Below are 72089 nucleotides of genomic sequence, written 5' to 3'. Positions count from 1 at the left end.
ATAACTCAGAAAACCATGCCCAACCGTATCATAATCAGACTTAAGAAAACCAAAGATAAATTGTAAAAATATTTACAGCAGCCAAAGAAAATATCATACATTTATATATATGGGAACAATGACTCAAATATCTGTGGATTTCTCATCAAACATGATGAATGCCAGAGACAGTGGGACAACATCTAAAAAGTGCTGAAAACAAAGAACTCTTAACCCCAAATTCTATATCCAGTGAAAATATGCTTTATGATTAAAGGTGAAATAAAGACATTATCGAAAAAGGAAAACTAAGAGAATGTGTCAACAGCAGACATGTTCTACAAGAAATGCTAAAGAAAATTTTTCAAGATAGAGGAAAATTATATCAGAGGGAAACTGAAATCCTAAGAAATTGAGAAAGAGCATCAGAGATGGTAAATATACAGGTAAATATAAAAGAGTCTTTTCTCCTAAGGCCTTTAAAATATGTATTATTATTGAAATCAAAGGTGTAATATTGTCTTGTGGTGTTTTCATTGTAAGTAGATATTATATTTATAAAAAATATTACATAAAAGGTACAGGGATCTACTTGGTTATATACTTTTATATTTTACTTGATGTCACAAAATATTAACTCTAAATAGTTTATGAAAGGTTAGTTGTAGAGACATTATTAATTATTAATTATTAATTATTCTAGAGAAATTATTAAAACTATAATTCAAAGAAAAATTTCAAAAAAGCCAAATATATAAATTGAAATAGAATAGAAAAAATATTTAGCTAATCTAAAAAAAGCAGAAACAAGAACAAATACGGAGGGGACAAGCAGAAACAAAATAATGTCATATCTAAATCAAATCATGCCACCAAGTACGTTGAATGTAAATAATCTAAACACACTAATTAAAAGACATAAATTGAAAATTGAATAATAAAAGGAAGACCTAATTATATACTGTCTATATGAAATGTACTTTAAATATAAAGACATATATAGGTTAAAAGTAAAATTATGGAAAAAGATATACCATGAAAATATTAGTCAAAAAATGCTATAGTGGCTATATTAGTATCTGACAAAGTAAACTTCAGAGCAAGATATATTACCGGGGCAAAGAGAGAATTATATAATTATAAAAGGGTAAGTTCACCAAGAAGACCTATCAATCCCAAATATATAGGCAGCTAACAGCAGATCTTCAAAATACATCTGACAAAAATAGAACTGAAAGAGAAAATAAGCAAATCCACAATTGTATACAGTAACTTCAACAGGTATCTCAGTAATTGTTAGAAAAACTTACAGAGGAGATGAATGTGGATATAGAAGACCTGAACAACGCTAGCACCAACCTGAGTTCTTATCAAGTGCGCATGGAACATATTCTGGGCCATAAAACAAACCAGTACTGTAAAAGAATAGAAATCATACAATGTATGTTTGCTGACCATAATGAAATTAAACTAGAAATTAGTAACAGAGATATAACATGTCTCAAAAACCCTCAAATATTTGAAAAACATTACTAAATAACCAATGAATAAAAGAGGAAGAGCCAGGGGAAATTATAACATATTTTGAATTAAATTTAAATTGCAACATTTATGAGACAGGTCTAATGAAGTTCTTTGAGGGAAATATGTAGCACTAAATATATCCCTTAGAAATGAAAAAGCTTTCAAAATAAACATCTACCTAATCTACTTGAAGAAAGTGGTAAAGATGAGCAAATTAAATTCAAGGAAAATAGAAGGAAGGAAATAGTAAAGATAAGAGCAGAAATCAATGAAAGTGGAAGCAGAAAAACAATTGAAAAAATCAATGAATTCAAGAGCTTGCATTCTTAAAAATTTCAATAAAATTGATAAATCTCTAGCAACATTAACAAAGATAAGATTGAAGATACAAATTACCAGGAATGAAAGAGGGGCACTACAAAACCTATAGATATAAAAGGATAATAAAGGAATACTGAGGACAATTGTATGTGCATACATCTGAAAACTTAGTTAAACTGGACCAGTTCTTGAAAGTTACAAACTACCAAAGCTTCCTCAGGAGGAAATAAGTAACTGGATAGTCCTATATCTATTAAATAATCTGATTTCATAGTTAAATAAATTTCCAAAACAAAACTCCAGGTCCAGATGGCTCCACTTGAGAATCCTATCAAATATTTAAGGAAGGAATACTCCTAAATCTATACAATCTCTTCCAGAAAAAAGAGGACAACATCACCCTGATATCAAAATCAGATAAAAACATCAAAGAAAACTAGAAGCCCAATATCCATCATGAACATAGATACAAAACCCTGAACAAGATATTAGCAAATAAAAATCAATAATATCTGAAAATGATAACACATCAGGACCACATGGGGTTTCCCTCAGGAATGTAGGGATGGTTCATCACTGGAAGTCGATTTAATCCACCATACTAACAGTTGAAAGAAAAAAAAATATGATCATATCAAAAGATGCAGGGAAAAGAATTTGACAAAAATCAACATCAATTCATGATTTTAAAAATCATCAACAAACAAGGACTTGAAGGGGGAGTTACTCAATCTGATAAAGAGAATTTACAAAATCAAACACGTAAAACCAAAAGAAAATGAAACAAAATCCCTCAGGTAACAACATACTTAATGGTGAAAGACTGAATACTTTTTACCTACAGTGGGAATCAAGAAAGGATTTCCACTTTCACCCCTCTTATTCAACTGTATACTTTAGATCTTCTTGAGTGAAATGAGGCAAGGAAAAGAAAGAAAATGCATACTAATTGGATAAGAAGAAATAAATCTGTCTTTATTCACAGATGTTAAATTTTCTGAGTAGAAAATCCTAAGGAATCTACAAAAATAATTCCTAGAACTAGTAAATGAGATTAGCAATTTATGATACAAGGTCAATATACAAAAATCAATTATATTTCCAAATGCTGACAATGAATCATTGAAAACAAAATTTAAAAATCTAATCCATTTACAATATACAAACAACGTGAAACATTTAAGCATAAATTTAACAAAATGTATGTGTCTGCTGAAAATTAGTAAACTGATAAAAAGACTCAATATGGTTAAATTTCAGTTTTCTTCAAATTGATCTATAGATTCCACTTAATCATAATCAAAATCATAGCAGGATATTTGTTAATATAGAAAAGTTGATTCAAAATGTATGTGGAAATGCAAAGAAGCTAATATAGCCAAGACAACTCTGAAAAAGAAGAAAAAGTTGGAGGACTCACACCAGCTAATTTCAAGCCTTTCTATAAAGCTACAGTAACCAAGACATGGTGGTACTGGTTAAAGGACAGACACACAGAGTATTGGTACAGAATCTAGAGTACAGAAATAGACCCAAAAAATATGAAAAATTGATTTTTGTAGTTATGTCTCCTTTATTTATTTCATACATTTAAAAATATTTTTATTGTAGTAAAAATGCATGACACAAAACTTAAAATGTCCAAGTATACAGTTTAGTGGTGTTAAGTATATTCATATTGTCATGCAACTAATCTCCAGAACTTTTCATCTTCTAAAACTGAAATTCTGTACCCATTAAACAACAGCTCCCCATTTCCCCCTGATCCAGCCCCTGGAAACCACCTTTCCATTTTCTTTTTCTGTGAATTTGACTGCTCTAGATAAGTGGAATTATACAATATTTGTCTCTTTGTGACTGGTTCATTTCACTTAGCGTAATGTCCTTAAGTTTCATCCATGTTGTAGCATGTGTCAGAATTTCCTTCATTTTGGAAAATTGAATTTTGACAAGGTTCCAAATGTAATTAAATGGGAAAAAACCATTCTTTTCAAAAATTGAACGAGTGCAAAAAAAATGAGTATATGCAGTGCCCATATATTGGTTACTAATACCATTGTCCAATAAAAGGAATGAGGGCTCTTGGAGGAATGGCTGATTGTAGGGCCAAGGAAGGAAGTGGACAATATGGGCCTGGAACATTTTGCACCACCAGAAAGCAAGGAAACATGCAAGCAAGCAAACAAACAAACCAACCAAACAATCCTCAATGATGGTGATATATCAAAGGGACACATGACCCAACTGAAAGAAGAAGTCCCAGTGGCCAAAGCTGAAACAATTTGAGTAACAAAATAAATAAAATAGCTTATAACACAACATATAAAATAAATATCCATGAGTCCGTACTAATATGAAGGATCAATAACAAAGAACAATGATTGAATGACTTTTGAAATTTTTCAGTACTGATACTCAAAACAATACGAATGGATTTAAAATAAGTGTGGTGACTGAAGTAAGCTAGACATCAAAGAGTATATACCGTATGGTTCCATTTACATAAAATCCTAAAAATGCAAACCAATCTATAGTGATAGAAAGTAGGTCAGTAGTTGCCTGGGAATGGAGGTGCAGGAAAGGATGGAAAGGTGCACTAGTGATCTCTTTAGGATGATTGAAATGTTTGTTATCTTGATTGTGGTGTGTTTTAATAATTGTATATGTATGTCAAAATTAACCAAATTTCACAGGTTAATTATGTGTAATTTGTTTTATTTCAATTAGGCCTCAATAACGTTTTAAAAGTTGTCTGTTTGACCCTCAGTGTAGAGTTCTTTTTGTTACACCACAGTTGCCTCTCTAGATTGGGGATGGAACTTCTCGGGATGGTGGGAAGAGAGAAAGAATCAGTATTTATCAGGTGCTCTATTAGCGTTAGGTCTCCCAGATCTTGAATCATAGAATTATGTCAGATTTCAAATAATAGGTTGAACTACATGAAATTGTTCTTTTAATAGGCCGAATGGATTGGATATCATAATTTCATATGGCTTAATCTACAGTAATTTGAATTTTTCCAGTGGAAGTGTCTAAGACTTTGATTCTCTTATAAAATTTTTATGCAAAAGATCTCCTCTCAACTATATCTATCTCAAGCTCAGATCTAATCCTCATACTAAATAGTTTCTACATGTAAAGATTTCCAGCTCAGAGTTTTGTCCTCTCTGATGCCTTGAAAATCAGGATGTGGGGTCTCATTGTAATGTGTATAAGTGATAGGGTTGGTTATTTTTGAAAATGTAGTCATGAGTAGATGCTTCCATGAGATTGCAAAGAAATGGCTTTTAATGGCCTTTTATTACAGAATCATAAGGTAATTGATGAGAAGAATGGATTTAGCTGACTGAATTTGGCAGCTTAACAATAATCAGCCTGCCAGACATAATTACTCTGTGCCAGACACATTACCCAAATCATTTCAATTGATTCCTCACAACAACCTTATTTAATGAGGAGATTGATAGATCATGAGTTAACTTCTCTCATCATCACTACCCCTTTCCTCCCTAAAGACATTCCACAGGAGATCAACCTTGAAGAAAAATTGTGCTCTTTTTTTCCTTCATCCCCAGCATTCAATTTTTAGAGATATTTGTATTCTTTAATATCACACTTTAGCTTTTTACTACCACTTAATCTTTAAGATTAGAAATGAACAGCCAAGATGTGAAGACCCTTCATCCAACAAGTAAGTGAGATACTTCCAGAAACTATAAATGTACTTGTAAGGTGCAGCTTTTCATGGGCTGAAATAAAGATTAATCTACTCCAAAAGGCAAGTTTTTAAGAATGAAAAGAAAAATTCAGGCTCGCTGCTTGATCTTATCGGTGCAAGAATGGACTCAAAGTAGATGCAAGGACTCTGGGACTTGAGGCTTCTCAGGAGTCCTCTCCCCCGGGCGACATGGAGTTAGACACATACACAGCATCTGCCCAGTGTTCTGCTTTCTGGTGAACCAATCCCTGCAACTTAGACTCTTTTAATTTACTTCAGGTTCTGCGACTAGTTCTGCTTTTACACAGAAAAATGGAAGATAATGGTATGTATTGAGCACTTTTTCTGTGCCAGACACATTTTCTGAATCATTTCATTCAGTTCCTCACACTGATTATTGCCAACTCACAGCAGCAAAGACAAACTCAATAAATACTTGTTGAGTGATTAAACAAACAGGCAACATAGTTCTTGATATTCTCATTTTATAAGTGAAGAAATTGATGTTCAGATAGCTTAAATATATTGCCCAAATTTAGACAGGTGGTAAATCTCTTCTTTCCTTCATCTTTCCCTTCCTTTTTCTTTTTTTGGTCTTAAAAACTGTTCAAAAGTTTATACATAATAGGCATTAGAAACCTAAACATTACAAAAGTGTAAAGAGTTAAAGTGAAAGTCTCTTTCTCCTCCTCCTCTCTGTTCCACTCTCCAGAGATAACCTCTGTAAGTAATTTGGTGTATCCATGTTCTTTTCTTTGTACCAACCAAATCTTAACAATGGCTGCCATGGTTCTGGGTTGGACCTTATAACTCCTAGATTCATACAGCTGGACTTTGTCTTTAGCTCTGGCTGGAAGCTCCCATCCTGGACCTCCAGTTTTGTAACTGGGTGCTTTTATTTTTGTATCCTCATGTTTTTGTCGCTGCCATGTTCAGCAAGTGTATATTGGTGTTGTTTGTAATAAGGGTATTACCAAAAATCAAATCTTTGAGTTTACCAAAATCAAACCTTTTATATTTAAGTTGCCAGCGTACATTTCAGGCATACAACACATAGTTGAAATGTGCTATACAGCAACAGTTTTATGACTGTGGTAGCAGTTGAAAGGGTAAGCGTGGCAGCAGTATGCACTAAAACTGATGAATGGATTGTAGAGAAAAACAGTACACAATGAAAGAACCAGTAACTGCTTGTTTTTGCTCTTTGAGTTGATGTGGTGCTAGTGATAGAGCCTCAGTCTTTCTGGGGGCAATCTGTGTTGTTGCAGAAAAAGATAAAACTATCTTAGTAGATCTTCAGTTTATCACCACATTTCTTCTTTCACTGTGTCTTACAGTAGTTTGTCTTTTAAAAGGGATCTGTAGCAATTCTATTTCCTGTAAATTGCTCCCCAACATGTTCTTTATTTGGCCCATTTAACTGTTTCTTCAGTAAGTCAGTTCTAAGGACGAGCTATCACTACTCTCTGACCACAGTAATATTTCCTTCTATATCTGTACTCCTTTACTTACACCTACAGACCTCACTCCTTTTACTCGCAGCCCACAAATAATCTCGTCTCTTTAGCTCTAATGATAAATTTTTCATTTATTTTATTTTTTTTTACTTGCTTGTTTACTTATGCTCAGACCCATGATTTTAACATATCTCATTATTGACTCACATAATCCCTCATTTCTTATTTTGTTGAGTCTGCAAATCCTATTCTCAACCCAGGAAAGAAATGTCTTGTTATTCAGGTCATCTGATTATTCTCTTAGACCTTGATTTCTGAGAAAAGTCACAAAACAATTGATGACCAGGTTCACAATAAATAGGCTACTGAACTTCAGCTGGATTTTGCACTTTGTTTATTCCTGCATTGCTTATTGAACTTTTTTGATCATTCTCTGTGGTAGATGCCCAAACTTTATATAGGTTCTAATGTCTCAGTTCTAAATATGGTTACTTAACTCCTTGGGTAAGATTGAGGTCATTCAACATGACTCCTTGACTTTCTCTGGTTTCCTTCTAAGTAGATTTTTATTGCCAAGCCCTCCTCTCTACCAATATCTAATCTAACATCCTGTCTTTGTCCCATAAGAGACACTTTTTCAAGGCAAGGTACCTCTTATTCCTATCCTTTCCACACTTCTCTGGAACCTTGCCGCATCAATGATCCCCTCTCTGCAATGTCAATCTCTCTTCTCTTCTTGCAAATGAGATCAGCTTCTACTAGAATCTTCCACAATCTTCTTTGAAATTAGGTATCTCTTAAAACTGCTATTTCATTTCTCTTCCACACTCTTTCCTACCAGTACTTTTAAAAGGGTAGGCTATACTCGTACTTTTTATTTCTTACTGCTTCTTTACACTCCTAAAAATCTGGCTTCTAATCTCACAACTGTACTGAAATTCTTTCCCCAAAGTTCCCATGTTCTGATAATAGTTTCACATAATGACTCTTCCAATTTTTGTTCTCTTTAGTCCTCCTCTAAGGCATGTGACTCTCTAAGGCATATGTACTTAAGGCATAAGTACATATGTTGACTAACATATTCTAATTTCTTTTATATGGAGGAGCTTCTCTCCTATGGACCTCGTTCTACCTTTAGGTCCTCCTATATTAATGTCTGCTGTATAGTGTAAACTTTTGCATGATGAATTGAAAGCATTTATCTATGCAAAGACCTGTAGTTGAATGTTTATAGGAATTTACTAACAATAGTCAAAACCTAGATTCAACCCATGTCCTTTAATAGGTGAATAGATAAACAAATTGTGGTACAATCATAAAATGGAAAACTACTCAGAAAAAAAAATGAGCAAACTACCAATACACACAAGATGGCTGATTCTCAAGTATTACGCTAAGTGAAAGAAACCAGATACTGAAGAGTGCAAACTGTGCAGTTTAATTTATATGACATTCAAGAAAAGGCAAAACTACATGACAGAAAGCAGATTAGTAGTTGCCAGGGTGTGAGGTAGGGGGAGGATATTGAGTACCAAGGGCTAAAAGGGAGCACTCTGGAGTGATGGAAATGTTCTATATGATTGTGGTGGTGGTGGTTACATGACTGGATACATTTGTCATTGACATTTTAGAATTTTATTGTATATAAATTATACCTCAATAAAGCTCACAAAAAGTTTAAAATGTAAAAATCCAATATAATGCAGTGATTTTCATATCCTCCTATATTTATACTGCAAAGAAATATTTTTAATGGTATTTCTTTTAATTCAAAATATTCCATTATTTGCCCCAATAGATTGTAAACTTATTTTTGGACCTATCACTGAATCCAGCAATGTTAGTTACACAGAAGGTACTCTGCAAGTACTTTATTTTTTGATGCAATTATTTTGAGAAGAATCTTAGACTTAAGAAGCAATATAGTGTAATTTTGAAACATTTGTTGTTAGAAAACACCTGAGTTCAAATTATTGCTTTGCTACTTAGCTGTGTGACTTTGGGCAAATTTCTTATTCTCTATATGCCTCTGTTTCTTCTTCTGTAAAAGGGGAAAAGACTAATACCTATTTCATAAGTTTATAGTAAGAATTCAAAGTATAATGTTTATAACTAGTCACCATAGAGAAAACAATAAATTCAAAAAGTATTAGAAAAAATAAAATTTATTTTATCCTTTAAAAAACATACTCAGTGTTTAATTTTTGCATGTGTTGTGAATTTATTCCTTAAAAAACATAATCACTATCTGTAATCAGGACTCCATAGTTCTCTAGATAACTTTTACTGCTACAATTGCTAATATATTTTCTATCATTTCCTACTGTATCCAGTTACCTATTTTTCTTTCTTTACCTTCTTCACTCCTTTGCTTTTATCCTGTGTGATATTTACGGTTACTTTTCAGATATGGGATTTTAAGGTAGGTCCTCAAGAAGCCATTTATTTTATTTCCACTACTTTGTTCACAATTGAAGCGAATTGGTTGATGACTTGTTTAATGGATAGATCACTTTTCCAGGTACTTATCCTTTAAGGATGATAAGTAACTCATAAAAAGAGCTAAGTAAACCATAACACTGACAAGTATTATTAATAAATTTTAAAGTGATAATACCAAGATTTAAATAGAAGCATAGAATTTTCAAACTGTAATACATACAAGTATCTATTTACTACAAACTTGGTATTACCTGTTGAAGAGATTAAGGCCAAAAGAGACTAAATGTCTTGCCTAAGGACATGGAGCTAAATAGTGACAGATTCCCCAATTAAATCCATTCTTCATCTTTGGCTTTCCATCAACACCAGTCTGCATCTATATAAACATAATTAGTCACTTTAGTAAATTCTAACCACTAACAAATTTTATTAAAGTTAGCTTTTATTTCCTCTAGGAATTAGTAGAATACACTTTTCAACATTTTTCATGAAATCTCTTGGATTGAGAATCAGATATAATATAATTTTCCTAATAGTGCCATGACTCCTCTATTCTCAGCGTTCTCATTTATCAAGATCAAAATACCCTTGCCTCATTCCTGTATCAGGCTGCTTTATTCTTCATCTGTCAAGACATCTGGGAATATTTGAGTTTGTACCTGATTTAAAATGCATCTCTGTTATTTGGCCTTCTTGCAGCTTCCTACTGAACCAGTCTTCAGAGCTTCTAGTTCCTTTGATTAATTTAGATCAGAGGTCAGCAAACTATAGGTCAAATCTTGCTCACCACTTATTTTGGTAAACAGAGTTTCATTGGAACAGAGCCATGCCTGTCTGTTTATGTATTGTTCATGGTTTCTTTTGCATTACAATGACAGAGACCAAAAGACTTCATGAAGCCTAAAATATTTACTCTCTGGCCCTTTAAAGAAAAAGTTTATAGATCCTCTGGTCTAGATTATGATCAATTTTTGGAGACACTTATAAGCTTTGGAGAAGAGTGTGTAGTCTCTTTTTTTGGATATTTTTATTAGATAAATAGCTAATAATTCCAATGCATAAATTATATTTAAAAATTTTCTCTAGTATTGTTTTTTCTACTTTTTGCTATAAAAAATTGGGTAATATGATACTTCAATATCTCACTGCAATTATGATTCTCTCAATTTCTCTTTGAATTTATAGCAGATTTTTGCTTATATGTAGATGCAGTGGTAGAGACATTACATTATTTGGTAATGGTTCATTACTGGTATGTCCTCATTGTAAATTATACATTCCAATAAAAACAAATTACCTTCTGTATCAAATAATGCTCTTTTTTCTTAAATTGTACCTTGATATTAATATTTAGTCTTTTGATCTATTTTATTTTTATCTGTGTAATTGCTCCTTCTTTTATTTGGTGGTGTTATATCCTTGGGAAGGAGATACATGAGATGGTAGCCAGGTACATGTAATATGTGTAATTTCTCTATATTTATTTTTTCCTCCACCAAAAGACATTGCCTGGGACTTTCAGTGATGGAAAAAACACAGTAAGCACACTACAGCCTGTTTCCCTCATGAATTATAGCTAAAAACTGTGGCCAGAACACCCAATGCAACTCGTTGAAGACTTTAAAGAGTAAACAATAGCAGGTAGATTGGATAGAGGAGTAAAAACTTGAAGAACGACCAGTAAAGTGATGAATTTACTATTTCTTTTGTTTTGTTTGGCTTTGAGTCAAGGGTGGTGAATGTCCCAGAACTATGCAGTGGGCATGAATAGCAAAAACTCTTTGAGTAATTCCTTCTTTCCAGCCAGAGAACTGAGAGATTGGTCTGGAGAATGTAAGGGAAATCCTTATCTTTTGTTTCTTTCTTTTTACTCTCCAGGCCTTGCCCGAAACCATCACTAGTTACAGATCTGCAGTGCTGTAATGACGAGGCACTCACCTAAAACCCTGAGGCAAAACATTTCCTTATTTCTTTCTAGAGGAACCAAGGAAAGTGGCCTTGGTGGACCGAAGTATGTGTGAGGAATCCTGATTATTTTTCTCTCTCTCTTTTCTTGCTTCACTCTAATTTTGGTCCCAGTTGCATGGAACTTCAAAACATCACACAAATCTAAAACTGTGAGAGAAACCCCTGTGTTCTAGGCAGAGGAAAATAGTCCTCTTGGAGCCAGAGGCTGGGGAAATCCCAGATAGTAAAGGACTGAAGAAGGGGTTTCCCTAATTCTGAGTCTAAACTGACACAAGTTCTGGGCTTATACCCAAGCTGTGCATGCAGGGAATAGTCACAAAGGAGCACAGAAAAAGTTTTGAAAACTGAAATATGATATAAACTACTGCCCAAGAGCAAAGTCCTCAGTGGTGCAAATGCAGGGTAGACCCTAACAGCATAGCAATGATTTGGAAAACTGAACTGCTATTAGAGCCATTGCAATTTGAACCTAAATAAGTTGATTGCCAACTAATCCAGCCAATCAACCAAACAAACAAACCGACTCATCATTTGCCAGAAGACCTTAAAAGGATCTGAAGTAAAAGTATAATAAAAATATAATATTCATAATGTCCAAGATACATTTTTTAAGTTAATAGACAATAAACAGATGCTAAACCTGAGATAATCCAGATATTGGAATTATCAGACAAAGACTTTAAAACAGTTATTTTCTAATGCTCCACGTGGTAAGGGTGGATACTCTTGAAATGAATGGAAGGATAGAAGTTCTCATCCAAGAAATACAAGCTATAAAAAAGAACTAATTAAAAATTTGGAACAGAAAAATACAATGATTGAAATTTAAAAAAATTCACTGGAGAGGCTGGAATTGATGATAAAGAGAAGTTTCTCTACTCACTTTCTATAATTTCTGAAATTAAAAAAATCTTATAATAGCTTTTTAAAAATAATTGTGATTTGTTCTATATTTTAAAATAAAAACTCTGCAACATTTAAAAAAGTGAGAATATAGAGGAAAAACTACATTCAACTTCCTTTTTCTCTCCTTTTCCTCAATTGTCCCTATTGGTATGTATCATGTACCTGCCAGATCACCATCAGTGAACCAAGTTGCTGAGTCTTTGATTCAGTAGAGGCCCCAAGCTCTGTTTTATAACTTAAGAGTATATACTTGTGTTGTTTACACATACAGTCCTCATTTTTGTGATTGGTTTCACTGTTAGCATCAATAACCATGATCACCTTCAGGTAGTGCTTTGGAATGCAGAGATGCGGAGAAAAGGCAATGAACTTTGGATGCAGACTTCCCTAGAAGAAAATTCCAATTTTTGAACCTACTGGCAATAAATTTCTCTATTAAGTGGTAAAAACAGCAGTACCTTCCTTACATGTAATCTCATGTATTACATGAGGTAATCCAGAGTTTGGACCCAGGTATGTCTATTTCTAGAGGTCAAACTCCTTATTATCACATACACTGCCTCTCATGAAGTGCCAAATGCATTTTCCAATGGTAGAAATGTTGTAAAAATTATTAAATTCCTTGAGTAACCCACAAAGATAATCTGACCAATCTCATTCAAAGCTCTAGCAAAGAAAGGCAATGGTCAAAATTCCTTAAGATCGGAAACTAGGATGATAAAAACTATAAAAACAAGTGATATATTATAAAATATTAACACAATTTTCAGGTTTTGCTTATTAGTAGCCAAGAGTTTTGATCCATATAGAAATTATATTCCACTCATTTAGACTCCATGTTCATGGGAACATAATAAAATACATAAAACTAGCAGACTCCGTGGAAAGCCAAATTTCAGAATCGTGCTATGTATTGTTACATAAATGAAAAGAGTAGGTTTATAACTATCACAGATTGCTTTCACCATTTTCTTCCTGAGGACTCCTGCATTATTTATAACGTAGGCAGGCAATACAAAGACTGTCTGATCGTCAAGCTACAATATCTGGAGGTAGGGAGTCATGATGCTTTTCTTGAGGACACAATCTTGAAGATAACAGCAAGGCACAGGTAGCTGCAGATTTACACTGGGATTGGTCATTTTTTCCAGCCAACTCTCTTGGTATTCCTAATGAAGATTTTCATAAGCTGGAATGCTAGTCTTCTACAGGATGATGTTTAATAACTAGTCCATTAAAAAAATTTCTGTAATAAAATAAGGTTGAGAAATATTGCATTAAACAATGTAAACAATTTAAATCAGATTATTGTGGGACATTTCGGGACATTTTGATATATGAATAAATATTCATGGGAGATCTCCAAGATAGTGATAGAATAGGCTATGGTTTCAAACTAATTTATGTGGCACAATTTTATGTGCCTATTAACATCTCTCAGAACTACTAATAAGTAAGACACTTTGGGAAATGTCCTAACATTTACAGACCCTTGAATGCAGTAAATACCCACTTTTCAAGCTTTGATATAGAATGTGTAGGGATCAGGACCAGTAGCAGGCTAGGAAGGTTAATAGGACAAAGGGATAAATCATATGAGTAAAAGCAAGTAGAAGTTTGTTTTCGGAAGATCCTGTACCTTCTCATCAGCAAAACTTTTACAAACCCTCTATTAGTGTTAGTTACTAGGAAAGTGTCTCAAGTTGGCAACCTTGGTCTGGTGCTTTTTCATTGTGTCCTAATCCCAGATGTTCTTTCTTAGGCCAATTTCTCTAGTATCTGCCATCACATCCTTTCAGATTAATTTATTCAACCAGGTTTTATTGAGCATCTATTGCATATGTTTAACTGGAGTAGGTGTTAAAAATAAGAATAAATATGTAATAGACATGGCTCTTATTTTCGAGGAGCAAATTATCTCATGTATGAGACAAAACATGTTCTTCCCGCAGACTTCTTTCTCACTGTGTGTCTACAGCCATTAGAGGCATGCCAGGCTTGTTGTTCTTCTCCTCCCCATTCAAATACATTCTATGCCAATTTTTTCTTAGCCCTTTTGCTTAAGCTCTTCTCTTGCTTTGGAATGACCCTTACTCTTTTCCCACCTATCAACAATTGGCCCTTGGAAGGTCTGACTGAGGTTCCCATCTCTTCTCTGATGCCTTCCCTATTGCCCTTCTCTGATCTCTTGTTATACTTTGTTTTATACCAAGGTTTATTGTTTATGAGTATTTATTTCACCTCTTCAAATAGATTCCAAATTGATTAACTAAGAAATGTTTTATATGGCTATCGCTCATAGAACCTAGCACAATCCTGGACACAGAGTGCGTTGATAATAAATATTTACTGATTGATGTACAAAATATGCTTCTGTATTTTCACAGTATCTTGCAGATGGGCTGGGAAGGAGAAAAACATTTTAAGCAAAACAATAGATGGTTAAAGACTATTAAGCTATAGTGATATGACTTTAATACACTAATGTTTTAATTTGTTGACTAATTTTATTTCTGGAGAAAATAACACATTTGAAATGGTATTTTTGACATAGTTCGAATCTCTACCATTAGAACCTCAGGAAGGATGTTCTTACCACCTTCCTCCACATTCAAAAATATTCCCATAGTATACCTTAAGCAATTAGTATACATCCTCAGTCAGGTACCTGCCAAACTCTTATTTCATGTTACCACAATGACCCATTTTTTTCCCCCAAACTATCACAGAAATTAAAACTAAACCTTTGTGGTGGGAATGCAGTTTGGTACAGCCATTGTGGAAAACAGTATGGAGATTTCTCAAAAGACTAAAAATAGACTTACTGTATGATCCAGCAATCCCACTCTTGGGCATATATAGAGAAGGATCCTTAATTCAAAAAGATGCCTGAACCCCAGTGTTCATAGCAGCACTATTTACAATAGCCAAGACATGGAAACAACCTAAATGTCCATCAAAAGATGACTGGATAAAGAAGATGTGGTATATTTATACAATGGAATACTACTCAGCCATGAAATATAATAAAATAATGCTATTTACAGCAACATGGATGGCCCTGGAGAATGTCATTCTAAATGAAGTAAGCCAGAAAGAGAAAGAAAAATATCATATGATGTTACTTACATGTGGAATTAAAAAAAAAAGACAAATGAACTTATATATAAAACAGAAACAGACTCACAGACATAGAAAACAAACTTACGGTTACCAGTGAGGAAGAGGGTGAGAAGGGATAAATTGAGAGTTCAAGATTTGCAGATACTGGCTGGTATATGTAAAATAGATAAGCAAGTTTATACTGTATAGCACAGGGAACTATATTCGATATCTTGTAGTAGCTTATGGTGAAAAAGAATATGAAAACGAATATATGTATGTTCATGCATGACTGAAGCATTGTGCTGTATACCAGAAATTGACACAACATTTTACAGTGTTTACACTGACTCTCCTTCAATAAAAAATTTTTTAAAATAATTTAAAAAACCTAAACATTTGGAGTGATCAAGATTAAAAGTTTTTATTTACCCTGTCACCTTTTTGTTTATTATGCTAGTTTTCCACTTGAAATCAGCTCACCTTAAGATATATAAAAAAGCGTACAAATACAAAATAAAATAAAATGAAAAATAATGTATATTCAAAATGGAGTTCCTGCAAGTCAGTTTAAAGCAATAAGTAAAATGAGCTGCATTGTCTACCAGGACACATTATTTTCACTGCCAGCTGCTCTTGTAAACAACACAGTTTAGTTCAATTAATGTGACCCATTCCAACAAGTCATTAAATCAATATTACGGTCTAATTGAACTGATTAGTCCGAAAAATTTTTTACGGCTGAAAGTCACCACATTATGTAAATTCTATTAGAGTAAAACCTTGATTGACTTGAATCTAACTAGCCTGAACCTTCAATTAACAGGATTTTTCCCTTGCACTTGAATTTTAAAAGAATAAGACAGATGATAAGACAAATTCATAGCAAGTATAGCATAATGTAGTTGTTAATCGTAGGCTGTTCTAATGAGTAGGTTATCCCTTACATTTTGAGGAACAGTTAGAAGTATTCTAGCCCCCCAAATAGAATTTTGTTCATGATGCCTGAACTTTTACCTTTGGTATGCATCTTTGATTTCAGGAATAGTAAAATACAACTGTTTTTGATAAGAGAATTACATAATTTAATAAATGAATTACATCTTATTAATAGAGTTTACTAGGTATTTCCTAGCATGAAAGTTCATTGAGAGGCCCATAACAGGTCAGTTTAGTTGGGATAAGGGTAGATTGAAGACCAAGGACAGGATAGTGCCCAAGGAGGGCAGACCTGTCTTATGGCTGCCATGTGATGGACCCTGGAAACCTAGCGGGGAAGTAGGAGGAGTTTCTTTAGGGATAAGGTGATGAAGGGAAGGCTAGAAGGATACCAAAGCAAATTTAATTTTACCTCACAGTTTTTGTAAGGCTTACTCTCACTCCCTGCATTTTAAAAGGGTTCTACTTACAGTGCTTTCTGTTATTTCTTAAACATTCTATTTTGCTAACTGTGAATTACTGCATTTCACTAAAATAATTCATAGTGATGGGAATCTGGGAAGTAAATTTTGAATTGACATTTTCTTTTCCTGGTGAGCTCTTGTACACGGTACCTATAAGGAAATGCTGCTGACAGAAAACATGAGCTCTTGGAGAGAACAGCCACAGAGCCAAGCTGCACCTTAGCCTTTGATTCTGAAGCTTTCTTTAGACATCAGCCTCCCTTAAAAGAGAATAAAATACCACAAAACATAGTGAAGGCAGAGAGGCCATCCGTTCCAGCCAGCTCCAGTTAATTTAGAAACAATTTCTTCATCTACAGAACTATTATGTTGGCTTTTAATTTTTATTGCAACAATCTGAGCCTTGGCGGTACCATCCAGAGGCTCCCTTGAGCATGAAAGCGGTGCATATAATTAGGTAAGACTGTCAGACTGGAGAATTTAACTATAATTTTAATGCTCTTGTACCTTAAATTCAGGGTAAAACTTTTCATAGAATCCAAGTATTATTTATTTTTTTAATGAGATATGAGTTTCAAATGGAAATGATAAAAGAAGGTATATTTATAGGATAAATTATAACTATAATCAGAAAAAAACATTCAGGGGGAAGATGAGTTTTATAGGATCTGCTTTGAATAACTCTGTTGCTCTGTGCCCATGACTTGTGGGGGTTTCTATAAATGAACTTTATCAGACATCCAGTTCTCACTTATCAAACAGTTACTGAGCATCCATTATGTGCCAGCAACTATGCTAAATTGGTGATTTGTCTATGGCCTTTCTGCACACTTCTATGTATTTATTTATTTATTTATTGAAATATTGTTGATGTACAATATTATGTTAGTTTCAGATGTCCTATATAGTGATTTAACATGTACATACATGATCATCCACATAAATCTAGTAATTATCTATCCCCATGCAAAATTATTATAATATTATTGACCATACTCCTTATTCTGTATAGTACATCCCTGTGACTTATTCATTATATAACTGGAGGTTTGTACCTCTTAATCCCTTTCACCTATTTTCCCCAAAACTACACCCACCCCCCCAGCAACCACCTGTTTGTTCTCTGCATCTATAAGTATTTTAATTTTGGTTGGTTGATTGATTTGTTTTTTAAATTCCACATATAAGTGAGATAATAAACTGTTTTGTCTTTCTCTGACTTATTTTACTTAGCACGGACCCTCTAGATCCATCCATTTTGCTGTAAATTGAAATGTTTCATTTTATGGCTGAGTACTATTCCACTGTATATATACACCACATCTTCTTTATCCATTCAGATACTTATGGACACTTAGGTTGCTTCCATATCTTGGCAATTGTAAATAATGCTGCTAGGAACACTGGGGTCCATATATCTTTTTGAATTAGTGTTTCTTTGGGTAAATACCCAGAAGTGAAATTGCTGGATCACATGGTAGTTCTATTTTTATTTTTATTTTTTGAGAAACCTCCTTATGTTTTCCATAGTGGCTGCACCAATTTCACAATTCTACCAACAGTGCACAAAGGCTTCCTTTCCTCCACATCATTACCAACACTTATTACTTACTATCTTTTTGATCGTAGCCATTCTGACAAGTGTGAGGTGGTGTCTCATTGTGGCTTTGATTTGCATTTCCCTGATGATTAGTGATGATGAGCATCTTTTCATGTGTCTCTTGGCCATTTGAATGTCTTCTTTGGAAAAAATGTGTATTCAGGTCCTCTGTCCGTTTTTTTATTGAAGTATAGTAACTTTACAATATTGTGTCATTTTCCGGTGTACAGCATAATGTTCCAGTCATACATATACATTTATATATATATTTATTTTCATATTCTTTTTCATTATAGATTACTACAAGATATTGAACACACTTCTCCTTTGTTACAGGTACCCAGTGGTTAAAGGGCCTTAAGTTCTAAATTACTTCAGAGTTTATTCTGAGGGCAGTGGGTTTTAGCATGAGATTATATATTAGAACAGATTTTTTTTCATGCAGGAAAATAAATATTTTTAGATGATAGAAATGGCAGGATGCGGTGACTGATTGGATAGGGAGGGAGGATAGCACGAAAGAGAGCAATCAGGAATGATGAACATGTTTCTGATTTGGAGAATTCTGTTCATGTTGGTTAAACTGGCTCTCATGCTGCCCTCTAAAGCGTCTTGTGTGCTAAGCACTGTTGGGGTGTAGGGAGAATTCTGTGTTTTAGTGGAAAACTATGCATTGTCCGTAGCACACCTTCAGGCTTATTTAATCCTGCTTGGATGGCAGCAGTTTTTGCAGCTCTGTAGACTGGAGATAACTGAAAGCAATGCAAAAGAATTCTTGTCTACAGACAATAATGTTTGTCTATAGACAAACAAATCTAATTCTCTCAGATGAAGGGATAATTCTTCCCCCCCTCCCCCGCGGAAAAACCAGTTTTGCCTCTATTTGCACATTTATTTCAATATTCCTGATCTATAAATGTGTCTGTTCTTTGGATTCTCCTTTCAACTGGTTGTAAAACTTTACTAGTTTCCTTATTAGTGAATTACATAATTTTAACATATATTTATTTTTCTTTTTGTGTGAGAGTCATTATTTTGTCATTTTGAGGAGATTATGTTTTAACAGTGGTTAATTTGACAAACATGACCTTTGTAAGTTACATCCTAGTGGGCAGACAGGTAATAAACCAACAAATAAGTACATATGTTTTACAAAGTATGTATTGATAAATGCTGTGGCGGGAAATACAGAAGGGAAACGGTATAGAGTTTGGGGGTGGGTGGTATGAGGAAAGGCTGCGATTAACTGATAGGCTCAGAGGAAGGCGTTAATGAGAAGCTCTACAACTAACTTTGGAATATGTCAAGGGCACGCAATATAAACCACGTTTAAAATCCTATACATTTTACTAGTCACATCGTATGTCTGTTCATGGGGGGAGGAAGAGCTTGTTACCTCACTCATCTTTTTGTTTTCCCTTTCCTTTACTCTTCCAGGAAAACCTACTCCAATCTTATACCCTTCCTTTCTTATCAATATCTTATCTTCATCTAATGGGAACTGTGGTTTACATTCAGTGAACCTCTTAGTAAACACAGCAAAGTCAGTTCAGAGACAGCTTTCTGAAACAAAGCTTGGAGTTAGGAAAATTTAAACTGAAATTTTCCCAAAAGGTTGGGATCTCTCCCAGAACAAACCAATCAGTGGGAAAGTAAATGTTGATATTTTTCTTCAAATGAATGGCATTACACTTGGTGCTGTAAGGTGTACAAAAAGAGGAAAGTACTATGGAAATAAATATTCAGCCTAAATTTGACAGAAATTCAAGTTATTTGATGAGAATAGATAATTTGAATGATTTTACTGTCATTTCCGTATTTAGGTGGCTGCATGCAGCTGTTCTTTCTATGCCCGCAGTTTGGAGAGAGAAAGAAAAACACTATAGATAATTCTTTTTAAGTGCCCTTTCTCCAGTAATTTCCAACCCCTTTGGCCGTGATTGAGAACCACTGCTCTAAGTACTGCTTTTATGTCTTTTTGAAAATTCAATTCCTAAGTCCTGATTTTAGAACTTAAACCTAAAGGAAATTGTTTTGTGCAATTGCTGAACTTACCATCTGGATATTAGACACAGGATTAATTAAAAAGCCATCAATTGTATTTTCAATGTGTTCACTGGGAAATGAAGAAAGGCAGTTTTCAGTAAGTTTTTACCAAACAGCATTTCATCCATGTGTCCTCCAGAGCCTGTACTCTCACCACTGGAACAATCTAGCACAGATTGGGATCGATGAGTGTATATGCTGGGGCTGTGGCCTTATTTTCACAATGTATTTGTGACCCTGTCATTGCTTTATTTACCTTCCACCATTTAATTACTGTTGTCACATACTCTGAGGATACTGCTTTCTCTCTGCCCTCCTACCTCTGCTAGTGTCAGATAACTAGAGTCAGCAGGTATTCCAGATAATTAAATCCAGGAAGGCCATCATATTTTGGATATGTTGTTTGCCTTTTCATATGTATTAATTTTGTCTCCCCAGCTAAACTGTAAGTCCCTTCAAGTCAGGGAGTACTAGGCTTATCAGCAATGCTCCATTAATGTGTACAAACAAATGCCACATCTCTTACACCCATTAGTTCTTTATCTGCTACAGTCAAAAGTTTCTTGTTGCTGTTGTTGGAGAGGTTGTAGAAACACCATGATGGAATTCATAGGCTCACAAGTGGGAGAAGGAGAAGAGATAGCTTAGGGGGAAAGATAGCTCTAGGGTTTTGAAAAACCTATCAAAATGCAAGTGTGTAATCTGGTAGGGGTAATGCATTAAATCACGACTAGACATCAACATCTTTGCTAGGGAAATTGACCAAGTGAGTTTAATTAGTGCTCCTAAATGAGAAAAAGTTAAAAGAAAGAACAAGTTTTAATTTGAATAGGGAGGGTGCTATGGAACATGAAATATGTTAAGGAGCTGGCAGAGAGGAGGCAGCCCCACCACAGAAGGCTTGGACATGCATTTATTCAACAAGTATTTATTAGCTGTGGTGCTACTTAGGGAGGAGTAAGATGATAGGAAGAGAGGTGAGTGCAGAGGAAGTGAAAGACAATACAGACAACCTCTTTCACGATTTTGTCAAAGGCTAGCCTTTTAGACATCCAAAGGTTATTTTTTCTGCAAACATCTTTGTTAGTTTGTTTTAGACCAAACTGGAAATTCCCTTATTTGCTTATTCCTTATCTGTTCTTGATTCCTTTGCTTGTTCATTGACAACAGGGCTGAGGATAGCCTCAGAGATCCCTAGCTTCCTGGACACTTTGCTTCTCTGCAGTCATAGAAGACATTTGCTTTACCCTGTAAGCTGCCTTGGCTGGGCTCTGGGGATTTACATAAAGAGATATTTGAAGCAAAAACAGAGGCCCTCTCATGTTTTGGTATTGTGTACAGACTGGGTTGACGTGGGGGTTAACTTCTTTTCCTGCCAAAGTCGTCAGGAAGAAAACTGTCCCCTGAGACACACTAACATTAACCTGGGAACTAAAGATTACAGATGCAGAGGGACCTTTGAGCTATAAGGCCTTCACAGTCACACTGCACTAAATCAGGAAAGGAAAAGAAGAAAAGAGCAAGGCCACTTGAGGGGTAAAGCTCAAATTGTACATTCTTTCCCAAGAAATGCATCTTTGTTCCTTCAGGACTAGCACAAAGCCTCATATGTACCTTGTCTGATTGTAACAAGTCAGTGTTCTGTAGGCAGTACAGTATCAGAAAGGCCGCACACAGGCTTTGGTGCTAAGAGGCTTTTGTGTTAGAAACCTGTCTGTACCACTTTATAGCGGTGTGATCTTAATCAAAGGCACATCACTATTATCACCTCAGTTCCCCAATCTCTGAACTAGATACCGATATCTATATCCCAGGGTTTTTAGAATTAGAAATAACACTAGCACAGTGCTGTCATAAACTAGGTGCCTGAACAGTAGTAGGCAATATTAATACAATATTCATGATGTGCAGATAATTCAGGTTCTTTCCTCTGCCTGGGAGATGGGCCAGAGAAGTTGGGACTGAGGAAGAGGGTACACTGGTTCCTCCGCAGTGGTTAGGCAATTATCAGAGAGGTAAGAGATATTCTATCATGCCAGAGAAACAACAAAAGTTTCATATAAATGAGAAATGTGCACAGGATAAACAAAGGTATATTGCATAATAAACAACCCTAAATACTGGCATTTATGGAAAATTCAGCAGTGGGGCAAGCACTATAATTAGTGGCATTCTTCTCCATGTAGACTATAAATGTGCTACAAGACTTATAAATTATTCTTAAATTGATTAATTCTATCTCTTGTTTACATTGATGAAAAGAAATGGTTTACTAGACACTTAAATGTCAACATTGGACTAACCTGGGTTGAATGATCTCAAGCTCTGAATTAATGGATTTGTGATACAGCCAGGTACATTTTTGCTTTTTTTTCCTTTATTGAAAATTTTCCATTTGATGGCCTATTGTTCTTTAAATTGAGACAATTTCTATTTAGGCTTCCATTATCAGTAGGTGGTAGAAGGGCATTTTTAAAAAATAAATTTTTATTGTGGTAAAATATACACGAAATGAAACTTACCATTGTAACCATTTTTAAGTATACAGTTCTATGGTACATTCACATTGTTGCCTTACCGTCACCACCATTTATTTCTAGACTTTTTCATCTTCCCAAACTGAAACTTTATTTAACTATAACTCCTCATTCTCCCTCCCTCAGCCCCTGACAACTACCAGTGTACTCTCTGCCTCTATGAATTTTGACAACTCTAGGTGCCTTATATAAATGGAATCATACAGCACTTGTCCTTTTATGTCTAGTTTATTTCACTTAGCATAGTGTCTTCAAGATTCATCCATGTTGTAGCATGTATCAGAATTTCATTCCTTTTATGGCTCAATAATATTCCACATATATGATACACACACACACACCTTATTTTATTTATTTATTCAACTGTTGAGGGAAACTTGGGTTCTTTCACCTTTTGGCTATTATGAATAATGCTGCTATAAAAATGTGTGTACAAGTATCTGAGTCCCTGCTCTCAATTTTTGTGGAGTATAAATCTAGGAGTGGAATTGCTGGATCATATGGTAATTCTGTTTAACTTTCTGAGAAACTGCCAAACTATTTTCTACAGTGGTTGCACCATTTTACATTCCCAGCAGCTATGCATGAGTTCTAATTTCTCCACATCCTTTACAAGGCTTATTTCTCATTAAAAAAAAATTATAGCTAGCCTTATGAATGTGAAGTGGTATCTCATTGTGGTTTCAATTTGCATTTCTCTAATGACTAAGGATGTTGAGCATCTTTTCATGTGCTTATTGGCCATTTGTATTCTTTTTGGAGAAATATCTGTTCAAATCCTTCACCTATTTTCTAATTGGGTTGTTTGCCTACTTTTAATCACTATTTTTGCTAAGCTTCAGTTAGCTCCAGTAATGGAGCAGAGTAAATTCTTCACAAGAAGAAAAACAAAACTGATTTTAAAAATCAGGGATGAACATGAAGAGAAGCCATCTAAGAACTGTGGAGAGTAAATTATGTCTCTTAAGTAAAGAGGAATACAGGGAGAACAAATGAGAGATCCAGAAAGCTGCAGGGAGATGAAGAGACCACAAGAATCTTTGTTCCTTTAATTAGTTGGGAGAGCCAGGTAAGGTGGCTATATCATGCTTGACTAAGTCAATGCGAGGGTGCAAAACAATCCTAAGTTGAAGATTAAAAGAAATCAAGAAGGACAGTTAAGTGCAGGTGATAATAGATATGAGGATTAGCATTCTAATCAAACACCAGTATATGGTTGGCTGTTGGAGCAAAGTAAGTTGTGAGATGATGGATGACTTTTGAGAGATGATGAATAAACCTGGAGTTCAGTTTTTTGACATTTGCTGTAAAGTGTTATTTTAAGATTTAGCTATTAAAGTTTATAATATGCTTTCTTTTTGAAGTGTAGTTGATTTACAATGTTGTGTTAGTTTCTGGGGTACAGTATAGTGATTCAGTTATCTATATATAACTGAATATATATACTGTATATATATATATTATATATAATTGAGTATATATACTGTATATAACTGAATCTATATATTCTTTTTCATATGCTCTTGATGTGAACAGACTACACCAGAATGTCTCTTTATCTCACTCAAACAAGTCTCAGTTTACAGCTTATAGCTCAAACCTTGGGGGCCGTGTCATACAACTGCCACCTGGTGTCAGTATGTTCGCATAGCAGGGTTATGTATTTGATGCATTAAAAACAAAACAAAACAAACTACTTGGGGGTAGAATTTGCAAGACTAAAGTGATGAAGTGATAGTAAGTTTCCCAGAAGCCTAAATAGATAAATTAATGAAGTGTTACTGTTTTTAAAAAAGAGGTCAGAAAGCAACCTCTGAGAATATTTCCTTATGGGATTCGTAGTAATACAGAGACTGTTCCTATTTATTATTGGCAATAGGGGATTTTTTTTTCATGGATGTGGACAGTCTATGAATTGTGAATGGATTCATTGTTTTGGTGATCTGGTTTACACTTGAATATGTTGTAAATGTACACAGCTGAGAAAGTGATCAAATACAAAAAGAAGGGCATTTGAGAGGAGACGTTTTGTAAGCTCTAAATCCTTCATTTTAAAGGCTATAGTCCTTTCAACAAAATCAAGCGTTCTTTTTCTATTGTTGTGTACTTCAGTCTTTTTCTGTCATGTAAGAGTGCTTAATGCCTCCAGAATTTATTTTACTCAAAGAAATCAGTAAAAATCAAGCCCCATGACACTTTCAGGATTAATAGACCTTCTGTTGAAAAGAGGTATACTGGTAATACAAATGTAAGTGGTCTGTTCCAATCACCTAAAGACAGGAAGGTTGGCAGGGACTGAACACCCAATCTCTGGCTGTCTTCTCTTGGGAGTCAAGATGTGGAAAGCTTGTCTTTTTAGAACTTCATTTTAATTAGCTGATCAGGGGAAGCAGTGAAGTAGCCTGAGGGAAACCTCTGAGCTACCCAGTTGAACATTATAAGACTGGCTCTATGGTCTAAGAAAAGCTAAAATATTGCTCAGTTTTTCAGTGAAAAATAACATTGGGGATAATTACAGTTAGGAAGGAATGAGAGTCTTAAATGTATTTCTTACTGCTCTGGTCTGAGAAAGTTTGCTTAAGAAATTTTAATTTTATAAAGAATGCTACTTCCTTGGGAAGAAAAGTCTGTTTTGTTGAGCAACAGTGAAATTTGTGACTTTCAGATTTTCTTGTAGTTCTCTTTGCGAGCAATTAGCTACCTTCACAGCTGGGAGTTACAGGCAAGCTGAGAGTGGCAAGAGAAAAATTTGTTCAGGCATCAACGGGAAAACTGCATCGGACATTTTCCTGAAACTTACCTCTGTCTCAAGCAATCAGGTTGTATTAAACCTCAGTTGATACCTTACACATTTATCCAGTTCTGCATTAAGCCTCTAACATTTTTAGTGTTAGCACTGAATAAAGTGAGTAAATAGGCAACCGTCTTAAAAACCTGAGACAGGTCTACTTTATTTCCTCCACCTTTCTTTCCATCTCTTTCTTTCTGTGTCTTTAGCCATTTGGGGTGAGTAGTTTGAAGATGGTGCTCCCCAATAATCAGTAGTCTATCCAGCAGTCAGATGGACACCTTGGCATCTGTAACTTTAGTATCTCTTCACAGTAATGTCTGGATGTCCACTATTTTCCATTTCTATAGCCACCAGACAAGTGTAGGATTTTGTACAAAAATTGCAACAACTAAGTGGTTTCTGTACTATTTCTCCCCGATGGGGCCCATCCTACATAGAGTAGTTAAATCAATTTTCTCAAACATCATTTTTTCTTACTCAAGTTCTTAGAACGTTTATGGTTCATGTAAAATAGCAAATCCAAACTCATTGGTATAATCTTCAAAACTACTCCATATTGTTCTCATTTGCAATTTCCATAGTGATTCTCTTATTAGTTCCTGGTATAGGCCCTGCTGCAGACAAGCTAAACATGTTAAGTTGGGTTATCTTCTTGAATCTTCACACTGACTTTATGCTGCATAATTTTATCCTTACTCCCACTTCATAAATGAGGAAACTGAGGTTTATGGGCAATAAGAACTTTGTCCATGGGTAATGCAAGTTAGTGGCAAACCTGGAATTAGAATCAATGCTGATTCCAGAGTTAGTGCTGAATACTCAGTAGGCAGACTGTAGTGCCTTCAGCCCGTGTTTGAAGCAGGAACATACATTTTTTTTTCAAATTTGGTTTGATATTAAAGGAGAATGTTATGGAAAATAATTACAATAACTTTCTTAATCTTTATTATTTGACTATGTTTTCATTTTCCTCATTTGATGCTCTTGAACTCAGTCTCAATAGAAATACTTTGTGAGAAAAATGATAGATGCTTTATTTTATCTTTTCTAAACCTGGTGTTATGAAGAATTTAGAATGTACAAAGTAGATAGAATAGTATAATGAATCCCTATGTACTCAATACTCAGTCCCAATAATAATCAGTCCATTGTGTTTCTCCATACCTCCAGCCACTGCCCCCCTTCCATATTTAAGTAAGTCCCATTCATCATATCATTTCATCTGTAAATATTTTGGTATGTATCTCTAAAAGAACAGGACCATTTTTAAACATAATGACAATAGAATTATTTCACCTATACTATTACCAACAATCCCTTTAACAATGTCAAACATCCTGTCATTATAAAGATTTCTAATTGTCTCATGAATGGTAAATATTTTAGATACTATATATGAATTAGGATCCAAATAAGGTCTACACCTTGTGATCTGCTGTTCTTTCAAGTCTCTTTTAATCCACAAGTTACCCCACCATCTCTCTTCTTTTTCTTTGCAGTGTGTTGAAAAATTCGTGTTGTTTGTCTTGTAGAATTTCCCACAGTATGGACTTGGATGATTGCATTCCTGTGGTGTAGTTTAACAAGTTCCTTTGTCCTCTGTATTTCCTGTAAAATGGCAATTGGATCTAGAGACTTGATTGGATCTACAGATTTTTTTCCAGACTTACTTTATTCGTGGTGGTGTTGTCTTCCATTAGGAAGCATACAATGTCTGATTATCTCTCTAAATATATTTATATTTACTTAGGATATCATGTGTGATTATTTATCCATCATTTAATAAATGGTTCTATTTATTGGAATTCAGCTTCATCTTTCTTTAAAAAATCTAAGACTTCTCAGTTTCAGGTTCTTTAAAGTGGAGCTCTTGAAGTGACATTAGTGTAGAAGTCTAAATGTTTTTGCTTCTAATATCTTCTAATCTCTTAATAAAGCACTCAATTCAGTTTACATAGAAGTGAGAGTTTTTCTTTCCATATTTTATCTATTGACAAATTTAGGTTACCTAATTGCAATATAAGTAGACTGGAATACACAAATTTGGGAAGAAACACAACTGGCTTTTTATAAGCAAGCAGTTAAATTGGAGAATGAAGAAATGTATGGTTACCTGTAAGTTTCAGTGTGTCTTGGACATAAGTTGATATGTTTTACAATGAGGAATACAGAGTTAACATGGAAAGCTAGTTAAATAATGGTCAATTAAAAGAGCTTTTAGCACATTGCTGTCCAATAAAACTTTCTGTGATGATGGAGATGTTCCATATCTGCACTGCCCAATATAGTAGCCACTAGACACATGTGGCTATTGAGCACTTGAAATGTGGCTTCCATGAGACTGTGGAATTGAATTCTTAATTAATACTCTTTTTGGACAGCTCAGTTCTAGGACACAGAATCTACACTGAGGAATAACTGGCTCCAGAGTCTGATTCTAGAGCCTGCACCTTTAACCACAACATTATACTGCTCCCTAACCTGGTGTTTTTCAGCTTTTTTTTTTTAATGCATCAAAATACACTCATACTTATTTTCTTTTTTTTAAGCAAATGACAAAGACCCAGTTTACCAGCTTCACTTTTAAAAACCTAAGCTTAACATTACATATTTAAACAATTGTATGAAACCACAAGACCCCCAAATAGCCAAAACAATCTTGAGAAAAGAGAACAAAGATGGAGGTATTAAACGCCCAGACTTCAGACTATACTACAAAGCTACAGTTATCAAAACAGTATGGTATTGACACAAAAACAAACACATAGGTCAATGAAACAAGATAGAGAGCTCAGAAATAAACCCATGCACATATGGTCAGTTAATCTGTGACAAAGCAGCCAAAAAATACAATGAGAAAATAGTTTCTCTAATAAATAGTGTTGGGAAAACTGGACAGCTACATGAAAAAGAATGAAATTAGGACATTTTCTCACACCATATAAAAAAATGAACTCAAAATGGATTGAAGACCTAAATGTAAGACCTGAAATCATAAAACTCCTAAAAGAGCACATAGGCAGTACACTCTTTTACATAGGTCTTAGCAATTTTTTTTTGATCTGTCTCCTCAGGTGAGGGAAATAAGAGCAAAAATAAACATGTGGAACCTAATCAAATTTAAAAATTTTTGCACATTAAAGGAAACCATCAACAAAACAAAAATGCAACTCACTGAATGGGAGAAGATATTTGCAAATGATTTGTCTGATAAGGGGTTAATATCAAAAATATATAAAGAATTCATATGATTCAGTATTTTTAAAAAAATTTAAAAATGGGCAGAAGACTTGAATAGTCATTTTTCCAAAGAAGACATACTGATGGCCAGCAGACACGAAAGGATGCTCAACATCATTCATCATCAGGGAAATACAAATCAAAACCACAATGAGATATCACCTCACACCTGTCAGAAGGACTATCATCAAAAAGACAAAAAATAACAAGTCTTTGCAAGAATGTGGAGAAAACAAAGCCCTAGGACAGTGTTGGTGAGAATGTAAATTGGCATAGCTACTGTGGAAAACAGTATGGAGGTTCCTCAAAGAACTGAAAGTAGGACTACCATATGATCCAGCAATTCCACTCCTGGGTATATAGCCAAAGAAAATGAAAACACTAATTCAAAAAGATATGCACCCTAATGTTCATAGCTGTATTATTTACAATAGTCAAGATACAGAAGCAACCTAAATGTCCATCAACAGATGAATGGATAAAGAAGATGTGAAAAATATATATATTTATACACATACACATACACACACACACAATGGGATATTACTGAGCCATAAAAAAGTAAAAATAAAAATTTTGCCACCAACAACAGGGGTGGACCTGGATGATACTATGCTTACTTTGGTAAGTCAGAGAAAGATAAATACTGTCCGTTTTCACTTATATGTGGAATATAAAAAATAAAAAAGTGAATGAATATAACAAATCAGAAACAGTCTCACAGATAGAATAAATTAATGGCTACCAGTGGGGAGATGGGTGGGGAGAGGGACAAAATAGGTGAAGCAGATTAAGAGGTACAAACTACTAGGTATAAAATAAACAAGATACAATGATGTAATGTACAGTAAGAGTATATAGGCATTATTTTATAATACATTTATATGGAATATAATATATAAAAATACCAATCACTATATTTTACACACAAAACTAATATAACATTGTAAGTAAACTACACTTCAATAAAATAAACAATTATCAAAACTTACTAAGTTGCCAGCATTCATGCACAACTAGAAAACATCCTGTTTATATTAATTAAATGAGAAATGCATTACCATTAGTGCATTAATGTATTTCAGTACTAAATACTAAAAATATATATATATTTTATGGAAGATTTATCCTAGCAGTCTTCACAGCAGGCTTTCACTACGTGGCTCACATTTCAAACACAATAGAAAAGCAGGTCTGTGCTAGTGTTTGTGTAGGAAAGAGTCACAGCCACCCTGGATTACTTTTAATAGTAAAGCAAAGTGCATGCAGAGATGAACAACAATTTTAAAGACCAAAAAATGGTCCTATTATGTGTTCCTGACAATAAACTCAAAGTCTATAACCAACAGTGGCTAGGATGAGCTGTTTATAAATACTTCAGGTACAGTTATACTGAAAGTTGAGTTCATTTGACATCTTCAAAAAAAGTCCTGTTAACCCCCAAATGGAACTTGTTACAGTTAACATTTCTGTTAAATGCATGCGTTGAATTACTTGTTATCCAAGCATAGCAGCTGCTCCTTATTATTTATCCTTAACGACTTTAAATGGTCATCTTCAACTTCTGCTCTATCTTGACCATTCTCGACGCTACTCTTGGTAGTGATTTTTCTGCCATTAACAATTTCAGAAGTTGATAAAGATTTGAAGTTGCCCATCCAACTACTACCAAATGACATGGAAGAGTGAGACTCTGTGATTTAGTGAGCCGAAGGAGGTAAATCCTGTATCAAAGAAGCACATCTCCCTGCAAAAGATGGAAATCCACTGAAGGTAGAGAAAAAGACTCTGTGCCTCACCTTCTGCTTCCATTGGGGCTCCTCAATTCCAAAAAAAGTCCTCAAGAGGGTCTTTGAAGAAGTCGAATGAAAACGGATCCCTTCCACCAAAAAATCCCCCGAAGACGTCATCTGGGTTATGGAATGTAAAGCCAAACTGAAATGGATTGTTAAAATGACTTCCACTTTAACCTTCACCATTTAACCTTTCTTTGGTATATTTGTCATAGATGTTCTGTTTTTTAGCATCTGATAACACCTTGTACACCTCAGCTACTTGTTTGTACTTTCTCTCTGCTTATTCTTTATTCTCAGGGTTTGAATGTTCTCTCTGCTTAGTTTTTATTTTCAGGATTTTTATCTGGTTGCCACTTCAGCGCCAGTTTCTGATATGCTTTTTTAATAGCCTTAAAGGGCTGAGGCATGTCTTTGCACACCTAGAACATCATAGTAGTCCACCATGTTTTGATAGGCTGTTGAAACGATCCCTCATTTCTGGTTTTAGGGTCATCTATGTGGGACCTAGGATGCAGGAGCCGATGCCTGGAAGGCAGAGAAATAGGGCGTGGCCCGGGTCATCCCTTGGCTCATGCACTGCCATGCCACTGTTTCTCAGGACTTATTCTCATATGCCTTGGTCTTTGTGCATGATATCCCATCTAGCTGAAAATTGTACACTCCCAGTCTCCCAAACATCTTAGCCTGATGTGGTAACCAGACTATATGCAAGCCTCCAATAAACCACACCTTCCGAGTATTTACACGATTGTGTGTCCCCACCCACACTGGCCCATATGTGTAACCAATAGATTATGTTGGACGTGATACCACCTGACTTCTGAGGCTAAGCTATAAGAAGCCTTGCAGCCTCCATCTTGATCACTTAGGGCACCCATTCCTGAAGCTCAGGGTCACCTTGTAAGAATCCACCTACTCTGCTGGATGAATCTTGTGGAGAGGGAGAGAGGGTTCTAGCTGAGACCCATCTTTAAGGCCATCTCCTCCAAGGCACCAGGCATGTGAATGAAACTATTGTATTCTATACCAGTCAGCCCAGCTGCTAAGTGGGTACCCAGATTATGAATAAATACCTATTGTTTTAAGTTTTAGAGATAGTTGGTGACACTGCGATAGATAACTGGAACACCTGGCTAAATTTTACTCTTCCTTCAAGGGTTAGTTTAAGCATTACCTGTAAGAAATGTCCAATTTCCCTTTTTAATTTCCCCTTCCCAATTCGAGTTAGGCGTAGGTCTTCTTGCTCCCATGCCATATGCGCACTTACTGTGCTTCAGTCTACATTTCTGGGTTGTGCTAACTGCCGCATTAGACTGTGGGCTCCTTGAGGGTGTGTCTTATTTCTCTTTGTGAAAAGAGCTTATCCTAGTACTAGGCACATGGTGGCTATTCAAAGTAAGTTGACTAAATCACAGACTCTCAGGTTTGTTGGGACTTTAGAAGCAATTCAAAACAACCCAAATTGATCTACCACGTGTTTGTCCATCCAACCTGTGTGGGACACCCCTCCAATGATGAGGATTGACTACTTCCTGAAGCAGGCTATCCCATCTCTAAACGCACGGGCTTGTCAGCTTCACTCTTGCTCTGATCACTTTTTCATTCCAGCTCCTCTCAGAGTTCGTGCACTTATTAGTATGTTCCTTTGTGCTCACTTGTGCACTGTCAACGTTTTTTCAGCCTTTTTAATGCTTGCGTGATGTGTATCTAACTGTATTACAAGCTTGAAAATAAAGTGGCTATCTTAGATCTATTTAATTTTCCCTTGCTGGAATGTGCGGCATCCAGAGGTAACTCAATTTCTTCTCTTAATGTACTGGTTAAGGACATGGGCTCTCGAGTCAGAAGTCTTAAGTTCAGATCCTTACACTACCATATATTAGTGATTATGTGAAAAACAGATAAGTCACTTGATCTAAATAAATCTGTTTTCCCATCTGAAAAGAAAGATATAAGTTCTTTGTACATTTGTTGTAAAAATTAAATGATAGTGCACATAAATAGTGCTTTTAGCCAGAACCTAAAAATGTCAGAATCTCAACAAGTATTAGTGACTCTTATAACTCTCATAGAAACACAGTGCCAGCTGACCAGATTAGGCATTCTTTTTCTCATATTGAGCATTGGATAACTGCCTGGTTTTCTTTCATCTTACTTGTTTGTCTCACCTTTGCCTGGCTGCTTTCCCTATAAAAACTTCACTAGAGTGTCATTCAATTTTTTAAAGCTTATCTGTTCTTAGGTAGAAGATTCAAATTTGCAAATAACCCCATCTATACACAAGATGATAGATGTTTTGGTCAAAATCTTAGCTAAGCTTTGATTCCAGATGTTTTTGTGACTGTGTTTCCCTTGCAAAAGAAAGAATGTAGCATTGTGTAGACAAGTCCCTGATCTGATTTTATTGGTAACAATATCCAAATCCAAGCCATAAAGAATTGAGATATTATTCTCTTGATTTCAACCTAGCTATGTGACTTTTCCAGATCTCAGCTTCCTCGTACATGAAACATATAAAATAATTACTTCTTATTTACCTTTCAGGGTTTCTGTGAATATCAAAGAGAGGAGGTCCTTGAGGGCAGGGGGCAGGTGTCAGGGTAGGGGACTGGTTCCTCTTTACTCCTGATGTTTCCTTCTACGTGGAAAGACATTCTTTAATATAATACACCTGGCCTCTATCTATTTCTTTATTCATTCTTAACTGGGGACAAGAGAGGACTACATTATTTGATCAGTAACTTCGGACGCAGAGATTAAGCATGTGTAGTGCAGCCCTTTCCTGTCTCCTACTTCCTTGGGAGCATCTGCCTGCAGGGAGCATGTTCCCTGTGCTGTTCTTCGGGGATTGGCTCCATTTTTTAGGTCTAATCCTGGTACATGTTTAAGTTTATAATTAATTCTGGTTATGAAACCCACCTGGCCTTAGAAATAACATATTCTTGAATATCAGTTTTATGAGATATAAAGTTTATATTGGTACCTATCTACCTTACTGCTATGTCCTACATCTCAATTGGCTGAGAACTTGAGCAGGAAAGAGATTATATAGGGCTGCTTCAGACTCCAAAAGCAAGGGACTGGGTTTTAGTCATTTTTATAGTTCTAGCACCTAGCACAATGTCTGGCACATAGTAGGTACTTAAATTAATGCATTATGGTTGAAACTCTTTTGAATAATCTAGTGCTATATAAATAAGTGGTAGTATTTATTACTTAATCTATTAAGAAAAACAGCTAGTAGATTTATAAATTTCAAATTTCCAAAAGAAGCTATTACCACAACATAGTTGATGCCCAAGGAAATTTATATATCATTGTCTGTTAGTTTCAGCTATAACAAAACAGTTTCAGTTATAACAAAATACTATATACTGGGCAGCTTTTAAACAACAAACATTTCTTTCTCATATTCCTTTTCATTAAAGGTTATAATAAGATATTGAATATAGTTCCCTGTGCTATACGCATTGTGACTGACTATACTTCAATTAAAAAGAAAACAAACAAACAAAACACTTACTTCTCACAGTTCTGGAGACTGGATGACCCAGATCAGAATGCCAGCATGATCGGGTGGGGGCCCTCTTCTGGGCTTCAGACTTCTCACATAGTAAAAGGAGTGAGCTAGCTTTCTGGGGCCTCTTAGGAGGGAACTAATTCCATCCATGAAGGCTCGGCTTTCATGACTTAATCACCCCCAAACCCTTGCTCCTAATACCATCACCTTGGGCATTAGGTTTTCAACATATGAATTTGGTGGGGGGTGGGGCACAAACCTTGAGAACACAGCAAACATGAACTAAACTCCAAAAAGATTTGTAAAGTGTAATGGATAAGTCAGTCTTCCTGCACATACTACAGATCGGAAAACTTAGGACAAAATAATGCAGTTACTTACACTCTCATAGCAAGTTTATAGTCATGTTTGGAGTAAAATAATGGCTTTAGACTTTTGTTAGCTAGTCTAGGTTCTTGTTTTGAAACTCAGTGGAATACACCGAGACATCTGTAAGCTTTCAAATCGCTATGTGGGTGCCAGACTTATTTGCCAGTCCATTTGGAGGATCAGAAATTGTTGGATAACATGTTCTGGAATCTTTGGATTACAAAGTCATTGAGACAGTTCTGATGGAAGAAGAGACCATCACAGTAAAAAAAAAAGGTGTGAAGTTTTTGATTGTTATCAGAGGAGTAATTACCAGCAAATTGGTACATTTATAGAGACAGCAACAGATGTGTGACAGCTGGGCTAACTGAATGTCTGGTAGGCCTTTTTCTTGATAATTCCATGTACATGGTATGGAAAAGAAAGCAGGTGTGACCAGTCAATTGTCAAATGAAGAGAATAAATATCACTTGGAGAGTGTACTAATCTACTACACTTAATGGTTTGTTTTAGCTAGCAAGATAATCTAGCAATCAATTTTTGATGGTGAGGTGATAAAATTTTATACCTAGAGAGCACATACTCTTATAAAAGTATATGGCAAAATGTTTGCTATAGCATTTCCTATTTTTAACTTTTACATGAAGGCTTTGCAAAATATACATTGATGTGAATTTCTGCAGCCACACCCCCATCCCAGCACTACTATGTATAAAAATAAATGGCACTGAAGTCAGCGAGTTTGACACTTCCACAGACTTGGGCTGCTAGAATATTCACTAAATCTTGACACTTTTAAAAAAAGAACACAAGACTGACAGGAGACCAGAAATCTAGTCACTGGCTGTGTCTCTCAATAGTTTAGGGACTTGGAACAAATTAATTTTTGATCTCTCTGGGCTTCAATCAGTTCCATGTCTCTAAAATTAGATGTTTGGATTAAATGATCTCTAAGTCCTGTCTGTGGTTCTAGCTCTTTATAGGAAAAAAAAAAGCAATGTCTTAGCAATTCTTTTCTTTAATTGTGAGAGATATTTAAGACAACAAATTACAAACAACATTATCCTGTGGTAGCAAATATATCAAAAGCATTCAGTAAGTATTAGTTGATGGCCTGGATGATTATCTTACATAAACTGTTGAGAATGAAAAGAAGAAGAAAGTGCCTAATACCAGTCCTCAAGGTCCTCTTTGTTTTTCCAAATATGTATCATCTGTTTTTATGTATTACATTGGTTTGTATAATTTCTACTAGCTGCTGAGTGGGAGGAGGCTACAAGGATTTGTCCAAGTTTTGATAATCATCATACTTTTCCATACATTTCCAGTATAGTAGATTAGTAGTTTTTAAAATTTAGTGTTTACCAAAATCATCTGGAGAGCTTGCAAGAAATGCAAATTCTGATCAGGAAGACAGGTACCATACTTAGAGAAAATTACCATAGGTGTTAAAGAAGTTCTTGAGTTCAACTTCTAACTCTGTCACTTATTAGCTCCACACTTAACCCTCAGCCCTCTTGGATGCCATTGCCAACTACCTGATCTAACTCCTTCATGTTGTTCATTCCCCATGATAGGCTCAAGACCAACTGAGTAAGGTGGTTGCCTATTTTGTTCTCCTCTTGGGTAAGGAAAGGAAACTCAGTGAATGTTATTATCCATTTTCCCTAATGCACACTTGAAGTTATGCAATGTGCAGCCATTCTGTCTCCTTTTCTCCTCCACGTCTCCTCTCCTATCCATGCATGCCCCCCATACCTCTGCCTCAAATATAACTATATTGACCAAGGGATTCACTGTTAAGTAATTTTATATGTATCCTCCTTAAAACTCTTGTAGCTTCCCATTCATATTTATAAACTTAGGTGTATAACCTCTGTGTAAAACTCAGAGCCAAACCTTCACCTCTGTTTCAGCTGCCTCACTGCCCTATCCTAGAGCATCCAACAGTTCCCTGTACTCTTTCTGCTGAATGTGGTAATTATGAAATCAGAGGAGACTGCTTGAAAATAATTTATATTTGAACTGTGCTTTGAAGAAGGGGACAGGATTTTTGTAGAGATGGAGAGAAACTGCATTCCAGAAAGAAAGACTAGTGTAAGAAAGTAAAACATTAGTTCTCAAATTTTAATGTGTGCAAGAAATGCCCAGGGATTTTGTTAAAAATTCAGGCTCTTTGGCCACACCAGGAGACATTCTATTTAGATTGGTCTTTTATGGAACCCAGGGAGCTGCATTTTAAATAGCTACTTAAAGTGATTTTTATATAGTGATTCACGAGCAAGACCTTGAAAAATAGTAACCTGATGAAAATATGGTTTATTCTTATACATATTGAAATGTGCTTTGGGTTCTATACCCTCAAAACACCATTTGACTCAAATTGATCAAATATTTATCAAACATCTATTATGAGCTGTTACTCTAAAACAGTAGTTCTCAAAGTGTGATCTCTGGAACAGTAGCATCAGCATCACCTCAGAATCTGTCCAAAATGCAAATTATGGGGCTCTACCTCTGACCTACTGAATCAGAAACTCTGGAGCTGGGGTTCAGCGATCTGGTTTAAGTAAATCTTCCAGGTGATTCTAGGGCCTGAGGAATTTGAGAACCACTGCTCTAGATTCGTATGAGCTTTGTGTAATATAGCTGACCTTTACATTTGCTATTAGATCATCTCAGTCCAAACCAGTATTTTAAAAACAGAAATGGAGAGAAATTTAGCTCATAATTTAATTTTGCAAAATGAAAATAGAGAGCTAATATATTGTAAGATGTAAGAGCTGGTAATTTCTTTATCCACACTGATTAAAAATAGTAAAGAATTTTGAAATTATTTCCTAGAAGATATTTCCTCATTTACTTGTTTAAACCAATGGATATGATGGCACTATTTTATTTTCATATGAATATGTAAATTACACGTTTGTTACTATGCTTTCAACATAGTTGTAATTAATATATAGAAATGCAATTTTATTTTAGCCTAGAGCAGTATTTTTCACCTTTTGTTGCATATTAGAACCACCTGGGGAGCTTTTAAAAAGGCGATTTCTAGATAGGCCACCTCTCTTTATTCTGATTGATTAGATCTATATTGGTACACAAGCATTGGATATCTTTTAAGAGCTCCCCAGGGGATTATGTGCAACCAAGGTTTGAGAATCACTGGTCTAGAGTCTTCTACATGGCCCTTATTTTGTTTTAGCCACTAACCTCTGTTTAATAGCAAATGTATCCTTAAAAAATGCAATAATGAAAGTTCAGACAAAAATAGAATTTTGTAAAAGCAATAATGATTATCAGGTCAAGAAATTAGAATTCAGACCTCTTCCACCAGATGATCAGTGGATTCTTTAATGTTCCTTGGTGATAGAAATCTGGACAGTAAAGTCCTTGAAACAAGAGGATGTGCCTTGTCATTTTTATGTCCTCACTGTCAGGCATACAGAATAGATGCTCAAAAGTAGTAAATAAATGAAAGAAAGGAATGGAGGGAGGGAAATGTGAGTGTGCCAATTAACCAGCAAGTATCTGTGTTCTATCTACTGTTTTCACTTATTATTCTAGGATTGTGGGCAAAGAAGCAAATAACAAGTGTGGTTCCTATACTCTGAAAAATTATAATTTCAAGATAGGTAGATATGTATATGTTTTAAAATGCAAGATAAGGTATATTTTGCATCAAAATGCAAAACTTAAATGATAATTGGATTTCATAAGATGATAAGTTTACAATGAGTTGGAGTAACTGGGAAAGATTTCATAGAGGAAGTGGAACTTGAGCAGCTGGAGTGAAACAGGAAGAATAATCCAATAAGGAAGCACACTATGAGTACAGAGGAATTTTGGGAGGTAAATACTTGAAAAAATAGGTTTGGGCTAGGTTTTGGAGAGTTTTAGATGCAAATTAAAGTGTTTGAATGTTTTAATTTTATCTTATGGATGAAAGAGAGACATTGGTGTGTTTTGTGGTTTGGTGGTTTTTAGCAGGTGAGAGACATGACAAAAATAGCATTTTAGACATATTATTCTGGCAACAGAGTAGCTGTGGACATTGGCATTGATGATGGCTGAGTAAAGTATGAGGGTGTTGAAGATACAGGCCACTGAGTCATGCATGGAATTTTACCAAGATAGTGGAAACATACATGAATGGAGAATTTCTGAATAATTATAAGAGCCAATTATAATTTATGTGTATTAAATATATAATGCCAGGTGTATGCCAGGCAATGTACTAGGCATCAAAGATACATCTAGGGATGTTATAAAAGATTGGAAGAGTTACTTTTGTTAAAATGGCCATACTACCCAAAGCAATCTACAGATTTAATGTGATAACTATCAGATTACCTAGGACATTTTTCACAGAACTAGAACAAATAATCCTAAAATTTATGTGGAATCACAAAAGACCCAGAATTGCCAAAGCAATACTGAAGGAAAAGAATGAAGCTGAAGGAATAAACTTCCCAGACTCCAGACAATACTACAGAGCTACAGTAATCAAAATAGCATAGAATTGGCATAAAAACAGACATAATGGATCAATGGAACAGAATAGAGTGCCCAGAAATAAACCCAGCGACCTATGGTCAGTTAATCTTTGACAAAGGAGGCCAGAGAATATACAATGGAGAAAAGACAGTCTCTTCAGCAAGTGTTGTTGGGAAAACTGGATAGCAGCATGTAAATCAATGAAGTTAGAACACTCTCTCACTCCATACACAAAAATAAACTCAAAATGGCTTAAGACTTAAGTATAAGACAGGACATGATAAATCTCCTAGAAGAAAACATAGGCAAAACATTCTCTGGAATAAATCTTAGCAATGTTCTCCTAGGGCAGTCTACCCAAGCAATAGAAATAAAAGCAAAAAAAAAAATGGGACCTCATTAAACTTATAAGCTTTTGTACAGAAAAGGAAACCATTAGCAAAACAAAGGCAACCTATGGAATGGGAGAAAATATTTGCACATGATGTGACTGACAAAAGCTTAATCTCCGGAATATATAAATAGCTTATACAATTTAATAAGAAAAAAACAAACAACCCAGTCCAAAAATGGTCAGCGGACCTAAACAAGCAATTCTCCAATGAAGACATACAAATGCCAATAAGCACATGAAAAAATGCTCAATATCACTAATTATAAGAGAAATGCAATTCAAAACTACAGTGAGGTATCAGCTCACACCAGTCAGAATGGCCATCATTCAAAAGTCCATGAACAATAAATGCTGGAGAGGGTATGGAGAAAAGGGAACCCTCCTGCACTGTTGGTGGGAATGTAGTTTGGTGAAGCCATAATGGAAAACAGTATGGAGATTCCTTGAAAGACTAAAAATAGACTTACCATATGATCCAGCAATCCCACTTCTGGGCACACATCTGGAGGAAACTCTAATGTGAAAAGATACATGCACCACAATGTTCATAGCAGCACTGTATGCAATAGCCAAGACATGGAAGCAATGTAAATGTCCATGGGCAGATGACTGGATAAAGAAATTTTGGTACATTTATATAATGGAATACTACTCAGCCATAAAAAGTAATAAAATAATGCCATTTGCAGCAACATGGATGGACCTAGAGATTGTCATTCTAAGTGAAGTAAGCCAGAAAGAGAAATAAAAATACCATATGATATCACTCATATGTGGAATCTAAAAAAAGAAGAAAAAAGAGGACACTACTGAACTCATTTACAAAATAGAAACAGACTTGCAGACATAGTAAACGATCTTATGGTTGGTTACCAGGGAAAGGGGGTGGGAAGGGATAAATTCGGGAGTTTGAGATTTACAAGTGTTAGCCACTATGTATAAAAATACATTTTAAAAAAGTTTCTTCTGTACAGCACAGGGAACTATGTTCAATATCTTGTAATAACCTTGAAGGAGAAAGAGTATGAAAATGAATATATGTATGTATATATATGCATGACTGGGACATTGTGCTGTACACCAGAAATGACACATTGTAACTGTACTTCAGTAAAAAAATAAAGAGAAATAATATTAAGAGCATGCAGAGTTGGCCCAAGTTTACGGGTTGCTAGAGAAGCTTGTTTTAGGTCAAGCTGTTTTTTCCAGACCTCTTAATGATGGCGCTTTTGCATAATCAATGGGATCACCTTTGCAGTAAATTCTTTCTGCTTGTTAAAATGCCTGAAAACACCAGACTGACTATTTTTCAGGCTGTTTCTTAATCACCTTTAATCAGGTATAATTTTTCAAATCATTCATTAAAAGTGCTATCTTTTACACAAAGGACATTCTTAATCATTAAACACTGGCAGAATGAAGTGTGTTATTGAAGCACTAGGAAAGGTCAATTTTTCAGAGTACCAACATTTAAGACCATTTTACTGTCTAGGACTTCTATTTAAAAACAAAGAAAAATGGCAAAGAAAAAGAATCCCTTTATTTTTCTTTTATAAATAAAAGTTTATTTCAAAAGAGATACAGGAAAGTTTAAAGATACAGAAAAATTTTGAAAATACAGAAAAAAAAATTAAAGTTAACTAAAAGCACTCATATTTTTCTAACAGATACCCAACAAAATGTCTAGTAATTATTTCAACTCAACACTTTTTCTGTATGCGTAGTACAATGCTTTGTGTATAATTTTGTATCCTAATTTTTTATTTAGTATTATATTGTAAGCATTTCCACATGTCCCTATATATTTTTCTAAAATACAGCTATAATTGCTATATAATGTTATATGGATGTGTACCATGCTTTAACCCATAAACAAAATTCGCTTTTCTGCATTTCTTATCATATCCCTAGGACATAAACTACATTTACAGTTATTATGCCCAAGTATATGACTATTTATAAGGCTCTTTGTACATTTTATTATCCAGGAAGATTATACCTATCTATACAGCCACCAGTATATATATGAGAGTGTCTGTCTCACTGTATTCTTACCAGAATTGAGTACTACCACATGGAAAAGATAGCAATCATTTTTGTTTCTAGTAAACTGGCAGACCAGGTGTCCATACTGACTCTTCCACAAAAAACAAAACAAAGTGAATACAAACACTTTATAAATCTTTTTGAATACACCTACAAGCTGGAAAGAAAATAAGAAATTATTATTCAGGATCCAAAGTGAAGACCCAAGGCAAGGACCCAAAAGGGCTCAGCAGCTCTCCAAAGCCAACTTTTACTTTCAGAGCATTTTCTGAGCCTAACAAACTTTGTTTTTCACAGTCTTGTGGAGCTCACGGAATAGGAGCCAAAGCCTATGATCCACCTAAGATGAGGAATCAAACAGGAGAGCCTTCTACAAAGCTTGGGACCCAAAGAGCCATACCCACAGTTTAAGGGTTAACTAGAAATAAATCTGTTCCTTATCCAGGAAACTACAAGGAAAACTATACTATCTGCTTTGAACCTTGGTAGGAATGTGAAGTAATCCCCTCTTGAGATTTTTAAATAGCATGCTAGTCCTCTTTCAGGTGTACAGCCCAAATACATGCTACCTAGGTAGCATGGAAGACCTAAAGCTAAATATTTAGTTTAAAGCAAATCCAGACTGGCGGTTCCTCCAAGTGACTGACAGAACCAAACTCAAGTCCTCTTTTGAGGAGTCACCTTTACTCAAGTGCAAAATAATTCCCAGAGATAGAGATCAAAGGAAAATGAGAAAAAATAATTAAATTTATGAAGAAGTCACCATGAGTGAGAGCCAGTAGGAACAAAAGACAACAGAATAAGAGCCAAAAAACTTGATGTTTGTAACTATCAGACTCAGGATATAAAATAAATTTGTTTTCCATATTTCAGTAAGTTAAAGAGAGAATTAAAAAATAAAAGTAAAAAGCAAGTGGATATTAAAACAAACCATACAAATCCATAATAATGGAATGTGTTAAAATTGAAATGGAAAATTTTGTGGGTGAGTTTAACAATGGATTGCACACAATTAAATAGAATTTTAGTGAACTATAATAAACAACTGAAGAAAATATACAGAATACAGTCCAAAGAGATGAAGAGATGGGAAATATGAAAGAAGGGTTAACGAACTTGTAGGATAGACTGAGAAGATCTAACTTACGTTTAATCAGAGATCCAAAGGGAGAAGAAATTGAGAGTGGAACAGGGGAAATATTTGAAGACATAAAGTTTGAACTTTTTGTAAAACTATTAGAAGACATCAATACATGGATTCAAGAGGCCTAACTAGTCCCAAGCAAGATTAAAAAAGTGAAATCAACACCTAGAGACATTATGTTGAAACTATAGAATACCAAAGACAAAGTGATCTGAAAGCAACTGACAAACTATAGTTCTCTAAACAACAAAAATGTGATGTGAGTTGGAAGGTTTGAAAAGCAAGAAGGAATACTGAAGAAATAAAATCATAAGTCCATGGGTAAACATAAACATACATGGAATATTTAAAATAATAATTAATAATGATGTCTTGAGGAATAAGAAAACCAAATACTAGATAATGGTAGCATATAAGTCCAGAGGAGGTTTAGTGAAATTGAATCAGGCTTATAGTCTTCTCAGGTTTTTATATTGTTCACTTGGAAGGTAAACATACTGATTATCCTTGAAATTCAAATGATGATTATCATATAGGCAACAGTTTCTGACCACAATGTGATTAAGTTAGAAATCAACAGGTAACTAAAAAAATCCCCATATATCTTGAAATGAAGATACACTTTTCAATAATTACCAAATTAAAGGAGAAATAAAAAAATGGAACTTACAAAATACCTGGAAATCTTTAAAAAATGCAACATGACAAAATTTAGATTCAGCTAAGTCAATAGAGGGAAATTATAATAGCCTTAAATGCTTATATTAAAGGAAAGAAAGGCTGGAAGTTAATGACAAGCATATATTGTAAGAATTTAGAAAAAGAATAGAAAAATAAATGTAAAGAAATGTTAAATAAGGAAAGAACGAAAAGTAGAGGTTAGTGAAATACAAAATAAACATAAAATAAAGGGTACCAACACAGCCAAGAGTTAGCTCTTTAGGAAGAAAAAATAAAATAGATGAATCACTGTTAGAAGTGAGCAAGGGATAAAAAAGTAAAAGGCATGGTACAAGATGTACAATATTAGGGAAGCAGAAGGATATATACAATAACTAAAGCTGTTTTTAAAAAGGTAAGAGGATATAATGAACACCAATACATTTAATACCTTATATAACATGGAAAGATCTCTAGAAAAACATAACAAAGTATCTCAAGAAGAAACATACAGTATGAATAATACCATAATTATTAGAGAAATTAAATAATTAATGTAAATCTTACTACAAATAAACTTCTGTGCCTGTACAATTTTTAATAGTGAATAATATCAAGTATCTAAGGAACATATTATTTCCGTCTTCTACATATTGTTCCAGAGTAGATAAAAAGAAGGGAAAGTTTCTATTTCATTTTATGAGGCTATCATAACGTTGACACCAAATCCTGACCCCAAAAAAGTACCTGAAAATTATAGGACAAAGTCATTCTGAATATAGATCAAATTTCTAAACAACATATTAATAAACAGGACCCAGCAATGGTTATAAAACATAGTATCTTCAACACATTGGGATTATTCCAGAAACTTCAGGTTGTGTTAACATTAGAAAAGGAATTAATGTAATTCACAACATTAAAAGAATATGAGAGAATAATTTTAATGCAAATAGAAAAATTCATAAAATTCTTTATTCAATCATGATAGAAATTCTTAGCAAACTAAGAGTAGAAGGGTATTTCTTTAATCAGATAATGAGCATTAAAAATGAAACTTATAGTATACATAGTTTTTTTTTTTTAAGATTTGGAGTAAGACAACTGCTCTCAAGTCACAGAACTGTCATGTTTTATAAACATGATTGTCTCTGTAGAAAATCCAAATAATTTAGATACATATATTTTTAGGAATCGTAGAGAATACAGTGTTTTTGTTTTCAGAATATAGTACAAAACTCACTTATATACTATAGTAAAAAACAGAAAATGATGAAAAGGGAAATGTACCTTTTAAAATAGCATCAAAGATAAATGCCAAAGAGTAATTTTAATAAAATTATGTAAACTTTCTAGAAAAAAACGCAAAAATGTATTAAAAACTTTAAATGACATCAAACAGTAACTTCAATTTGTATCAGGAAATTAAGAGATCCAGAAATAATCAAAAAGACTAATATAACAAGTTTGATAAATAAATACTTTGTCTCCTTTCTTCTTTCAGCACTTTTAAATGACATGTTTATCTTATAAGGTAATAATTATAAAAGTGCACTGCATTTGTGACATACATAGATGTAATATATAAAACAAACAATAGCACGTAAAATAGAATAAGAGGGAATAGAGCTATATAGAGATAATGTTTTTATGTCCCACAGGAAATAGTATAAATATGAAATGGATTCTGATAATTTATGATGTATATTGTAAGCCCTAGGGCAACAGCTAAAAGAAAAAAATCTAAAAATGTATATTTACAAAATATTTGAGGGAATGAATATATTACACTGGGAAATAGTCACTTACTAAAAAATAGCAGTAAAAGAAGAACAGATGAACAAAAGACCCATGAGACATATAGAAAACAAAAAGTAAAATGGCAGATATAAGTTGAACCATGTCAATAATACGTTAAATGTGAATAGATTAAACAGTCCAATCAAAAGGCAGGTATTATCAGCATAAATTTAAAAAAACAAGATCCAGCTATATGCAGTTTGTAGAAGGCACACTTTAGATTTAAGATCGAAATAACTGAAATGCCAAACAATGAAAAAGATATGTAAACCAAAAAAGTGTTAGAGTGGTTATACTAATAGAATTTAAAACAAAATATGACTAGAGATAAAGGGGGCACTTTATAATGACAAAGAGTCACTACATTAGGAATAAATAATTTTGAACATATGTCATGTACTAGATTGTGTCCTCCTCCAAATTTGTATGTTAAAGCTCTAACTCCCATTTTGACTGGATTTGGAGATAGGACCTTTAAAGAGGTAATTAATTTCAGCTGAGTTATAAGAATCAGGCCCTAATCCAATGTGGCTGGTGTCCTGATTAGAAGAGGAAGAGACATCAAAGAAAAGGCCATGTGAAGACACAGTGAGAAGGTTAGCCAAGGAGAGAGACCTCAGCAGAAATTAACGCTGCTAGTACCTTGATCTTGGACTAGCAGATCCAGAACCATGAGATGATAAATTTCTGTTGTTTAAACTACCCAGTATGTGGTATTTTTTAATGATAACCCTAGCTGACTGAGACAAGTTTTGGTACTGTGAAGTGTGCTGCCACTATAACAAATACATAAAAATGCTGACATGATTTTGGAACTAGGTAATAAATAGGTAGAGGCTGCAGGAGTTTTGAGATACCTGCTAGAAAAAGGCTAGATTGCCTTGAAGAGGCTGTTGGTAGGAATGTGGAAAGTAAAGGTGATTCTGGTGAAATCTCAGACAAATAAGAAGCATGTTATTGGAAACCGGAAGAAAGTTAATCCTTGTTATAAAGAGGCAAAAAACTTGGCCAAAATATGTTTTAGTGTTTTATGGAAAGCAGAAATTGTAAGTGATGACCTTGGATATTGAGCTAAGGAGATTTTTAAGCAAAGTTTTATGGTATGGCCTGATTTCTCTTACTTCTTAGTGTAAAATGTGAGAGAGATGATTTGCAGAAGTAATTGTTAAAGTAAAAAGGAACCAGAATATGAAGATCTAGAAACTTAACAGCCTATGCATATTACAAAAAAAATAAGGTATATACTGGAGAGAGCTCCAAGAGAATGGCTAGACAACCATTTCATAAAGAGATTAGTACCAATGTGACTTGGAACCAATCAACCACTTTAATAGAAATTATGCCAAATTGGACTGAAGGGGACAAAGGAGAAAATGAAGGGAGGCTGCCAAACTTCTGGAATACTACAGGACAGGACAAAAGAACTATCTGACTATGAACATGCATTGTCTTTCAAGAAGAATGAACCTGAAGACAGTTCAGAGTGACAGGGCTACTACTCTCTCTATGGACCTGGAGGGTTCAGTTCCAGGAGGAGGTGAGATTTACTCTTTCACAGTTTCAGTGGACCAGGCTGCTGCCCCCCAGGAACTCAGGGGCAAAGCTGCCATCCAGAGCCAAGGTTCTGGATCTACTAACCATTAGGCACAGAAGGTGGAGTTGCCACCACATTGGTCCTGGAGGGCAAAGCATCAAACCAAAGATGATTATTCTAGAGCTTTAACAATCTAGTGGAATTTACCTTGCTAGGTTTTGGACTTCCTTGGAACCCATCACCTCTTTCTTCTTTCCTATTTCCTTCTCTTATGATGGGAATATCTATCCTATAACTGCCCCAATCACTGCATTTTGAAAGAAGATAACTTGTTTGGGTCCACAGGGTACCAGCTGAAGCAGAATTTTGCATCAGGGTGAATCATACCTCTAGTCTAACCCATACCTCATTTAGATGATTCTTTAGATGAGATTTTGGACTTAGAGTTGATGCTGCAATGGATTAAGACTTTGGGGCATGTTGGGATGGAGATGAACATACTTTACATATAACAAGGACATGAATTTTTAGGATTCAGAGGGCAAAGTGTTATGGACTGAATTGAGCCCCTCTCCAATTCATATGTTGAATCCTTAACTCCCAGTGTGATTATACTTGGAGATAGAGCCTTTCAAGTGGTAATTAAGGTTAAATGAAGTCATAAGGTGGGGCCCCTAATCCAATATGACTGATGTCCTTATAAGAAGAGGAAGAGGTACCAGGGATGCCTTTGCATAGATAAAAGGCCATGTTGAGGACACAGTGAGAAGATGACCATCTTCAAGACAAGAAAAGAGGCCTTATGAGAAACCAAACCTGCCAACACTTAGGTCTTAGACTTGTAGCCTCCAGAACTGTAAAAATAATACTTTGTTTAAGTCACCCAGTCTGTGGCATTTTGTCATGGCAGTCCTAGCCAACTAATATGTTGAGGATATGGGGAAATTGGAACCCTCATTCATTGCTGGTGGGAATGTTAAATGTCACAGTTGCCATGGCAAATAGTTTGGAGGAGTTCCTCAAAAAGTCAAACATAGTATTACCATATAACTCAGCTGTTCCAATCCAGGTACATACCTAAAGCAATTGAAAGCAGGGGTCCAAACAAATAATTGTATGTCAGTGTTTATTGCAGCTTTATTTACAATAGCCAAAAGATAGAAACAACTCAAGTGCCCATCAACAGAAAAATGGAGAAATGTAGAAAATAAATCATGTTGTTTAAGCTACCCGGTCTGTGGTAGTTTGTTATAGCAGAACTAGCAGACAAAGATACATGTTTTTACCTAACAAGAGAGTCCTAAATACACGAAGAAAATACTGAAAGAACTGAAGAGAGAAATAGACAATTCACCAATAATAGTTTTAGACTTCAATACCTCACTTTCAGTAGTAGATGGAATAGCTAAGCAGAAGATCAACAAGGAAATAGAGGACATGAATAACACCATGAATCAACTAGACCTAAAAGGCATCTGCAGAATACTCTACCTCTCAAACAGCAGAATACACCTTTTTCACTGCACATGGAAGACTGCCCAGGATAGACTGTATGATATGCCATAAAATAAGCATCAAAATACATTTAAAAAGATTAAAATCATACAACATATGTTTGTTACTCACAATAAAATAATATTGGAAATGAGTAAAAGAAAGAAATTTTGGAAATTCAGAAATATGTGAAAATTTAAGAATACAATTGTAAATAACGAATGAGTCACACAATTACCAAAAATTTAGAAAATACTTTGAGAAAAATGAAAAGAAAAAAACACTATATACAAAAACTTACGGGTTACAGCTAGAGCTGTGCTTACAAGGATGTTTATAATTTTAAATGCCCATATTAAAATACAAGAAAGCTCCCAAATCAGTAACTATACCTTCTATCTAAGACATGGGGAAAAATGAAAGCAAACTAAAAACAAAGCAAGCAGAATGAAGAAAATAATGAAGCTTAGGGAAGAAATAGTAAATAAAAAATAATAGAGATAATCAAGGTAAACAAAGTTGGTTCTTTGAAAAATAAACAAAATTGACAAACTTGTACCTATACTGATCAAATAAAAGTTTTTTGAGAGAAGAATGAAAATTAGAAATGAAAGAGGAGACACCACTATTGATCTTATAGAAATAAGAAGAATAATAAGGGAATATGGTGAACAATTTTATGCCAACAAGTAGATAACTAAGATAAAATGTTAACATTCCTAGACAATAAAAACTACTGCTTTTGGTTTCTGGTTCAGTAAGGAGCTTAGAAGTCATCACTCTCATCTTCACAAGAAGAAAGCTGAACAGACTGAAAATCAACAACTCTTTTTTCATCCATCATAGAATTGAGATCATAGGTCAAACTGCTGCCCCTCAAAATTGGAGAGAGAGAGACAGGGGAATACAGAGAATTGTAGTTTACTGGAGCAGTAGCCCAGGAGCAGAAATCTCCATTGGAACAATGTTACAAAGTGCCTGCACTATCCATGACATTATGTAGTGTTATCTGAATGTGGATTACATATATAAATTTATTTTGTAAACTCAAAGGTAACCATTAAAAAGGTTTTTAAAAATGTAATTGATATACTAAGAGGAGAAAAATTAAAATCATAAAATACTCAATTAAAACTACCTAAGGCAGAAGAAAAATGAAGACAAAAAAGAAACAACAAGGGCAACAAATAGAAACAGAAGCAAATATGATAAGATATTAATCTGACTATATCAATAATCATTTTAAACATCAATGCTCTAAATGCAAAAATTAAAAGATAGAGACTACCCAAGTGGATATAAAAAACAAATGTTTATATGTTTTCTACAAGAAACTTTATGTTGTCTATAAGAAACTTCCAATAAATATAAAGACAGATTTTTTAAAAGTGTAGGGATGAAGAAAGATAAACCATTTTAATAATAATCAAAAGAAAACTAGAATAGTTAAATTAATATTTATTTATATCCAGACAGAGCAGATTCAGAGTAAGGAAAAGTATCAGAGATACAGGGGGGTGTTACATGATGATAAAGAGACCAATTCTCTAAGAAGAAATAATGATCCTGAATGTGTATACACTGAACAACAGACTGTCACCACATGTGAGGCAAAAATGAATAGAACTTCAAGGAGAAATAAATGAATCCACTATTATATTTGGAGACTTCAACACCCCCTCTTTCAGTAATTGAAAGATCCTACCAGCAGAAAAACAGTAGGGACATAGTTGAACTGAACAACACCATCAATCAACTGGATCTAATTGACATTTACAAAATACTTCATCCAATAGCAGCAGAATGAATTTTCTTCTCAAGCTCACAGAGCATTTACCAAGATAAACTACATTCTGGGCGATACAACACAACTTAATAAATTTAAAAGATTATTAATCACACAAAATGTGCTCTCAGACTACAGTGAAATTGAACAAGAAATCAACAACAGAAAGATAGTTGGATAACACTAAGTCTGGTGATTAAACAACACATTTCAAAATAACACATGGGTCAAGAAAGTCTCGAGAAATTTAAAAATTACATCATTAAATGAAAATGAATCTACAACTTAGCAAATTTGTGGGATGCAGCAAAAGCAGTGCTTAAAGGAAATTCTGTAACCTTTAATACATATACTAGAAAGGAGGAAAGATCTGAAATTAATAATCTAAGCTTCTACTTTAGGAATCTAGGAAAAGAAGCACAGATTAAATCTAGGTAAGAAGAATAAAAGGAATAATAAAAATTAGAGAATATCTTCTAGAAAAGAACAGAAGGAATACTCCCTAACTCATCCTGTGAGGCTAGTAATACCAAAATAGGTAAACTCATTACAGGAAAAGAAAAGTATACACCAATATCTCTTATAAACATAAATGCAAAAATATTAGGAAATGAAATCCAACAATGTATAAAAAATTTGCATAACACAAGTATGAGGGATTTATTCCAGATATTCATGCTGGCTCCACTTTTGAAATTCAATTAATATAATCCTTCACTCAGCAGATTGAAGAAGAAAAATCATATAATAATATCAACAAAAACAGAAAGAGCATTGACAAAATTCAACACACATTCATGATAAAAACTCTCAGCAAATTATGCATAAAGGGGATCTTCCTCAACTTGGTAAGGAACATCTACAGAAAGCCTTCAGTTAATATCATACTTGGTAAGAAACCAGATGATTTCCTGCTAATATCAGGAGTAAGGCAATGTCGTCATCTCTCACCACTCTTAGTCAACATTGTCCTGGAAATCTTGACTAATGCAATAAGACGAGAAAACAAAATAAAAGCTATACAGATTGGGAAGGAAGAAATGAAACTTTTTATTTGCAGATAATATTATTGCTTATGTAGAAAATTCAAAGAATTAATCAAAAACCTCTGGGAAGTAATAAGCAATTATAGCAAAGTTGTTGTGTAAAAGGTTAATATACAATGATAAGTTGCTTTACTATATTGCACCAGTGAAAGTTGGAATGAAATTAAAAGCACAACAAAATTACTATATTGCTGGGTTTTCTTTGCTATATTTTGTGGAGGATTTCATGTCTATATTTATGAGATTTTAGGTTGGTAATTTATTTTCTTGGCATAATTCTGTCTAGTTTTGTTGTCAGGACTTTATATAATGATATGAGAAGTGTTCTTTTCCATTTTTTGGAAGATTCTGTGAAGGATTGGTATCAATTCTTCTTTAAGCATTTGGGAGAATTCATTGATAAAGCTGTTAAACCTGTATTTTTCTTTGTGGGAAGGTTTTTTAATTAACATTTTCATGTCTTTGTTATAAGTCTATTCAGATTTTCTATGTCTTACTGAGTCAGTTTCAGAAGTTTGTTGGTTTTTTAAAATTAGTATGCTTTATGTTTTAGAACAGATTTAGGTTTACAGAAAAATTGAGTGAATACTACAGTTTTCATAAACTCTCTCACCTCCCCTTTTCACAATTTTTCCTCTTATTAACATCTTATATTAGTGTGTTATATTGCTTACAATGATGCACTAATATTGATACATTATTATTAACTAAATTCCATAGCTTACATTAGGGTTCACTCTTAATGTTGTGTATTCCATGAGTTTTGACAAATGTATAGTGACATGTATCCACAATGATAGTATCATACATAGTATTTTCATAGTATGTTAATTACATAGTGCATGAAATGCATAGTATTTTCTGCCCTAGAATATTTGTGCTCTGCCTAGTTATCCCACCCTATTCTCTAACCCCTGTAAACCACTGATCTTTTTACTGTCTTCACAGTTTTGCCTGTTCCAGAATGTCATATAGTTGGAATCATACAGTATGTAGATTTTTCAGATTTGCTTCTTTCACAAAAAAAGTTCCTCCAGGTCTTTCTGTGGCTTGATAACTCATTTCTTTTTATCACTAAATAATATTCTTCTGTATGGATGTATGGCTGTTTATCCATTCACCCAGTGAAGGACACCTTGGTTGTTTCCAAGTTTTGGCAATTATAAATAAAGTTGTTTTAACTATTAATGTGCAGGTTTTGTGTGGACATGTTTTTAATTCATTTGGATAAATATCAGGGAATAGAATTGCTGAATCATATGATATCTATGCTTAGTTTTGTAAGAAACTACCAATGTGTCCTCCAATGTGGCTGTACCATTTTTGCATTCCCACCAGTAATGAATGAGAGTCCCTGTTGTTTCACATTCTCACCAGCATTTGATGTTGCCAGTTTTTTTTTTATCTTAGCCATTCTAATACATGTTTAGTGATGTTTAACTTTTTTATACATCTTTGTTAATCATTTATATTTCTTATTTAATGAATTATCTAGCCAGAACTTAAGCTTTCACAGGAGACACACAAAATCTGAATGTCTTACATTAAGTGAAATTCTTAATAAGGTTTTATTTTGTTTATAAAAGCAGATGTATGACAGGGTATTTTATGGACAGAATTCATACTTGGGTGAAAAATATGATCAGCACAGAAAATTTGCAATTAAGATACCTCTCAAATCTTCAGAAAATGATGGGCATTTACTTAAGTTTTATTTGAGTAATTTCTCTGGAGATTTGTCATTTAGTAAGGAGGCATACAACTATAAAGACATTGTGACTTTATGACCTTAAGTTTCTTTCATCCTTGGTATAGGAATAAAGGAATCTGGTCTGTGTCTAACCCCAGCTGTGTTTTTCTGACCCAAAGCAGTAGATTTGACTAACAGTCAATCAAGTATAACAGAGATTTTTCATTTTCATTATAAAATTTTATCAACTCTATTACTGTTATTAGGAGTCATAAGTAGTCACTCCACACGGAATCATCTCATTATCAGCAGTTAACCAGGACTATACTCCCTAGTATTTACACGTTCACATTTACAAGAGAAGATCTCTTCTTTCTCTTGTTATACCACTGTCCACTCTTTCATTTGCTTCTAACACTGAACCTAGACTTTTTTTTTAAAAATGTGAGGTAAGCCTCATGAACATTTCCATGCACAAAGAGGTCTATAAAAGTGAACTACAGGCAGCTTTGTAAAAACCATTGGTTTGCATGAAGGATAGTAAAGTTTCCTCAAAGCTGAAAATGATCTGTAGACAGTCTAGCTTACATCTCCTTGCTGGATTACCTTTGCATAATTCTCCCACAAGCAGCGTTAAATCATTACCCATCATGTTGTACGGATCTCTCGAGAAGGCTTTTGAGACAACCCTGCAGTGTTAATGTTTAATGTTTCATGCACTTTTGTCAGGATAAAATTCTCTTTTCTATCTAACCTGCAGTTTTATCCCTTTTTCCATTTAACTTCTCTCTGAAGGTGGCTACTGCTCATCAAGTTCATTTACATTCTGACAACCATTGTTAATAAAGGGCATATGGCTTATGTCTCCAACTCCAATGGTAAATTTTCAGCCGTCACTTATTTGACCTCTCAGCAGTACTGGCACAGATGACTGCTCCTTCCAAGTTGATATCCTTTGTTCACTTGGCTTCCAGTAAACAACATAATTCTGTTCTTTTAAATTTTTTTTCTATTGCCTCACTAGCTGTTTCATCTGTTTTATTTTCTGGATTTTCTTTCTCTACCCCCACCCCTTCAAAATGTTGGAGTGAACTAGAGCTTATCCTTAGTCCTATTTTCTTCTCTATTTACATTTGTTCCATAGGTGGTATCATCCCTTGACCTTAAACATCATGTATACATTAATGGCTCCTAAATTTATATATTCATCATAGACCTGTTCCGTGAGCTCTGGACTGATATATTTCCACTACCTACCTGGCAACTTAAACCTGACAGGCTCAAAATTAAGCTCCTGATTCTACCCTCTCCAACCCAAAATGTTTCCCAGTGTTTCCCATTGTAGTAAATGGCACCAGTTGCCCGGGCCAGAATCCCTGGAGACATTCTTGACTATTCTCTCTCATAATCCACATACAGCTTATTAGTAACTCCCATGGGCTCTACCTACCTTTACAATGTATCTGAAAGTGTCATCACCTTTCACCACTACCAACACTTCTACCCATGTCTAAGCCACTATTATCTCTTACTGAGATGATTGCAATAGATTTCTACCTAGTTCTCTTGATTCCACTCTTGTCTTCTCAGAGTCTACTCTCCACACGACATTCAAACTAAGCTTTCTGCTATTAACTGAATTGTGTCCCCCTGAAACTCATACGTTGAACCCGTAACCCCTAATGTGATAGTATTTTGATAAGGATGTTGGGAAGTAATTAGGTTTAGATGAGGTTATGAGGTTGGGGCTCATAACAGAATTAGTGCCAATATAAGAAGAGACACTAGAGAGCTTACTTTCTCTCTCTCTTCCCACCCCACTACCAACCCCACATGCATAGAGGAAAGGACATTTGAAGACACAAGAATGTGGCTGTCTGAAATCCAAGATGAGAGCTCTCACTAGACACCTACCCTGCTGGCACCTTGATCTTGAATTTCCAGTCCCCAAAACTGTTAGAAATAAATGCTTGCTAAAAACTTTCAAATGACTTTCTGCGTTCTTAGAATAAAGTCCAAAGATTTTACCATGATCTACGAGATTCTACGTAATCTGAATCCTTCCTACTTCTCTGACATCTCTTACCAGGCTCCCCCTGGCTCACAGCATTTCAGCTATTCTGGTTTCCTTGCTGTTGCTAGGTTACTACAAATTCTTCCTCCGTCCTGGTATTTTGCACTTGCTGACCCTGCCGCTCTTCTTCCTGATGGTGGCTCATTACTCACTCTCTACCTTTAGATTTTTCCCAAATATAATCTTCTCAAAGATGTCTTTTTGTCTAAAATAACCACATTTTTAAGTTATTATATTTTATCCTCTTATCCTGGTGATTTTTCTTAATAAACTTATCATTAACTCACATTATCTATCTATTTCCAATTTGTGATCTTTTCCCCCACAGAGGGTAAGTTTCATGAGGGCAAGGAGGGATTGTATCTGTTTGCTTTACTATTCTAAATTTGTGCATGGTAGATATTTGATAAATATTCAAAGAATTAATGAATGAGTTTGGTCTCACAATCACTGCTCTCCATCTAGCTCTTTTGTTTAAGTTTGAAAGTTAAAGTAAGGAAAGGATGACTTGATGTGACTTTAAAAATAAAACAAGAAAAGTACATTTAGAAACTTACTTTTAGTATAACAGAATAACAGCATTTTAAATTTGATGTTTCCACACACAGCTAACTGCTCTGTTCTTTTACTCTGAGATGGTTAGGGAGTGTTCATGGTTTAAGATGAACTAATCATCTGATACCTATAGAAGTGAATTTGGATCTTGTTTAATTTACTATTTAGGCTAATCCTGGGTTTATTTATTCAACAAATATTGAATATTTAGGGAAAAATAAACAAAGATGCAAAACAAAGATGAATAAGATCCAGTTCATGTCACCGAGGAACACATAGTCTTATGGGTACAGGCACATAATAAGATAATTTCAATATAATATGATATGTGAGGGTGTAATTCAAGGTATGATGTGGGAGCCTAGGGGAAAAGTGTCTATAGTTACCTAGAAATTTCAGAAAATGCTTCATAAAGGAGGAGGTAGCATTTGAAATGATAGAAGGATGATGAGGCATGTTGCCGGGCAAAATACGCAGAGGTATCTTGAAGGATGTGGTGCATGAGCTGGGCCATGGAAAAAGATATGATTGTATAAAAGAGAATCTATTGAGAGGGATATAGCATGGGCAAAGGCACAGAATCACATGATTTTTAAAAAATACATGGTTTGTTTGAATGATTGCAAATAGGTGAGTGTATTGGGCAAAGTAGAAGATAAGACTAATCTAGCTAATTCAAGCTGATTCTGAGATTTCCAGACTGACTAATTAAGAGACTATGCCATTACGAATTCCATTCCCATAATGCACAGCTAGTTATCAGTTAAGAGGAGAATTTGATAAACCAATTTAAATTATAGCGTGCATGACTCATTTGTTATTGTTACTGAAGACATTTAAATTTTATAGGAGGATGCCTAGACAGGAAAATCTATTAGCTAGTAGAATTTTGGGATGGATAAAGTAGATCAGACTTAAAGTGAAGAGTTTCTAGAAAGTTTTCCTGCCCTTAAAAATCATACCATGACGGGCTCTGTCTGTCATGGCTACTCACTGCCCTAGCGGATTTTAAAGTCTTTCTGCTGTACTCTGTCTAAAAGGGGTAAGAAAATGAATGAATTTAGTTTCTAAGAATATAAAATAATCATTCCTCTTGATTGGAATTCCAAATATCCAAAAGAGACAAAAAGAAATAGTGTGATTTAGAAAATAGTTTTCAAAAAAAGAGTTGAAGCAGCTGTTCTTTACCTGTCTAAGTAAAGAATAATACATAAAGGGGAAAAAATCCATCTGTTCTGAGTCGTGAAATCATCCTCCAGGCTCCCAAGATGAGCTTATATCCAAGTGGGAGAGAAAGTGATTCTCCCTGTGAAACTCAATTCCAAAGAACAAAATCTTTTCCTCAAGGCCTCCTGGTGGGAAAGATCTTCCACTTCCATCAGCCCAAGTTACTGAGCTACAGATATGTGTAGAGGTTAAATTACAGTACCTCAATTGGAACATTTAAAGCCTGATGGTTATTCATGCCCTTGGTGTTGTACTCAAAAACAGAGCTTTAAAAATTGAACATAAAGAGCAGGTTCTTTTTACAAAGAAAGTAAAATGAAAATGAGTTCAGTTTAGAAAAATGAAGCAGGTAACGAGATTTGAACATTTAAAAATGGCTATGTAACTATGAAAAGAAGAGAAAATGCTAACAAGCCTTTATTCCCATGTCAAATTAACCCTAAGATGACTTAAAAAAATGCAGGATTTTATTTATTGATTACTGATATTAAGATACATATATACCTTGAGTACTGTGTTAAGTGATGTTAGTGATGACAAAAAGATCCTTTGTTCTCTGATTAGAATCTAATTATAGAAGCAAGTCATATATTGAGGACATTAAGGTATGTGTTAGTCATTTGGTACACATGTACACATGCTGTAGACATTTCAAGTAAGGGAATGGTTGCAGGCAGACAGAGTTACACAGGACATCTCTTATGGAGAAGATGATTCTTGAGTTTAGAGTTTTGAAAAAAGTAAATTTTGAGTTTTGAATAGTGGAGAGATATGAGAAAGCATTTTAGATACAGGGAAGAAGTGTGAGTGAAGGTATGGAGACAGGAATGCCGTACGTGATTTTAAGGAGTCTAGTTTGACAGAACTGGGGCCAGTGATCATGTTGGGGATTAGTGAGAGGTTAGGATGAATAGGTAGGGTGGAGCCAGTTGATGGAAGACCTGGAATGCCAGGTTGATTGGTTTTGACTTGATCCTTAACAGGCAAATGGATGCCCTTGTAGGCGAATGACATGCTGAAAGAAGCACCTTAAGATTAGTCTAGCAGTGGTTTTTAGGAAGGATTTGCCTGTCTTTTTGTGGCAAGTGATGGATGGGTGTGGGATCAGTGAAAGAGTTAACTCTCAGTTATTTCATCAAGGCTTATCGGAAGCAAATCTTTAAATTCTCTGCTAAGCAATTGGAACAGGGAACAAAGCCATGCTGTTTTTTTTTTCAATTCCTTTGTTGACGTTATCATAATTTAATTCTCCCCTTTTCTAATTCAGCATGCTGCTCAGGGGGAATTGGAAAGAAAAGAACTTCCAGGGTGTGTGCAGTGCTCCCTCTACCTTCTTGCCCCCAGCCCCACCTCCGCATCCATGCTCAGTGGTCAGGAGAGGTCTTTAAAACAGACTTGTGATTCATTCTTCCATTCCCTGGGGAAGATGTGAGTCATTCAGCCTGTAATCATCGAAAGCCCCTAAGTCTGGGCTTGGTGCCTTGCTTCAGCCCTCAGCATGAGCATGAACTGGGTTACTTTCCATTTTCTTCAAAATCACGTCTTCTCAGTGTGACTTCATTATCTGAGATTATGCAAAGTCTTAATATCCCAGACAGATCCTTATTGAAATGGAAATACAAACACATATAAAAAATGCCAAATAGGGATGAACTGGGGATTATCTATGTTATTGTCTCCTCAATTCAATTGAGGCCAGCTCAGTGATAATTTATTGAACACACCCATCAGGGATTTATGGACTGCAGAAGCACAAAGCCTTATCCATATAACATATACATATAAGCACAATGAATGAACAAATCACATTGAACTGTTAAATAGCAATGTGGGATGTGTATGTAGGTGCTAAAATAGGTGGCCTACGCAATTGTTAAGACTTGACTGAAATAATTACTCAACATTAAAAAGCAAAACCCAAAGCCCCATAGTACTATACATGTTATGGGCATTAAATCAACTTTCTGTATCTTATCTATGAGTTTTTCGGATCTGGCAGAAGCACAAATGACAATTGACAGTTAATGGACTCAGTATCAAAATATCATTTCCAAATGGGCTTTTTCTTCTTGTTTGTGAGTTGTGCCTTTCTGATATTTTTTCCAAGTGGCTGAGTTGTCCTTTCACTAAGTGCTATTTTTTTCTTACAATTAAGGGGATTAGTTTCTCACTGAAAAATGTACGCGTGCGTGTATAAAACAACCTCATTTTGGTTTAAAGAGTAGATTGTAGGCTTATGTGGGAAGCGAATGTGTTTACTCCATTTGTAGATTAATGAGACAGAATTGGAATCGCTCATGGTGCTGCAGTCACATCTGGAGATGAAGTTTGTTTTCTGTGCCAGTAAATATGTGCCTTTGCTCACAGAACTATCTTGAGGATGCTGAGTTTTTGTTGGCAGATTTAAGAATGGGTGGGATAAATTGGAGTAATTTTGTAAGAGGAAACTGCCTTGGAACCATTTTCTGACAGTGAAGGAAATGTGCTGGGATAGAAAGAAGAGCTGGTTCTTGAATAGTGTTAATAAGCACTGGGTTGCCTGGCCTATCAACCCATAAATACACATGAAGATTAGTTCAGTGTATTCTGTGTATGCTGTCTAGACGAGAGCAAGGGCCCAATGGAGGAAGATCTAAGGAATGATGAGACTTACAAGGGAAGAAAAAGAAAAGAAAGAAATGGACAGAGAGGAATAATACGAATGAATAAGAAGTTGAATGAGAGAGAGAGTTGCACATGTTGGGTTTGGACCACTGACAAGGCAATAGAACAATGTATTCTTGTTGTTTCAGGAGAGTGATTGTTCAAAGGACAGAGTGTGTGAGTAGAGGACATGGATGACAAACGAAAAATGGTTCATGTAGACATTTAAAATATTTGATTTTCCAAAGACCTTTCCTCATTTTCCATGTCTGCAATATGTAATGCATTGAAATCACACGAAAGGAGAATGTTCCAGGACTGCATTCACTCTTGCTATTGCGAGGTTGAGGTAGTTGGAGCTACTCAATGTATGAAAACGGTGTAAATCAAAAACAATGGAATATTTTTGAAAATGAATTGCTTAGTAACTGTTATATATGATAATGTAGGCAATCCCTGTATTTTCTCTATAGCAGGATACTTTTAAAGGGAACTAGGCAGTTTGGTGCATAATACACATTTGCGTATAACCTAGTTACTGAGTAATAATATTTTGAAAGTATTCTATTTTTGAATAGTTCTGAATCCTCTTCCCCCAAATTCTCATATTCTACTATTTCACATCAAGCTCCCTTTTACATCCTGGCTGTAAGCTCTTTTTCTTCTTCCTCCAACCATACTTTGTATGCCAAGTAGACATAGAGAGGCTCCGTATAGTTCAACTGGCCATCTTGGCCTATCTGCTAGCATTCTTAGCTATGGCATCATCCCAGAGAGGTTATTTGGAAGCTCCAAATTAAAAGCCCTTAGAGTTTTATCAACAGAAATGAGACCTATAGAGCCACGAGAGGCATCTGAGAAATATGCAAGGGTAGGTTGTTAGCATTGAAAGGCTTTCACTTAAATGAAGGTTGTAAATCTAAGTGCTTTTCTAAGTCAGCATTAAAAATGCTTGTTTTTCAACCTTTCAAATCTCTGGAAAAGAGCTTTCTTTATCTTCTTACATTTCCTTTTTTCTTAATAGTTGTAGTAGGGTTGCCAAGATTCACATAGAACTCTGAAGCGTCCAGGGACTCTGAAGGTAGCCTGGCTATGTATCTCTCCGTCTTCATAAGAAATCTCCCACCCATAGCTGAATGGAATGATTTTTTTTAAGGATTTAATGAGACATATGGGAGAAATAACTTGTTTCAGAGTAGCAGAGATAAAGGGCTTTTCCTATATAACTGTCTCAACAAGACTCAAAATGAAAGAAAAGTTCTGATTTAACCCTAGAAGGAGAAGTAAAACACTCCTCGTTGATCAGATTTCATCAGCTCTTATTCTACCTTTGTTTACTTCTCACAGTCAAAGCAGCATTTGTTAAAGGACGTGTAATAGATTTTTTTTTGAGGGGGGGTTGAGCAAATGTAAGCCTCTGTTAAGGAGAGAGTTCCAGTGTTCTCAGAATTTCAAAGGAATAAGTTCACCTCAGGAGTTCCAGGAAAGGTTTCATTCATGTATCAAGGAAACTATAGTAAAGGTTATAAAAATTCATAATAGTACTATGTGTAGCACTGCTTGCCATAGTGAATACTCTTATCAGAAATCCTCACTTGGTGGAAGAATAGTGAATCAGATTTCCTGTTAATGGGAATATTCTTTGAAGAATTAAAAAACCTAGAAAAGAATAAAATCTCCTTGTTATTCACTGTCCCTTGTAGAACCCAGTAGGAAACTGATTTAACTCTTTCTTTTCAAGAGACCAAGGCGCCCTGGTGTGATGTTCTACTGGGTAGTCAATGCAGTTTGAGGTCAGTTCTCAATCATATAGGTGAAGTTGACAAAGCTCATCTTCAGAGTTCTCTTACCTTCTATTTCAATGTTTTTTTTCCCCATTGGGATATCATTATGTTTAAAGTGTGACTAATATGCATGCAATATTTTTACAATCGATTTTAAGTGTACATTTTGATGAATTTGGTAATTGCATACACTTGTGTGAACACCACCACAAACTATATATAGCATGAGCCATCACCTAAAAAGTTTCTTCATATCTCTTTAACTTGACCCCCTCCCCATCTTGACCCCAGGCAGTCTTTTAACTCTTTTATGTCATTATAGTTTTGCCTTTTCTAGAATTTCACATGAAGGAAGTCATACAGTATGTGATATTTTGTGTCTGACTTTTTTAATTTAGCACAGGGTTTCTCAACCTTGATACTATTGACATTTGGGCTGTGTAGTTATCTGTTGCTGGGGGCTACCCTGTGCTTTTTAGTATGTTGAACAGCATTGCTGATTTCTACCTATGAGATGCCAGTACTACCTCCTAGTTATGACAATCAAAAATGTTTCCAGATATTGCCAGTAATTCCCTGGATGACAAAATCATTCCTGGTTGGGAACTATAGACTTACCATAATATTTTTGAGATTCATCCATGTTGTTGTATGTACTAATAGTTTACTCATTTTATTGATGAATAGTATTCTAATTTATGGATATGCCACAGTTTTCTTTTATTTGTGGATGGGCATTAAGTTATTTCATGTTTTATAATATATTACAAATAAGCCTACTATGAACATTCATATATATATATATATATATATATATATATATATATATATATATATATATATTATTTATGTGGATATGTGTTTCCCTTTACTTTGGGTAAATATCTAGGAGGGGAATTGCTAGGTCATATGGTAACTCTGTGCTTAAAGTTTTGAGGAAATGCTCATCTGTTTTCCAAAGTGGATACACCATTTTACATTCCCACCAGTAATGCTCCAAATGCTCACCGGCACTTCTTACTGATCATCACTTTGAGTATAGCCATCCTCATGGGTGCATAGTGGTATCTCATTGCAAGTTTGATTTACATTTCCCTAATGACCAATAATGCTGATTTTTCATGTACTTATTGCTCATCTGTGTGTCTTCTTTGGAGAAATGTCTATGGGGATATTTGACTATTTTTATATTGAGTTGTTTGTATTTTTGTTGTTGAGTTGTAAGAATTTCTTATATAGTCTTAATACAAGAGCCTTTTGTGCAATACATGTTTTGCAAATATTTACTCCCAGGCTCTGACTTTTTTGTTATTGTTTTCTTAATTATGTTTTTCTAAGAGAAACCTTTCTCAATCTTGTTGAAGTCCATCTTATCACTTTTTTCTTTTATACTTTGTGTTTTTAGTGTCTTCTTTAAGAAATTTTATCTAACCTAATGTCACAAGAATCTTCTATGTTTTTTGCTTGGAGTTTAACAGTTTTAGCCCTTACATTTAGGTATATGATCAATTTTGACTTAACTTTGTGTTTGGTGTGCAATAAGAATCAAGGGCTTTTTTTTTTATGCAGCTATATAGTTCTTCCAGCATCATTTGTTGCAAAGAGTATATTTTCTCCATGAAATTACCTTAACACGTTTGTCAACTATCCATTGAATATAAATATGGAAAGGTACTATGTGTACGTTAAAAAATGTATATTACCATTTTTGTGTGTGTTCTATAAATCAATTAGATTGAAGTGATCGATAATTTTGTTCAGATATAAGTTTTTGCTGATTTTTCGTCTGATTGTTTTATCAGTTTCTGAGAGACGGGTGTTAAAATATCAAACTATGATTGAGGAATTGTCTGTTTTTCCCTTTAATTTTGTCACTTTTTGTTTATTTTAAAATTTTTAAAAATTTTAAACTTTTTTTGAAGTATATTGAATTTGCAATGTTGTGTTAATTTCTGATGTATAACATAGTGATACGTTTATACATATATATTCCTTTTCATATTCTTCTTCATTATAAGCTATTAAAAGATATTGAATATGGTTCCCTGTGCTATACAGTAGGACCTTATTGCTCATCTATTTTATATATAGTAGTTAGTATGTGCAAATCCTGAATCCCATTTTATCCCTCCAGCCTCCCTTTCTGCTCTGGTAACCTTAAGTTTGTTTTCTATTTCTGTGAGTATGTTTCTGTTTTGTAAATATGCTCATTCGTGCCATTTTTTTTAGATTCCACATATAAGTGATACCATGTGGTATTTTTCTTTCCCTTTCTGGCTTATTTCACTTAGAATGACGATCTCCAGGTTCATCCATGCTGCTGCAAATGGCATTATTTTATTCTTTTTTATGGCTGAGTAGTATTCCATTGTATAAATATACCATCTTTTCTTTATCCAGGCATCTGTTGATGGACATTTAGGCTGTTTTCATGTCTTGGCTATTGTAAATAGTGCTGCTATGAACATTAGGGTGCAGGTGTTTTTTTTGAAGTAGGGTTCCTTCTGCATATATGCCCAGGAGCAGGATTTCTGGGTCATATGGTAAGTCTATTCCTAGTCTTTTGAGGAATCTCCATACTGTTTTCCACAGTGGCTGCACCAAACTGCATTCCCACCAGCAGTGTAGGAGGGTTCCCTTTTCTCCACAGCCTCTCCAGCATTTGTCATTTGTGGACTTTCGAATGACGGCCATTCTGACTGGTGTGAAGTGATACCTCATTGTAGTTTTGATTTGCATTTCTCTGATAATTAGTGATATTGAGCATTTTTTCATGTGCCTATTGATCATTTGTACTTCTTCCTTGGAGAATTGCTTGTTTAGGTCTTCTGCCCATTTTTGGATTGGGTTGTTTTTTTTTTATTATTAAGTTGTATGAGCTGCTTATATATTCTGGAGATCAAGCCTTTGTCGGTTTCATTTGCAAAAATTTTCTCCCATTCTGTAGGTTGTCGTTTTGTTTTATTTATGGTTTCCTTTGCTGTGCAGAAGCTTGTAAGTTTCATTAGGTCCCATTTGTTTATTCTTGCTTTTATTTGTATTCCTTGGGTAGACTGACCTAGGAGAGCATTTTTGAGATGTATGCAAGATAATGTTTTGCCTATGTTTTCCTCTAGGAGGTTTATTGTATCTTGTCTTATGTTTAAGTCTTTGATCCATTTTGAGTTTATTTTTGTGTGTGGTGTAAGAGAGTGTTCTAGCTCCATTGATTTACATGCTGCTGTCCCGTTTTCCCAACACCATTTGCTGAAGAGACTGTCTTTATTCCATTGTATATTCTTATCTCCTTTGTCGAAGATTAGTTGACCAAAAGTTTGTGGGTTCATTTCTGGGCTCTCTGTTCTGTTCCATTGGTCTATATGTCTGTTTTTGTACCAATACCATGCTGTCTTGATTGCTGTAGCTCTGTAGTATTGTCTGAAGTCTGAGAGAGTTATTCCTCCAGCCTCTTTCTTTTTCTTCAGTAATGCTTTGGCAATTCTAGGTCTTTTGTGGTTCCATATAAATTTTAATGTATCAAAACAGCATGGTTTTCGTACAAAAACAGACATATATTTTGTTTTAAAATGTATTTTATTGGATATTAGTATAGGTACTCTAGGCTTTTTTTTTTTTTAACTGAAGTACCATCAGTTACAATGTGTCAACTTCTGGTGTACAGCACAATGTCCCAGTCTTGCATATACATACATATATTTGTTTTCATTTTTTTCATTAAAAGTTATTATAAGATATTGAACATAGTTCTCTGTGCTACACAGCAGAAAGGTTTTTTTTAATCTATTTTTATAAGTAGTGGCTAACATTTGTAAATCCCAAACTCCCAAATTTATCCCTTCCCGCCCCCTATCCCCAGTAACCATAAGATTATTTACTATGTCTGTGAGTCTATTTCTGTTTTGTAGATGAGTTTATAGTATCCTTTTTTTTTCTTTTCTTTTTTTAAATTCCACACATGAGTGATATCAGATGGTATTTTATTTATTTTTCTGGCTTACTTCACTTAGGATGACTGTCTCTAGATCCATCCATGTTGTTGCAAATGGCATTATTTTATTCTTTTTTATGAATGGGTACTCTAGGATTCTTAAGCTCACTGTTTACATGGATCTGAATTCCAAGCTTAATCACATGGCTGTTGGCTGAGACTCCAGTTCCTCACCATGTGGGCCTCTCTATAGAGCTGTTCATGACATGTCAGTTGGCTTCCCCCAGAGTGAGTGATCCAAGAGAAAAAGAGTATGAATGACCAAGATCCATTTTAAAGGCTAAGCTCAGATGTGACATAGCCATAATTCCTGCTATGTTCTGTTGGTCATCCAGATGAACGCTGGTATAATTTGAGACTCTACAAGTGTGAATACTAGGAGATGGGGCTCACTGGGGATAGCTTGGAGGGTGGATCCTACTTGAAAAATGAAATTTATACTTAGAAGTCTTGATGTAAAGAAATGTTTCTTTTTTGTCCAGTGTTCTCCAGATGCTCAAAATTGACACACTCAGTTACTTCTCAGAAGATATTTAATGAAGAATGAATGATAATAATAAAAAAACCCAGGCACTTCTGACATTCTCAGCATTAAGCTAGATCCTGTGGTTGAGAGAGAGGGGTATAAGAAATATAATATTCAACATAGTGTTAGTTTTCAAATAAATTGCCATTAGTTGAGACAATACCAACATTTCTGTCATTACTATTTTTTTTTGTTGTTGTGGATTTCTTTTTTTTTTTTCTCTGTGATTTATCATAACATTTTGTGTATATTTCCCTGTGCTATACAGTGTAATCTTGTTTATCTGTTCTACAATTTTGAAATCCCAGTCTATCCCTTCCCACCCTCTACCCCGCCCCCCACCCCAGTAACCACAAGTCTGTATTCTCTGTCCATGAGTCCATTTCTGTCCTGTATTTATGCTTTGTTTTTGTTTGTTTGTTTGTTTTTGTTTTTTAGATTCCACATATGAGCGATCTCATATGGTATTTTTCTTTCTCTTTCTGGCTTACTTCACTTAGAATAACATTCTCTAGGAGCATCCATGTTGCTGCAAATGGCATTATGTTGTCGGGTTTTATGGCTGAGTAGTATTCCATTGTATAAATATACCACCTCTTCTTTATCCAGTCACCTGTTGATGGACATTTAGGTTGTTTCCATGTTTTGGCTATTGTAAATAGTGCTGCTATGAACATTGGGGTGCAGGTGTCATCCTGAAGTAGATTTCCTTCTGGGTACAAGCCCAGGAGTGGGATTCCTGGGTCATATGGTAAGTCTATTCCTAGTCTTTTGAGGAATCTCCACACTGTTTTCCATAGTGGCTGCACCAAACTGCATTCCCACCAGCAGTGTAGGAGGGTTCCCCTTTCTCCACAGCCTCTCCAGCATTTGTCATTTTTGGATTTTTGAATGACGGCCATTCTGACTGGTGTGAGGTGATACCTCATTGTAGTTTTGATTTGCATTTCTCTGATAATTAGTGATATTGAACATTTTTTCATGTGTTTTTTGATCATTTGTATGTCTTCCTTGGCGAATTGCTTGTTTAGGTCTTCTGCCCATTTTTGGATTGGGTTGTTTATTTTTTTCTTATTGAGTCATATGAGCTGCTTATATATTTTGGAGATCAAGCCTTTGTCGGTTTCACTTGCAAAAATTTTCTCCCATTCCGTAGGTTTTCTTCTTGTTTTATCTCTGGTTTCCTTTGCTCTGCAGAAGCTTGTAAGTTTCATTAGGTCCCATTTGTTTATTCTTGCTTTTATTTCTTCTAGGAGAAAATTTTTGAAATGTATGTCAGATAATGTTTTGCCTATGTTTTCCTCTAGGAGGTTTATTGTATCTTGTCTTATATTTAAGTCTTTAATCCATTTTGAGTTGATTTTTGTATATGGTGTAAGGGTGTGTTCTAGCTTCATTGTTTTACATGCTGCTGTCCAGTTTTCCCAACACCATTTACTGAAGAGACTGTCTTTATTCCATTGTATATTCTTGCCTCCTTTGTCGAAGATGAGTTGACCAAAAATTTGTGGGTTCATTTCCGGGCTCTCTATTCTGTTCCATTGGTCTATATGTCTGTTTTGGTACCAATACCATGCTGTCTTGATGACTGTAGCTCTATAGTATTGTCTGAAGTCTGGGAGAGTTATTCCTCCAGCCTCATTCTTTCTCTTCAGTAATGCTTTGGCAATTCTAGGTCTTTGATGGTTCCATATAAATTTTATTATGATTTGTTCTAGTTCTGTGAAATATGTCCTGGGTAATTGGATAGGGATTTGTCATTACTATTAATCTAGTGCAGGCCTCCATCTTACTTCCCATTGCAGTAATGTCTCAATGGATATCCTTGGTTCCAGATACTGTTTCGTTAAATCCATCATTTATTTTGCTACCTAAAGTATCTTTTTATAGGTCTGGTTATATTAACTCCCTTTTATAAAATATTTGATGGTTCTTTATTTTCTTTAGAAAAGACAAATCTAATATCCTTAGAAAGTTAAGGTACTTCAAAATCTGACCCCAGTCTTTGTAGCTACACCATTCACCACCCTCACCCCCTTCACAATGCAAATTATGTTGTAGTCTAACTTCTTCCAAATAATTTTCTATAGAACCTTAATTCTTTTAGCTCTGGGGGAAAAGTTTCCATTGCCATATAAATTTGGGAAGTACTATATACTGTATTCTTTTGTTAGAAATGCATGCAATATGTTAAAAGCTCTGAAACAATACTGTAATGAAGAGGTCTATTTAACATTAATCAGTTGTTTCCCAATTTATTTAACCATGGAAACAATGTTTGAAGAACATTTCTTTAAAAGCATAAAACTCTCTCATAGAACATGTTTTGGGAAATGCTGCCCTGTCACATGGGGCTATTTGCCGTTCCCTGAATAAATATGTTTTACAATTTTTAACATGGAATGGGAGAGATTCATCTGGAAGCTGAAACCCTACAATGCCTTTTCTTTTCTTACCAACCCAGAAAACTTACTTATGCTTCAAAGGCCAGCTCATTTTTAATTTCCTATAAAACTTTCTCTCACACAATACACTTTTCCCTAAGGTAAAGTTAATTGATTTTCTATGTCACTGTAAAATTTTACTTATAACCCTTTAATACTACTTCTCACATTTGGTGTGTCTGCCTCTTCCCCTGGTAAACTATGAGCTTCTTTAGGGAAGGGGCCGCTCTCTCTTAGTCACTTTCCTAACTTGAATGCCTAGCATAGTGCCAGGCATTTCAGAGGCATATTCAGTTAATGTTCATTGCATGAATATACATGAAATCATTATCCCAATCCAAGCTGATATACGAATAAAGACTGAAATATATATTGTATACCAAGTGCTATAAGAATTGAAAAAATGAAATCAATGAGGACTGGAATAATAAAGGAAAGTTTCTTAGAGTAGGCGGGTCTTGAACTAGAATTTGAAAGATGAGTAGGATTTGTGTCAAGTAAACAGTCTAAATTAAGACAGACCTAGTGTGATTCTGGCATATTAGTGAAATAGTCACGGAAAATAAGGGATGCTGAGGGGTAGAAATAATTCAAGTTGAATAGTTAGAGTGGTATTGGATTATAGAAAGGTTTGAATGCCAAGTATAATAGTTTGAAGGCTGTTGATTAAAGGATTAAATCAGAATGAAAGCAGGATTTAATGAAGATTAAACAAAAATATCTGAAACATGTATTGATTGAAATTAAGATCTCTGTTCATTATGAGTCACCAATGTCCATCAATATGTGTTAAGTGACCTGTGCAGTTCACATACACAAAGTATTAAGGCTCATGTTTGAATTGCATTGACTTTATATTTCCTAACAGAATTAGTAATTTATAGATTAAGTATTATCATAAAAGCAGAATCTTTCTCCCTTCTCCAGTTTTTTTCTGATAAAAAATTTCTCCATAGAACTATAAACATGGTCCTCAGAAATTCAAGCACTAGACGTGATATCTGTTCTTGGCCGTTAATATAAATTTTCTAGTTCTTACATTTTTAAATGTGGGGGGAGTCCTTTGAACTCATTGGAGGAAAGGTATTCCTCAGCAGAGAAGCAAAACTTTTTAAATTGGCATTCATCTTTCTTTAGCTCTAACTCATTAAAATAGTGTGAAATTAGTTTGTAGGCCATCATACCGAGTTTTTAATGTACCTATTATCAAAAAATGTTTTTACTCTTAATGAGATGGTAAGCTCCAGGTGAATATTTCAAATCGAATAATTGGATTTTGGATTGCCTTATTCCAGGAATATATTTTAAGATTTTTTCTGAGTGCTAGTGGATGAAGGTTCTTAAACTTTTTCAATTTAAGTTTTACTTTATTGGAACTGATGAATCCAAATCTGCTTGCTTATTTCTACTTCAGAACTCTATTATTGATATGATATCTATAAGGAATATCATTAAGGTATATATTTAAATTTTACATGCATTGAAATATTAACATATAACGTTATGCTAGTTTCAGATATACAACATGATTCGATATTTATATTTATGGCAAAACGATCATCACAATGTCTAGTTTACATCCATCATCATACATAGTTATAATTTTTTTCTTATAATGAGAACTTGTAAGACCTACTCTCTTAGCAGCTTTCAAATACGCACTATAGGATTGTTAACTAGAGAAATCATGGTTCATTACCTGACCAATGTATTTTTAGTAGTACCTTACCAATCCTCTCTCTCTCTTTACCGTGATTTATTTTTCTTCACATCATTTATTATAACCTGGCATATTGTATATTTATTTGTTTATTTTTTTCTCTCCTCACTAAAATGTAACATCTATGAGAGCGAGTACTTTGTTTTGCTTACTACCACATTTAGAGTTCCTAAAACACTGCCCAGAACGTAATAAGTACTTAATAAATATTAGTTGAATGAATGAATGAATGAATGAGTGGATGAATGAATTAAATAAAGAATACACTAAATGTGTTTAGGCCTAAAATGGGTTATTTGAAAGCAGAGGAATTTTTCTTTTAATGAGCAAATACTCATTGAGCTATTTCTATGTGTAAGATACTGTACTTGGCACCTGGGACATACAAAATAAATCATATATAGCCATGCCATATTGGCCCTCAAGGAACCATTTAGTGGGGAATATAATATATGCATAAAAATAACTTTAATACAAGTTAAAAAATTCAGAAAGAAAGGCTAAGATAAAGTATTATGAGAATTAAAAGGGGGGAAACATTTTTGACTGATGGAATGTGAGTTGACATCATAGGCAAAAGAGCGTTTGACACATGGGTAAACATTTGGATATTGTTTGAAGGCAAATATATTTCAGACGGGAAAAAGTGTGAATAAAATATGGAGTCATGAAAGTACAGGATATTAGCTCATTGCTATTTTATTTCAATATTCATAGAGCTGACATTTTACAAAGTGATGGTTGGATAATTATCAGTGATTAAATAATGAGTTGACAATATATAAAACTTTTTACCTCTTTTCTGTCACTTTGACCATATGGTAAACCAAATTATCTCATTTAGTGGTATTATAGACAGGAGGTGACTAACCAAGTATTCTGAACTTTGACCCAAGGTCTTATGTCTATAAAATATGACTTCATGCTTTCTCCCCTATGATCACACGCAAAGCATCTGTGATGGTCATCTTGAAAATTCAAGCAGGGCTTTCAGGAGCTTGCAAATGAAAAGGCTAGATGACAACTGAAAAAGAGACAGACCTAGGTTTCCAGTTAAATTGTGTTACTTTAAAAAAAATGAAATACCTCTTATAATGTCAAAGTGTAAATTAGTAATCTAGAGAATATTTTTTAAAAAGGGAAGAATTTTACTTTTGCAGAATGAAATGTGCTTCATTGTCTCTTCAGTAAGTAATTACCAAGGACCTACTATGTATAAAATAGTGAGCTAGACACTGTGGGATAAAACATGATTAATATGTATTACTCATCAAAAAATTGAAAACCTAGTAGAGAGAATAAGATATCCCTCCAAAATGCCATCATATGTTAACTAGGAAGTATGTGTTATAAAAGATATTGAAACACATACATGGAATTTCAGAGGAAGAGGAATGCATACTCATTATTGGGGAGATCATTGAGATGACGTCACTGAACCTGGAACTTGAAGGAAGAATAGGATTCAATCTGTAAAAATGAGAGGGGGAATTTAATGAAGATGGCATACTATGAGCAAAGATACAGCAATGAGAAGGTGAGAAGCCTTTTTTATTTTTTATCTTTTTTGAAATCTTTATAATGGTATGTGGAGCCAGTAATTGGAAGACAGATGCTTGATATGAATATGGCCCATAGCCTACAAATATTAAATGAGATTATTATTTTTCTTTCATTTAAGAAGCTCAATAATGTCTCATGAGTCACATATTTAAATCTACTATTAGTACACTAATAATCCATGATAGTGGAGCATTCAGTTTTAAGTGAAGGCTGTGAATTGAGAAAAATGAAATGGCTCATTTCAGACTGTGTGTGATGGTCTATGTGATGACACATAACTGGCCTGACTGAATTTTTATTTGTCAGTTGATTGGTTTGTCATTGTTTATGTAAATGTGAGCAGAGAGTAAATGCATGTTTGGAGTACACTTTTTGGACTTTTATACTGATTTCATATTCTTGTTGTCATGATTACCTGTCAGGCATGAAACAGCAGATGTTCCTTTATTTGAACACCTACATCAGCTCTCTCTGCACATAACATGTACTATTCATTAAGTCAAGGGAAGTAGTAGGAGTCATTGAATTTGTATCACTAAGTACTGCCTTTCCTGTCTACATCCATTCTTCTTTTCTGAAAAGCTGTTACTACTCTGAAAAATAAAAGATTGACTTTTCTACTAAGTGCAAGCGTGTGACTTTTAAGTGCCTAGATATTGCTTCTGTGATGAATGTATATGAGCCCAGCTGAACAGTTAAATTCAAGATGATTTTAATTGTAAGCCCACATTAATAGAATTGTGATACCATAA

The 72089-nt window shown here is 34.6% G+C and overlaps 1 pseudogene; it reads right to left on the bottom strand.

Moving 5' to 3' along the window:
• Positions 1-30524: 30524 nt before the first annotated feature.
• On the bottom strand, positions 30525-31274 carry LOC102545611 (dnaJ homolog subfamily B member 6-like; annotated as a pseudogene).
• Between the last annotated feature and the right edge of the window lie 40815 nt (positions 31275-72089).

Source organism: Vicugna pacos, chromosome X, assembly GCF_048564905.1.
Source record: "Vicugna pacos chromosome X, VicPac4, whole genome shotgun sequence".
In the NCBI taxonomy this organism is placed as follows: Eukaryota; Metazoa; Chordata; class Mammalia; order Artiodactyla; family Camelidae; genus Vicugna; species Vicugna pacos.
The sequence above is the reverse complement of the archived record's forward strand: the minus strand, read 5'-3'. Positions and strand labels throughout refer to the sequence as shown.